This window comes from Cyanistes caeruleus, chromosome 3, assembly GCF_971803275.1.
Source record: "Cyanistes caeruleus chromosome 3, bCyaCae1.hap1.1, whole genome shotgun sequence".
NCBI classification, from domain to species: Eukaryota; Metazoa; Chordata; class Aves; order Passeriformes; family Paridae; genus Cyanistes; species Cyanistes caeruleus.
In genome coordinates this window covers 61,000,861-61,064,727 of record NC_141703.1, presented here as the reverse complement: position 1 = coordinate 61,064,727, position 63,867 = coordinate 61,000,861, and the positions used below count along the sequence as shown (strand labels likewise).

Sequence of the window (63,867 nt, the reverse complement as noted above, 5' to 3'; positions counted from 1 at the left end):
AGTTGCCTTAAGTTTGTGGTACTGGTGCCAGAAGGAAACCTATAGCTCACAGAAAACTTTAATCCAATGTAGAGAGATACGTGTAAAGCCAAAAATAGAAGAATATACAGAAAAAAAAAATATGTATTTAGAGGTAGAAAACGCACAATGAGTAATTTCCTAATGTAAGAAAATTTATTACAAAGCAGGTGAGGACTTGGAGAAGACATGTAAGATCTTATATCAAGGATATTAAAATTCTTGGGACGGTGCCCTTAAAAAGAAAAGGATTAATATGCGAACTAGTGGTCCAGAAAAAGTATGGAAGATACTTTTTTTCTGCTCCTTATGACAAAGCTCAGTTGATATTCAGTAAAACCGAAGACTGGCAGAACTGAACAATGGATTAGAAATTCTTCTTTTCCTCACAGTGCTTAATTAGGTTTAGAGTTCAAGCTGTAGGATGTGGCAAAAGCTAAAACTTGCCAAAACCTTCAAAAGATTTAAGCATGCTGGACCTCTGAACATATGCAGATGTTTCTGGGAGGTAAACTGTGTCTAAATCAGCTTCTATTACATGAACTTTTACACAAGGGGGAAGGCTGTCAGGCACTGTGAGCTCCTGGTATCCAGCAGTTTGTTTCTGGGCGAGCAAGGTGTCCTAACTCCTGAAATGGGATAGCTGCCTGATGGGAAAGGTCCCTGACCCAGCTGCCAAATCACACAGGGCATTTGGTGGGGAAAAATTCATGTTAGAACCATATTACATCACATAGTCATTCAGACTCAGACATGTTCCTGCCTTTGGGAACCATCCTGGACATGTTTGAATCTTTCAGGTGTCATATGTGAGGGGCTTAAACTCATCTCTTGGAGACTGTAAGAGCTGCTGAGCAGGCTCTGTCAGCCTGTGCCCAGCTCTGGTAGAAAACAGGACAATCTCTCTCTGATGGCTTTTGAATTTCCCTTTGAGGTGTCTGTTTTGGACCACTGTAAGAGAGAGATAAATTGACAGATATCGTGCCTGACTGTGACATTTTTCCTGCATGATCTGAATTTCTATTTTTTTTTTTTTCTTTAGGAAATGTCTTTTTTTGCCAGCTTATCCAAAAGCAAGTTGTGCAAATAATAAATGCACTGTTAAATCCACACTTAGCAGCAACTATTCTGTTCTCCACTTCCCCAAACAGTGGCACCCCTCTTTGAAAATCTCATCTGATGCATGAACTGTCAAAATAGAAATGGGCAACTGTGACTTCTCTGCTGTCTGCTCTGGAATGATAGCATAATCTATTTGCTGTATTCATGCCTTTAATTTCCATTTTTATTGCTATAATCTTACACACTTTTTTTTCTTTCTTAGTGCACAAATTATTAATATGGCCTTGCCTATTCATCATAGAGTCCGAAGTGCATGCAGTGTGTGATGCACAATCCTGTCTTGTTGTTTGGTCTAGTTAATGCTGCATTCATAACTACACATAAAAAATGGGAGTGCTGCCTGATGACAGCTTGGTGTAAATCATGGCATCCTCTGGCCAAAGTGGAAGCATGGAACCTTAGCAGATCTGAACCTTAAAACAAAAAAAACAACAACAACAACAAAAAAATAAAAATAGAAGGATAAAACAGTACTTTCAAAACATTTCTAAACCTCTGACAAACAGAGTTGTTCTGCTGTTCTGTTTGATCTACAGGTTTGAACGGACCCACGAGCCTTTTCCTGGAACACAGGACCAATGGCATCACCATTTACACTGAAATGTCATCAGGGGAGGGCTTCATAACCAAAAGATTTGTTCATAAGGAAATACTCAAATTAGGGTCCCACTTCAGCACCACGTTAGGAAAAGCAATTTAATCCTGTTCACATTCAGTAAGAGAATAAATCAGCCTGCTTTTGCTTAAATTGCTGGAGCCTATAAAAAATGTATTGGGAAGTTAATAAATAAGGCAACTGGATAGAGTTTGAGAGTCAGACTTTTTTTTCTGTCAACAGGCATATATCAGTTCTAGGCTCAGCTTAACCATGCACATCTGGATAGAAAGGAAATATCACATTTATGTATGGGAGATTCAACTCTAATTTTCACCTGTATAAACCAATGTGAAGTGTGAAGAGAATGACATGATAAAATTGATGTACTACCAAAGTGATACATCCAATATCTGGAAAGATGTTTTCCTTCCCTGCTTGCTTCTGAACCGTAGAAATTGGTTTTCAGCTCTTCACCCGAGAACAGCAGAGGAGGATTTATCACGTGGGGTAATTTTTTTTCTTTAGAAGTATTTTGTATTGCTCTGAAAGTACCTAATCACCACGGTATTGATTTCTGTATCAAAAGGGAATATTATTTAAAGAGCAGGAGTTCTCTTGGCTTTTGTCACTGATTGTTACTGGAATACACATATATATATTTTTATTACAGTTTCCAAAGGGTAATTTGTCTGATCTGGCTGTGGGACATAGGCAGTGGAGTTACTGCCATCATACATGAGCCTGTGGGGTGTCCTGTGGTGGTTTTGGTACCATGGAGGGGCAATGGGCTCAGTGTGCTGCTCAGTGCACCAGTGAGAAGCACCAACACGTTGGCCATGGCCCCAGGGGCTGTCACACCTCAGGCTGCCTGTGGGCAGAGGTGTCCAAAACATGTTTGCAATCAGCATCTTTAGGAGGATTTACGTGATGTCGCTGTTTTTAAGCACGGCACAAAAGCACAAGATCCACAGCTACAAAAGAAATATTTTATCTGCAGACATTAATCTCATAAATGCTGACACAGTCCCATAAAGGGATGGAGGAGAAATCAATGTAACCCTAAATTAATTTGAATTGTTGGGGGTTTTTTCCCTCTTCCTTTTTCAAGACTAGGGTAGCTTTGTGATTCATTGATCAAGAGCTGGGAAAGTTTCTTTCCAGGCTTACAAAATTAAATTTCATGCAGCTTTTGACCTGGGTTAGTGGTGGACAGAGCAATATATAGCCTGCTCCCAGTTATTTCTTAGCTGTCACCACTGGCCTGCTCCATCCCTCCAGCACTGGCAAGTGCTGCTGTTTGTGGGCTGGCAGCTGCACAGAAGCTTGCAGGAAAAGGAGTCATGGAAGGGTTATTATATGTCAGAAGAAAGCTATTGTAAACAAAAACATTCAAAAAGCCTGCAGAAGTCTTAGGCATGTCTTAAAACATACTGTAAAAATATTGTGAAGACTATCTTAGAGATATAGTTATCTTCAATATGACTTTCCTTCTAATTGAGTGTCAGACCCCCACTGGTTAAATGACTGACTTTCTATCTATATGGTAAAATTTACTATTTGATTTTTTCCAGATAAAAAAATTATGAACACTGTTCCTGTTACAAATCCTGAAGTACAATTTACATCGATAATAAAACCTTTAACAATTGCTAAAACAGTTAACCAGCACACTAGAACATTCCCCATCATAGATCTAGCCTTAGGAAGTTAACTAACAAACATGTTATTAACACTGATGAGGAGCTGTTTGGAAGAGATCATTGCTTAATTAATCTTTGTACTGAGCTAATAAGAGTGTTAAATGGGCCTCTCTCTTGAACTGGGTTGTTAGTACAGATTGCAAGTCCCCTTGGGGAGAAATCTGAGGCCAATATGACATTAAAGTTAGCCATCCAACAAAGAAGATATTTTAGGCATTAAAAATAACAAAGCCAAACATCTCCATTAATAATATTGTAAGATTCAGTGGCTGTGTATGTGTGACTGAGTGTACGTGAGAGTATGAATTATTGTGCTCTTTCCTCTTCTGGTAAGAAAGCTTTGTCAAAAATCTTATTTAGATTCAGTGTTTATTATCACTGTTCTGTTGTGACATAACTTAAACTTGTCACAGTTATCTGATGGAGGCAGGTTCCACTGATCAGGGAGGCAAAATCTGACGCAAACTCTAATGTCATCTGCTTATCCTAAAGAGACAAACAAGATCAAAAATCTCTTCATATTAATGAACTGGAATAAACCCTCTGCTTGATACAATTTGATGCCAGAGTAAAAGGCAGTGTGACCAGATTGCCCTTGTGCTTCACAGCATTTTTAGCAGCAAATGCTCAGGTTTTACCCGTGAAGCAAGGCGCCCATACTTAATATTAAACATTTGTTTTGGAAAGCATTATCATTCCCAGCACGAGAAGTTACCTACTGCCTTGAGCTCCCTTTTAACACACACGTTACATCTTTTGGGAGAAGAGAAATATTCCATAAAAAGAAAGATTGGGAAGGAATAATTTGTCCTTGAGTGTCTGGTGTTAGTAATTCAGAAAGGATATCAGTCTATCACTGGAGTCACTTACCCAGCAGTCCCTGTCCCTCGTGAGACCAACTCCCATCCTTACACCCAGCTCAGAGGTGTTGACTCCGTGTGTGCCTGCTTCCCATGATCTGAATGTCACACTCAATGTGTGATTACATTTGTTTCACATGAGATGCTCTCAAAAAGGACTAGGCAGAGAATTTATAACATGAAAGTGGCAATATGACAAAAATGCATTCAAGCATACCAGTATTTTTGATGTTTGGGCTTTATTTTGCCTGAATTCTCGCTGGCTTCATGTTTAATATACTGCATACGCCCCCTTTGCGAAGTCTGGGCGTGTCTAGGAGAGATGAAATCCTTGTGTGCCTGACTCCTCTGTGACCAGTCTTTGACATCTCACAGGTTCTTTTCATGGTCTTTTGCTAGGCACACTTGAATACTGATAAGAGTCTTGCACTTTGGGAATGTGGTCACAGCAGGGATCATCACCTAGTGGTTCATGGACTGGTTTCTCTGTGTTGTCTATGTTGCCTCTAATGCATCACATTGAAGCACCAAGGCAAAACCTTCCTGATTAGCAAACCCTTGGAGACCTCTAAATATTGCCTCACTTCATTATTGCTGCGAAATGATCAATATGCCTCACCAAAATTAACTGTACATTGGACATCTCCCTTGCCTGATTAGTGTGCATATCTTATTCCTCAAGGATAATGGAAGTTTGTTCCCAGCCAAAACGTTATCCTGGTTGTAGGCACAGCTCTAGAGCCTCTCTGTACCTGTGGTCTTTTTGGGAATGGGCCTTAGCTGCTAATCAAAAATGGTCTGTACACATGTACATGATGTCTGTTTGGCCAGTATCAGCTGAAATTCGTAGATGGTGGGTGATTAGAATAACATACTCCTGTGCTTTTTTAAACATTTTTAAACATTTTTTAAACAGGATGAGGTCTGTATTAACTCACTCCTGACTGTCTACAGCACATGTTCACAAATCAGAGATGTTTTTCTACCCCTCATTTCATGCTGACCTTTTAATGCAGCAACCAAAGCTAATGTTACACGTACAACATCACATTGGCTGCAATGCAAACAGTGGTTTTGTTAAAAATAATTAATATTGCTCTAGTCAGACATTTTCTCATTTATTATTTCCAGTTGCTTCATGGTTATTAAATGGCCACATTTCAAGTGTGTCCATGATGATATACAGAGGTCTGTTAAGTGGAAAGCTTGGAGGTGCTTTTGTATTATCCCTGAGGAATACTGCTGTGGTCACGCTGTCTTCAAAAATATATTTGACCTATCCTGCTAAAGGTTAGAATAAATATGCATGTTTTCTATGCTTATTGAGCAAAACTCTAGACATTAAGAGAACATGAGAGGAGTTTCCACTGGTCTCACAACAAACATCATGAATTCTTCATGCTGGATGTGCCTGCCTGCCTCAGCTCCGCTCCACTCATCCATGCTGCTGTTTTTCCATACATGCATTCATAGAAATCCATTTGCATGGAAATACAGCTCACTAGTTAAGCCTTTGCATTGTAAATCCGGCTTTAATATTATCAGCAGTGCTGCTTCCTGCTGTGCATCAAGGGCCAGTAAGCCACTCCTTCGTGTTGAGGGCTGTGGGACCCATTCCATGTCCTGTGTCTTCTAAGCTCTTACTTTCCATTGTACCTTCTTCCATGAGCAATGCCAGGTCCTTCTTTCTGCAGCAGAGGGCAGCTGAGCTGCTGCAGTAGGCGCAGGAACCTTCTAGACACAACACCACAAAATCGTCCATGGGTTGTTCTCAGTAAAATCTCCTTACCAATATTATTCTTGCAGGATCCATTCTGTGCAGAAGTCAGATCCCAAGTGAGTGTCAGCTTCAGTGTGGGGATCTAAGTGACAAGGTCAGAGAGTGCAAAACCTCATCCCCTTCCAGCTCACCACCACATCCTAACCTGTGATCCTAAGCTCTGTCAGCTGGGTCTGAACAGTGGCAGTGCTTGGGAAGGTGGGAAAGATGAAAAAGAAAACCAAGTGGCAAGAGTACAAACAAATGTCTGAAAAAAGAAGTGCAAGTGTTAGAAAATTTTAGAGCAGATATTACGAAATTTCTATTCATCAGGTAGTAAAAACCTACACAGAGAAAAATAATTTGCTTTCCAGGACTGAGCTAGCTCCCAACACAGTCATGTTGGGTTCAGGGACTTGTCTTTTACAGTATTCTTTTTAAGTGGAAAAAATGCTGTGTCTTTTTACTGATAAAAATCTGAACACCATGAGCAGGAATCCAACTAAGGTTACTCTTCAACTTCAGTAGTCCTGTTTGTCCAGGACAGGTCTCCCCCTTTCCCTCTTTGCTTTCAGACCCTGATATTTCATTTTCTCAGTTGCTCAGGGCACGCTTTTTTTTCCAACCACAGCCCAGCCACTGCAACAGTGGTCCCCTGCTTCCTTTTCCCTCTCCTGTTTTGGTATGTTCCCACCACTGCTGTGACCTTCAGAACTGATGTACGAAGCATCCCTGCATGATCCCCTGATGCTAAATGTGAGGCTGGGAAATAAAATGAGGAATTATCAGGCATTTGCATTCTGAAGTTAATGATGAGGAGTGTGAGCCCTCTGAACATCTGTTTGCCCTGTTTTCAGGGGGGCTTCCATTTACTCCTGGTTCTCACCCACGGGGTTATTGCCATTAACCAGCAGTTACCTGCATCTCCTGGGAGGGGCTGTGGAATGAAATTGCTCTAAAAATTGTGGTACATCTCAGTTTTGGGGGGATGATTGTAACAGCCATGAGGTTAAGAAACAGCTGGAGACCCCTGAAAGGATGATGAGAGAAACACAGGGAGAGCTGTGCTGCCCTCAGGTCTGGAGCCGGACTCAGGGCCGCACAAATGGGAAATTGTTCTCCAGGTGGTCTCTTCTCCAGGGCACCACTGTCCTGTCTCCTCTGCTGTGCCCTAGGCTGGCAGCTGTCACCCAGGGAAGAGCAAAGATCTGACCCGAAGATGAAAGAGGAGCTAGAAAATTCAGAAATGTCAGTTTCCAGAGGAAAAAGAAATAAGAGGGAAAATAAAGTAGGACAAAAGCAACAGGATCCCATGTGTATGGAAAAAGAGATAAGGAGAGATGGATGAAGGGAAACTCTGGGTAATGACCACTGTTTGGAAATGGACTTGATGGGCATGGGGCAGAATGCTGTTCCCTAGCAAAACACAGGCAAGGGCGAAGCTACCAAAGAGCAGCCGTCTCCTGTTCCTGTGAGTGAAGAGGACAGCCCTGGACATGGTCAGGATGTCAGAGCAAAATGCAAAAGACTCTTTATGGAATAAAATGCCTGAGTGGATTACAAAGGCAAATATAACAACAAATCTTCCTGGTGCCCCTGCCTTTGACTTTCAAAGCCTTACGAGGGCACGTTGTTCAGCTGTTACACCCCTCCCTACTTTAGTGGCACTGGAAGTAACCCTCCCCTGACAGAGTTCCCCACTTTATTGCCTTTAATAACCTCATGAAGGGTAATGAAGCATTTTAAGTTTTGTGTCAAGCTGACTGGTGTGGTGGGGGTGGGAATGGGGGACTCCGGGACATCGGGTCAAGACTTTGAGATGTCTTTGAGCAGGAGCCTGGGGTGGGATTGTGACATCCCAAGGCTCAGCCCTCGGGTCAGGGTGCTGCTGCAGCAGTTTTGGCTGAGAGCCCCCTGCCCCATTCAATGCCAGCTCCTCATCCTTTCCCAAATTCTCCTTAGTCCCCCTGTGACTTTCATGTGGACATTTTGGGCTGAGATGGCACAAGGGTGCAGGATAGAGGGAGGGAAGGATTGCCTGAGCCTCACACCTGCTGCCCACCCACAGGAAGAGCTGGAGGTGAGTTTTAGCACTCTCTCTCAGAGAGAACTCAGACGAGTTCGCCCATGCCAAATCTAAGAACAAGAAGAGCTGGGGGGAGCTTTAAAAGCCTGAAGTCAAAAATTACTTTCATTATGCATCGCGCTGCTTGCAGTCATGCAAGTGCTGCGATGCCGGTGCACTCCCAAAATTGGATCTGTGACAGCTGGATTCAGGGTGGAGGTGTGGGAAGCCTCTGTGGTTTACCAAATAACAGGGAGAGACAGCAAAATAAACATGTCACACTGTGTCTGATGGCAGTCTGATGGATTTAACCAGCTCCACATTTTGTAGCACTTGCATTGAATTTGCTTGGCTTTCAAAAACAGACAGACTTTCAGGCTTGCAGCTGTTTTCAGACTAAACACCCCACACCACTCTGTCCTCCCCATCCTATGCTGAGATGCTTTTTTGACCTGCAGATTGTCTGATGAGGATTTGATTCCAAAATGCTGCCTCCAACATCCAAAAGAGTGTTGTAATAAAATATTTTTCTTTTTTTATCCCCTTTTAAAAAGGTAAGGCTGTTTCCCTTTTAAAAAGGTAACCAAAAAACCCCAATTTGCACCCAAAATGCTGATTGCATTAAGCAGTTCAGCCTATCCAGCTCCCAGTGACACTTTATGTCTGTGAGTTTCAGATAAAGATGGGGAACTAAAGTAGCTTAGTGGATTAAAGGAATTGCCTTTCCCACCTAGACACCTCGGCTGGAATCCAATTTTGGCGCTCAAGTGTGATTGCTCATTTGCTTCAGGGGAGGAAGGTGGGGACAGACCACCAGAATTTGGGTGGTCATCTGGCAACCAGGAGTGGCAGCCACTGGGACCAGGGCCACTGGCTCCCTGCCAGTTGTTCCCCTACCAGATGCTCTCCCCATATGGGATTTCCCCACCCCTAAAAATTAAGTCCCCTTTGGCATGAAATAACTACAGCAAATGTGGAGAAGCTTTTCCCAGTATGGAGTACACTGTGACAAATTTTGCCAAATTCCTGTTGATGGAGAGTAGTGTTCAGACAGAGGAGGTGCTAAATGGTTAATCTTTCCATCAGACCAGGGAGAGGCTCTGGCTGTGAAAGCACCAGCAATTTACCTTCCATTAAGATGCTGCAGCTTCTCGTCTATTTGAAGGCTGCAAGAAATTGTTTTCTAAATAATAAGACTTTCTCTGTAAAAAAATATTGTAGGTAATGGAAAGATTAAAACAGAGGTTGAGACACCACCAATCTATATATTCAATCAATGTCAAATGCTTTATGCAGTCGTTCTCTGCTTCCTGATACATGTTACTAGGACCGTACCAGAAACCTCAGGAGAATTTCCAGGAAATGCTGCTATTTTAATTTTCTTTTTTTATTATTTTTTTTAGTCTAGCTTTGAGGTCTAGAACAGAATAATTGAAAGTTGTCCAGATGACTGAGATCAATGGAAAATCTTGCAGAGAACCCATGACTTTTGGTTTACAGTCCTAGGGTCACTTTCAAAGGAGCAACACAGCTCTCAGGGCTGTTCCTTTCACTCTTCAGTGTGGCTGTAATAAAAGTGAATTTTTTTAAGGGATGTTTGTTTCTCTGTGCAGCTGAGGCCCATCATTCCTTAATATACCAAGACATTCCAGAGCACCTGAGAAAATGTATCCCGAAGAGCTGTCTCTTAATTGTTGTGTTCTCCAAGGTGGAACATCACAATTCTGTCCAGTAACAGCACACTGCAATCTTCATGAGTACAAAATTTCTCCAAGACAGTCAGATTTTGATTAGGCAGAACAGAAGCAGCCAAGCTGAATCTGAGCAGTCAATATTCCCATTTGCAGACTTCTTTTTTTCCCATATAGTATCTAGGAAAACATTCTATGAGAGAGGTAGGGAAGAGAAAACCACTTCTTACCTCTACAAACAGAAGCTGGTCCCACTCTGCTGGCTGAGGTGCATGGCAGAGGAGAGAGACAGAAATATCACTTAATGTCAAATTAATCCAACACAGTTTAATAATAAGGCACAAAGGAACATAGTTGTCATTTACCATCGGATTTAAAACTCTTTGTGTGTAAGCTGCCCATTTAAGCCCTCTTAACTTAGTGCTCTCTTGTTACCATTTGCTACACATCCCAGTTTTACTGCCCCTCTCTTCTGGGCTTTTCCTGACCCAGCTTTCATCAAAATGTGATTCAAGCAGAAAAATGGGTTGAAAACTGCTGCAAGGGGGGGGTCCATTTCTCTCTCAATATTTTCTGTAAGAGTCTAGAAGAAAGCTGACCTTGACATAGGACATGGTGTCATTGCCTTTTCCCTTTGCTAGGTGTGTAACAGCCACTCCCTCTTGTGAGGAGGCAGGAGGAAGCCTGCTCTGCAGCCCTAAACAAGGGAAAAGGTTTCCTTGACACTGAACTGAGCAAATAGGATGGGAGATTGTTCTTGAGCACTGTCTGCAGGGTTTATTCTAGGCTGCAGCCAGAGCTGATGGGGGTCTCTTTTCCCTGTGGAATTAGGGACTTTTGTTGTCTGTGTTGAATTTCAAGTTTCTCTGAGAGAAACCCATAGGTTACAAAACAGAAGCATTTGGGAGTTTCTTGGCAATCAAAACTTTTTAGATCACAAAAAATCATTAAAATAATCATGTACTTGCAAACGTGTATTGAGTGCAAAAGCTGCTTTTCACTGGAAAACATCAAGGACAATTTTCTTCACCAGTCTGGCAGATCTAGTCACACATAAGCCTTAGCTCCTTTCTTACCCCGTTTCATTTCCATTCGTTTTGCCTCCTTGTGCCCAAAACGCCCCTCTCCCTCCCTGTCTGCCAGCGCCAGGGGTGGTGCTGCTGTCGAAGGGTCAGTGCGTGGTCAAAGGGTCAGCGCTCCCTGGCTCAGCCCTGCAGAAGGCTCTCAGCATCCTTCAGATGTCCCAGAGAGCAGCAGGATCTCTTGATGCTTGTGGATTGGGAGAAAAGGAACTAACTAACTAAGATTCCCCAGGTACTTCTGACTCTAGGAAGCAGGAGAAGGCTGGAGCTGGAAATAGGAGTGGAGCACTGAGAGAAACTTCCAGGCCCTGCCCAGGCTTCTGCTGTAGGCAGCAATGGGTCTCTCCACCCCTGTGCCCACCCACAGAGGGACACTCACACTCACTGTCCACCTGCCCCCCTACCCTGTCCCCTGCATGTCACATAAAGATCCCCGAGATCCTCAGCTGAAATATCAATGTGCAATGGCACTATTACCAGGATATGTTCGTCTGCCTTACTCAGACCTGGTTAATTAGGATCCACTAACTAAAGAAATTGCTCTTCACCCCAGGCAGCCGCCGAATACAGCTTATTTAACTTAGAACATACAAATATCCCGGTGGTCAGAGGGTTAAGAGGTAGCAGTGACTAAGAACTTGCAAATTGATGTAGAGCCCTGAGGGCACCTCTGGCGGTAACAAAGTGCATCTAGAGCAGATCTGACTGTGCTACAGCCCAGCAAAGTGAAGTGGAGTGGCTCTGTCCCACGTTACCTACAAATGAGACTGACATTCTAACACAAATCAGCCCCACCAGGGCTCCGATTACATTAATCACAAAGCCTTGGAAAACCATCTATAAGGAGTTTCTCTTCTTCAGGAGAAATGGATTGATGGGATCTGCAAACAGTGGAGAAATCAGATGTACAAGAAGCAAAAGCCATTTAAGTTTTTTTTCTTTGCTCACCTTCCTCATGATGGAAACCAGTAATACTGGCAACAGCTGCTAAGTGTGAATTAGTCTGAGTGCTGTGTTCCTCCTCCCCCACTCTCCTTGCCCTGGCCTTTGAGGTAGAGAAGCCCCTCTCACCCATGGATGGACCCCGACAAGCGACAGGAGACAAGAAATCACTGCTCCAAGACTGGCAGTGGGAGATGAACGGGACAGTGATAGTGAAAAGTGCACAGGCTGGGAAAGGCTGGATTTCCCAGGGGGCTTGAGGATACCTGTGTGTGGTGTGAGTGCCCCTGCAGGTGAGGTCAGGGTGCCGTGGGTGCCTCACCCTGGAGCACCCAGACTGGCTCTATGCCCAAAGCTTGCCATGGGGATGTGACCATGCTGTCCCCAAGCCCACAGCTCTGCCCTCCTGCTGAAGGGCTTCAGCCCCAGGCAGGCTCAGGCAGGCACCAAAGGGCCAAGAGACACAGGGTGGCCAAGCCTCCTCCAGTGCTGTTTTGGAGGAAGAAAGGTGTGCTTATTTCCATTGCTAAAAGGAAATGTATGTTGTTAAAAGGAGCCAAGATCACCAGAGGGATGAGGTTCTCCCTCATGACTTTGTCCCTTTTGTGCTTGCGCACTGGAACATTTCACCCTCAGCAGGTACAGCAGAAATGGAGACAAAGTGGCAATCCCTGGGCTGCACACTGGATCAGGGGCTGAATGATATTGGGATTAAAAAAAAAAGAAAAATAAAAATCTGAGGGAAAATAATTCCCAGTCAGAACTTTGAGACTGTGCTTTGAACCATCTCCTCCTTTCTTATGATGGGCCATGGGCCAGGACAGCTGGTAGGTGCTCTCCGAGGCAGGATGACTCCTCTTGGACTTTGATTCAAAGCCACCATGCCAGGAAGATGTTGCTTCATGCCTTATCCTCCAGTTCTGCTGTTTGCATTTCAACAGTTTGCATTTCAGATGCAGGGGCATGGTTTATAACCTAATTCCAAAAAACAAAGGCTTGGCATCTATTTTTTATGCTTTGTTAAGTAGCTGTTTGGATTTTTATGATTCAGCTTATATTCATGGAGTTTTTGGTTGTGTGCAGCCATCCAACAGTAACATTAAATAAAAAGTGGAGTCCCTTTATTGATTTGCTTTTGGTTAAAAACAAACATGTCGTATATAAAAGAGACGTAGACTGCTTGCAGATAGTAGAAAAGACATTTATAAAGCCATTGAAAGAAATAATTAAACTGAATATATCACAGCCACATTTCTGAATCGTTCAAACAGGGAAGTTTACACCCGTAAAAAGCTGATACTCCTCCTGGCAAACTTTTAATACAATCATTTGGTTTGTACTTTTAGTGCCTGGCATATTTTAACCTTGGAGATAAATGAATCTCAGTGGGATTGCTGAGTAATTAAGAAAAGTGTGTCTGATGGGCTTGCTTCGTATGGAGAGGTGAAATAACACCATGAGAGTCAGCTGATCATTTGATATCTTTATGTTAAAAAAACAAAACAACAAAACAAGGCAAACCCTGAGGCATGCCATTGTTATGCTGCGTGACAGGGATTGCTTTCAAACAAGTCGTGTTTTCGGTGTTAGCTGTATCATGGTTTTTAAATTGCCATTTTAAATGTAAACCAATGTGCATTCTGGAAGGAAGCCCCCTGAGACCCCCTGAGCCGAAGCACGGTGGCCTCGAGGCCGGAGGTCAGGGCTCATCTGCTCACTGGGGCTTTCCTTGATGGCAGGCGACAGCTCGCAGGGAAAGTGGCAGTGGTGGAAGGGCTTGAGGAGGAGCAGTTTGGTGTCCACTGGCTAATTACTGCTGAGAGATCTGCAGGAGCTGTTTATTTACTAGCAATAGGTCAAGACACAGTCAGGATAGTCTTGAGAACTTGCTTTAGGGTTTTGTGTTGAGCCATCTGAATGCTCAGTTTTACTGAGGGCTTAGACTCCTGGTAAGAAATGCCGAAAAGCAGCTGGAACACTGAGCCCCCAAAGAAAGGAAATCAGGCTTTGAATTACTGCCCAAGTGTGGTGTGCCATGGGGATCAACACACACAGTTTTAGTCCCAGTGCTACTGCACATAAATCACACTGGGAAGGCTCCCTCAGCTATTACTGCCAGCAGAGGGATGTTTTCACATCAAGACATTTCACTCAAAGTAGTCTCTTTGCTGGACAAACCCTTGGAGAGCAGGCTCAGGGAATTTTCAGAGTTATATCCCAGGCCGGAAGCTTTCAGCCCTGGTCTCTGCCCAAGGTCAGGCTCTGCTGGCCCCTCGGGAGCTGGCTGTATCACAGCCAGGAGCGCATGGTGTCAGCTGGGATTTGTGCTGACAACATTGCTCTTGGTTTCAGTCAGCGTCCCCCAGCATGAAAAGCATTCCAGGAAGGAGGTGGCTGTATCCCCAGGGATGAAAACTGATCTCGTTGTTAAAAACATTAGTTGTTCTCTGGAAAACAGAGCCACCATCAAGACATTATGCAATTAGGACCATTGCCCCTTAAAATTATTGTTTTCCACTAAAAGATGTCAATTATTATTGGTGGAGAAGTGGCTGCAGGAGCCGTCCACTTGACAGTTGTGTCTGAGAGCATGGGGCAGCAGCACCTGTTTATTGACTATATAAATCAAATTAATTTAGTTAAATTTACAAACACAGGGGGAAACGCAATAAGGTCTGTCATGTGGCTGTGCCCCAAAACAGTCAGTATTGAAAACTGCTCTCCCCAGGGAAACCAAGAATGTGATGTGGCTGCAAGTATTCATTCGGTTGTTGTCATTTCCAGTGCTACATGTTTTAAATTTACTTCAAGCACTGTTGAAAGCCTGTAATGGTGAGGAGTTACCTGCCCAGAGGGACTCTGCATGACATGCCCACCAGCACGAAGGGAACTAGTGCTGTCTTGCTCCACAGAAATAGTGAATTAAGGGTTTATAACCAAGGTTAATAACTCCAGATATATCTTCTTTTACCACACGAGGAATGTGAATTATTTATAGGCAGAACTCCTGCCCCCCTAACTCTCACCTTCTGCCCCTCTCCACTGCTTTACCAACATCCTTTGTCCTGTTCATGACTCCAGCCATGCCTAAAGCACTGCACAGCATTGCTCTTCTTCCTGGGATGCAAAGAACAAAAGGTCATATTTGGAAAACTCTCCCCAGCATTTCTCACTGTGGTGTTCGCCAGATTATCCAAGGCCAGATGGGCTGTGTGATGCAGATCCTGGACTCCTCAGCCTGTGTCTGACTTGTGAGATGTTAATCCAGAGGCACAGGGAGACAGTCCCTGCAGAACGTTGCCCAGAGGGAGCTGGGTGGCTTTCACTGCCCTGGGCAGCTGGCAATGGCAATCATCGGTCTGCTTCATGTCCACTTCATTCAGCACAATCACAAGGGTACACTGAGCTGAAGGACAGCCCCAGAACTGGTTTCAGGGAGGGATGAAACAGAGGGGAGCCACCTCGGTTTTTCCTTCTGAGAGTACCCTGAGGGTGAAATAAACAGTCTAAGAGTGAAATTTTGCCATCAGATACCTGTCTACAAATGCCACTGGTGTCATGGGAGCACCACATGTGAGCACAGGAAGAAGATCTGGTCCTCCAGGTGAGGCCCTTCTTCTTCAGCATCTTTTTTTGTGTAGTTTCTGGGCAGTTTCTGCACCACCTCTGATCTCTGTGGGCTCAACCTAAGCTAGCTGTAGGCTGGAAAAATGCCACCAGCTGCCAGAATGCCTTTGGTACTTGTGCAGATGTGAAAGGACACATTCCAAGCAAGCTGTTCCTGGGTGCAGCTCATGCAGGATGGGCGCCTCTGGTGACATGCTGGGACATGGTAATCATCTTAACAGCACTTGGCACTGAATGCTGCCTCTCATCCTCATTGCTCCCCAGTCTCTGCACCATTAGCTAATTGAGCTCTGCAGCAAAACCTCAGAAACTCTGGCACTGGCAGGCACATTTTTCAAATGGCTAAACACAGATTTGGAAAGGCTACATGTGCCTCTTGGCCAGTGGTCATCTGTGGGATTTGTGAGCCTTTAGATGGCAGCGACCCTCTGATAGTGAATGTGGCCCCTGGTCTCACCAGGACCACAAGGGAAGGGAATTACTGCTGTAATCTGTCTCATGAAAAGTGGTTTGAAATTTAGAAAAGGGGTCTGAAATTTAGGCACTTGTGCAACCATTCCCAGCCTGAATAATTTATCATTCTTGTGACCCAGAAGTGCAGGGATTTAGCATTCTGTCTTGCTGAGTCGCTTGGATACAACCCTCCACCTCTTTTTCTACGTGCCCTTCTCCTTGGTGGGGGAGATTGGAGCAGCAGTACCTGGTTCATCAGGGCTCCTCTGCAGTCCTAAAAATCTTCTCACCCTTTGACATGAGCACAGTGAGTCCATCTCCTTCCTGCTACCTGTCCATCCTCTGCACATTCCCGTGCGTGTCTCTCTGGTGTGTTTTAAAGCAGCTGGGCTGAAAAAAGCCCACTGGGACTCTGGCAGGCTCCTAGGGAGGCCTCCAGCATCCTGATTACACACCAGCACTGGAGCTGAGAGCTCACGGAGGAGATTAAAGGGCAGCAGCTGCGCTACCGCCTGCCTGCTTCGCCGACTGCCGCTTCCCCCGGCTCAGCACAGCTTTGGGAGCAAAGAGAGGGGCAGGGACAGCCTCTCAGGCAGGCCTCCCAGCCATGGAAAAGCTCCTCATCCCTTAGAACCTCCTCAGAGTTAGAGGCTGCCTCTGAACAAGCCGCTGCTCACGCTGTCGGCAGGAGAAGGAGCCCCCTCCATCCATCACTTGTGGCTCCCGGAGGTTTTTCTCTCCAAAGCCAGGAGACTGAAGGCAGATAAGGTCCAGCCAGCCAGCCCATACGGCCTGGGGCAGCAGAAGTCTCCGGTGGGCACTGTTAGGCTGGCAATTGAAAGCAATAGGTCTTTATGGTAATTTGGGCACCAGGCAACCACTATGAATAGGAAATGATGGCAGTTACTTTATCTAGTAACAGCATGAAAATGTGAAGTGCCTTTATTGAGCTGCTGGCTTGCTGGTGAGAGTTAAAGGAGGTGCTCTCTCGGGTATAACATTTGCAGAGAAGTGGCATGAGATATTGCCATAAACTCCCCCGTTAATAAGCGAGCAGAGGAAGGCAGAGAATACCTAATGCAGCTGTGTGAAAGGACAAAATTAAGACGGTAGAAGCAGAAACATTTTTCCCTCGGCAGCAGATGTACCCCAAGGAGAAATGAAGAATTTCCCTCTTGACCCAACAACTAGAAAACTCATGTAGTGCTAATATTAATATAGGAAGGATGGCTTTGAGAGGAATAAAAGAAGAACACATCTTGCCACATCAGTGCCCTCCAATACCAGGAAGAAATTTAAGTCTCTGCCAAAGGGAAGATTAACAGGGAAGAGACCAGTCCAGCAGCTGTGCAGTGATGATGCTCTGCAGGTGGCCAGGGGGTGCAGAAACGACTTCTGTTCTGTGACAGATGGGGGAGACATGGCCCAAGAGTGTTAAAAAATGGCAGCATGCATCCCCAGTTATTCCAAGGATGGTGTTGGATTGCAGCGTTGAAAAAGAGCTCTGATGGCAAAGAACCATACATGGTTGAAGGTGAGCTGCCCAGAGGGAGCAGAAAGGCAGTGCTCAGGAAACACTGGGAAGAAGCTCAGAGTTGGAAAATTGGTTACAGTTCAGCAAATTCTGTTTTCTCACAAGTTTTGTAAGATTGTCTGTGGCATTTATCACTGACATCTTAATTGGCGTGTTATTTAACTGCTTAAAAGGCGGCTTTTGATAGTTCTTGCCCAATGAAAGCTGTTCTTCTGAGAAAATAAAAACTGTTGAGACATTTGGGATCAGTTTCTTCTTAAAGCATGTGTACAGTTCCTGGGCAGCTATTGCTTATATCGATGAATGGAGTCAAAATGGATTTCTGAAAACCTATTTGGCAAAATAATTCACCACAGATAAAGATCTTTGGTAAAGAAAACAACTTCTGACAACACTTGGCTTTTGAAAAAAGGCAGATGATTATTAAATAAGAGAAAAAAATCTGCTTATATTCTCACCTCCCATCACCACAGTCACCCAAGAAGATGAGAGGAGGGAGCCCCTCCCTGCATTTTTTGGGGGAGACCTATAATTCTCTTCCATGCCTGTAAGCAGCTCTGTCTTCCTTGTAACTGCACTGGTGTGAACAGGAAAATGGTAACAGTGCAAACACCTCTCCTCAAAACCTGCTGTGAGAGCCAGGAGAGCACACGAAGCTTTGTACATTGTTTGCATCCAAAGGATGCAGAAAACTGCCAGATGTCCCAGCCAGGTGGCAGGTTAGATTGGCCTGGTTCCTTTCTCAGGGAAACACGAGTGGAGCCAGAGGACGTCCTGCATCAGCCAGTCTTGCCAGAAATCCTACCAGCATTCCGAAACATGGGCAGGCTGGTAAGGGGCCTGAATGGACACTCATGATACCCTGAGCAGCATCTGCTCTCCTGTTCTTGGTATAAAGACTAATGCTGATGTTGTCCATGGCAGGTTAGGTTTCCTCTATGGCTTTTGAAGAGAGAAAGCAGCATGTAGGAAGGTCACTCCCAAAAGTGCCCGGTCAGAAAGACAAACAAATCCGGATAAAACCCAAAATCTCATGCTGGGTTTGGACGGAGCAGCACATCTCCCAGGCTATCATCCTGCCAAGTCACACAGTGCCTGGACACCTGAGGTGTCCCACGAGCATTCTCCTTTCACCTTGGCAGCTTGGCCTGAAAACTGTGAGGCTGTTGCTCTGCAGCTGGTTTTTGTGTCTGGCTGATCCTATTGTCGCACAAACCTGACGCAGCCGCAGCAGCAGCTCAGCGGATAGAGCATTATAACCCCATGCGTGTTACAGTGATGCCACTTGAGCCGCTAATTTGGCAAAATCTGGATCCTAATGGTGGTTTAGCTCATGGACTTCTGCCACTTCCCACTTGTCTGCCACAGAATTAACCATCTTGGAAGTAAGGGTTGCAGTCACCAGGAATTTGCGACCGGCAGTGAATTGGGATTCACCAAGCGCCCCTTGCGGGTGAACGGGTTTCTCCTCTCTCTGGCTGCATCCATACAGCTAAATAAGGACATTATAGACCTGCTCCATGGTGTGAGGCCAGGTGGGGCAGCAGACCTTGGATTCCCAAGCCTGGATGAGACCACCATGAACTCAGATTAAAGGAGTTATGCTGGTCCAAAGCCTCCGTGTGTGAAAGCAGAAGAGCTGCATCCACACCTGCATGCCAGACGATGCTGCTGATGCTTTGTTGGCAAGAGAAGTTGCAGTGCACAGCCAGCTGCTGGGTCTTGGTGGGTGTAGGGTCCCTCATCAAGCAGGTGTTTAAAGTCCTGTGTTGAAATGCAGTAAGCAGGTGCCATGTGGGAGTCTCTGGACAAAATATGGGCAGTAAAATATTTTCCAGATGTGCCACCATGACTGTGAACTCCTGCACTGAGTTACCTTCAGGTGCACTGAATGCTCATTTTCATCCTCCCCCACAGACACTGGTGGCAGATAGATGCTTCTCAGAAGGTCACATGTAGCAAGTATGATGGGCACACATGCACACAGGGATTTGGGCACTTCAAAGGTGCCTCACCCATCCTTGACTCTGGTCTTTTTTTTTCTTTGGAGAATGACAACCCTTTTTGTACACCTGCCCAGACTCATGAACACGTTTCCAGGTTGAGGACGATCCTATGTAATGTGGGATCAGGGATACCCCTCCTGCCAATCCTGTAAGGCAGCTAGGTCTCAAGGGGGGTGAATCACAGCATTGCCAGAGCCCTGAGGTTAGCAGGAGTGCAGGGATGGGGGGGTTCCATCTCTGCTGCCCATGGATATGGTGGTGCTCCCCAAGTCTAAGCATTTAGTCAAACAGAAATGATCTCCAGGGATTCAGGTGGCAATAACCAGAGTAAATAGCAAGGACCTTTAGCTCATTTATGTCTTTGATGGCAGAATACTTGCACTGGTAACTTGCAGAGTGAAATTTCCTGGTATCAAGATTTGTGTAGCTACTAACTACAAATCAGGAAAAAAACAAATAATAAATTGCTGGAGGCTCACAGTTACTTTGGGAACAGAGAGAGAAAGAATACATTTAAGCAAATCAATTCACTCACTTGTCCTCAAGTCTGTCTGAAAATATTCTCAAAGTGTCACTCAGCACTGCAAAAAATTATCTCCTGTTCTCATTTATAACCCAATGTTAGGAACTGAGAGATATATATTCCTCCCATTCTTAACGTGTTTTTGGGGGTTGTGTAATCAGCTGTTCCAGTACTCATAATTTTCACTTATTTATCTACTCAGGCTTTTTTTTTTTTTTTTTTTTTTTTCCCTCCATGCACAGCCTCTCTGCAGTCTGGCAGAGCCAGGATTGCAGTATTGATTTAGGAACAGGCAGTTGTGACAATACAGTCCCAGGCTAATTCCCCTGCTGTACGGGGGTTGCTCTGTCCGCAGCAGCAGCCTCACCCCCAGCATGGGGCTCACTTTTAAAAAGAAGAAAAAAAATTAATGAAAAGCTACTTTTCTCTGTTCTGCTTTGAAGGGAAAAAGGATTACCAAGGCTAAATAAGCCATCCGAGTACTTAGCTAGCAAGCCTAAATAGCACCCTGATAGGAAGTTCTGGCAGAGAGCTAATTAAATTAACTCTCTTTGATTTATTAACAAGCAGAGCAACGTATCACACAGGGTTGTCCCATGAAATGAATGTGCTTTCTGATTCCCTCAGCTGCTTCAGAGCAGTCACCTCCCAGAACACCAGGTTACAGGGACTCAAGTTTAATGAGACTCAATGGCTCGAAAAGGAACCCTGCCCACCAAGGGAGATACACATTGGTAATAATACCTAAAAGCATGTTTATCTTTGTTGCACTTCCCTAATTCCTTTTTAATGCCTAGGACTATCTAATGGCTAATTCGTAATTTCCTGCTCACTGATATGCAGATGAATGACAAGGAAAAGCCTTCTGCATGTTTAATTATTCTGTCGATTTAAAAGCCACTTTTCCCTCAGTGCAAGTTTCTGTGTGTGTGTGTGTGTGTGTGTGCTCTCATGCATCACGTATTTCATTATTTTTAGAAGCATGCTCTGTGCCTTTTTATGCTCCCATAGTTCCAGCATCCAGTAATTACCATGTTTTGTGTCCAACAGACCTGATCCACCAGCAAGTGTAAATCAGGAAAACATTGCTGTCTCTAAATGGAGTTATTCCAAGTTACACCAGACCTGAGACCTGACCTCTCCTATTTTCAATGATGGGGAAAATGTTATTTGTGTGCTGGGACTCTTGTGAAGTAGCAGGATATAAAATTTAGAAAACTTCAGAGCAGTGAAAATCCAAATTGAAGCCTGTGAATGCACAGACGAGAATCTATTTATGTAGCAAGCTCTACTTCTGCTTAACCCCTGCAAGGAACTGTAACTCTCCTTGCATATTTGATTTCTCTCCCTCAGTAAAACATAGTCTGCTTAACCTATTTTTGCTACTTTCTAACAGTTCCACCGGAGGGGTTCTTCCCTACGCCTTACACGTAGTTTCGCTATCCAAGCTCTCCTTTGTTAAATTAAGGCAATTAATAAATGGAGATGTTAAGCAATCAATTTTGCCTGCATATCTCCACAGCCTTACGTATGACTGGCTGTAATCACAAGATAAATGCAATGTGCTGATGTATGGTAATGTTCAATAATACATTCTCCACCAGGCTCAATTCATCAGGGAGTTTCTGGAGGGGAGGCATTTGTTATTGGCTGTCTCCGGACCTCAAGGATAACATTCCTGTCCTTTCCATTGGCCACCCCGCTGCTGCAAGCCTCTTCCCGTCTTATTTTGATGATGAATATGAAGGCATGCTAAGCTGTGCTGGAGAGTAGCTCTCGCTGACTACGCTCCCACCCCGGGCTCAAGGACTCCAGAGCTCCCCGGCTGCTTCCCCTGCCCACTGCCAGCAGCAGCAGCAGAGCAGCAGCAGCAGAGCAGCAGCAGCAGCAGCAGCAACGCCAAAAGTTGTGATGCTTTTCTTCACCCAGTGCTTTGGGGCTGTCTTAGATCTTATTCACCTGCGGTTTCAGCACTACAAGGCAAAGAGGGTTTTCTCAGCTGCCGGGCAACTTGTCTGCGTCGTCAACCCAACACACAGCCTCAAGGTGAGTTAAAAACATATTTTCTCTTCTAACATCTCCTCGTCTTTGCCACCACCGCCACCCGTGATTCTCCGCAGGGAATGAAATTACGCTCTGGCAGCAAGGGGAGAGTGCTGTTAACACTCTCAGCCCTTGCAGGGAGGATGTTTGCATTGTCTGAATGCGTGATTCCCTCTGGAGCAAAGGAGAAGCAGCCCACTGCTCCGAGCGATGGTGGGAAGTCGCGGCTCCCCCTCCCCAAAGTTTCCTCATCCTTTTCACCCACACAACGAGCGTGCATGTTGCAAGCGTTTGGTAAAAACGATTGGAGAAGTTAGTCGGATGAATTGACGTCCCTTTCTAGCAGCAGGATGCTGTGTGGTCTCCCAGGCTGACACCCCAGCACAGAGAGATGCTGCCAGGCAGTGGGGACCAGGAAGAGAGGGGGTGGCAGTAGAGGGATGTCCTCCGCTGTCGTTTGCTCTTTCGGGGGAAAGCCGGCTGCTCCTGTCTCCCGGGGGCACTTGAAGGCATTCCTCTGCCGCTGAAGCTGTCCTTAAGCTGTTTGCAAGGTTAATCTATTTTAGGAGGGAGAACGCGTTTGCTTTAACGCAAAACTATTTATAGTCCCCATAAAAACCTTTCTTTTACTTGCACAGTTCTGAATTTTTACTAAGTGTCAACAGCTCCATCTATACCAGAGCCTTCATGTTTGTAGTAGAGAAGGAGCAGCAGGGGGAGAAAGCAATCAGGAGGCTTTAATTACTTTATCACACTAGTGAATGACCAACTTTAATGAAGTGGCTTCTGTTTCGTGAGAAGTCCTTGCTGACCTGACTTACGAGGTAGCTCCGCTATCCTGGTGCAAGCTTAGAAATTAATTTAATTCAGGACAACTTATTTTTGGCTCTGCAAGGGTCGCTGTGAGGTACTTGGAGGGGTCGCAGAAAGCATCTTTCCCGAGCTCCTGGTCCCTGGGAAGTCCATTGATGGAGTAAATCCCTCTTCAGAACAGCATCACCTCACAAAAAAAGGGCACAGCCGCTTTTCCCGTCTCAGGCTGTGCTTAGGCAGGAAGAGCGTTTCAGGGAGGGTTTTCCCGCAGGGCTGTGCTCTGAGCCCCGCCGGCTGGGGCAGGCATTCCCGGGGGATGAGCAGCTGGGGTGCGGGCTCGCCTCTCCCGGCACCGCGCTCCTCACAAGGGAAGTTAAAAACACACAGCCCTGCCATCATCTGACAGGGTCTGGTTGTCTGCTGAATGGGTAAAAGGAATAGCTGAGCTTTTGTAAGTGAATTCAAGTCTGTGCTCAACCCTTTTATGTGACTGTCTCCTGCTACTTTCATCTATAATTTTAATTATTTAAAAAAAAAAAAAAAAAAAAAAGTAAGCAGGAAAAAGGCTGTCAACACACAACAGGTCCCAACAAAATTTCAGTGCCAGTGGAACTGTCTGATAATGTCCCATAAGCATACAGGGGGGTGACTATTTCTCCACTGTTACCTAAGACTAGACCCAAGTTTATCATTTCAGGTCCTGCTGAGTTGCACGTTTGCTATGGCAGGAGCTGCAGCTCTGTTAAACACATAGGGCATTTCATTTTGCTAAAATCCCTCATGGCCAAGCTCTTCTCTGCTCAGAACAAAAGCGTGGCAGAAAGACAAAAATCTCAGTACTGCCTTGGCAGCATTTGAATGCAGGCATTGAAGGCAAAGCTGTCTTGGAAACAAACAGGACCCTCTAGGAAAAGGTCTGGTGTGTCAGTGAAGCCCCAGCTTGACCTGGGTGGGAATTGCTTCCCTGATAAGGCTTCGTTGGGAACCCAATGGCACAGGTGTCTTCACAGGAGCCTGTTGAGGCACTATTCAGTTGAACAAGCTGCGAGAAACCCTCTGCTCTGATAAACCCCTCAAACTGTAGAATGAAAAGTGTTTTGCAAGTGCTCCCAGGGTACCCAGCTCACAACCAGCCACATAAATATGGTGGGCTTTGGCTCTGATGTGCTCCCCAGGTGTTCAGCTTCCCTCCAGCTGCATCAGGAATGCATCACCACTTTATGGCAGCATCCAGAGGAGAGGTGGGAATCAGGTCCCTTTGTGCCCAGCATGACACAGTTGTTCACCCACAGCAGCCTGAGGGCCAGCTGGAGCCTGCTGGTGATGGGCAAGCAAGGCACCTTGTCCAAAACCTGGGGTCAAAGTCAAGCCGGGTGAACCTCCTTCTCAGGGTGCCCATTTCTCCTCCAGGGATGCACAGGGAGGCTGTTGCTGCTCTCAAAAGACCTCTAAGGGACCATGAAAGGTGAAAGGGCCAAACTTATTCCTCTGTGGTGGTTTACAGTATTATGACTACTTCGATGTTTCTTAGTCTATTATTTCTAGCTGGGTCTTTTCAACTGTAACATTTTGTTGACAGCCCCCGAATCTATCTTAACAATTGACAAGTGGAGTGAAAACTGTATTAAGGTTCGTGGTCGATGAATACAAACCTGCTAGGAAACAAGGGCTGGGAGCAATGTCATTTCTCTCCCTTTTCTTCAAGGCTTAAATGTTTGTGCTTACTCCAAAATTGTAAGCCCTTTGCAAAGGGATTGCTTTACTCTGTATCTCCACAGTGCTGCTGCAAGGGGACTCCTGGCTGATTGGTGCAAATGATAAATGGCAGGCATCACACTCCGGTGTGATTATGCACATTGACATCCTTCACACAGGCCAGGTCCTCAATCAGTGCCAACGCACATAACTTCATTAAAATCAATTGCTGCAGGACCTCCATTTTCACTCCTCCACCCAAGGGAGTGCTCAGGGATGGTAGTGGGATTCAGCCCACACAGGAGGATTCGTGGCTGGTGATCATTTGTGTGTGTGTCAGAGATGTGGCATCACAGAAAGCACTCAGTGAGCAGCAGAGGACAGGGGAGACCTGGTGCTCTCCAGGGAAGTTTGCACCAGCTTCTGCTGTCACAGACCAAGACAAGGGGGCTAGCCCAAGGGGAACTCCTGTAAAGTTATGCCAGAACACTGTCATCATCATCACACCCTGGACCTCTGACAATGACCAGAGCCAGCCACTTACCTCTGCTTTTATGAGAGATCCAGAGGTTGGTAGACAAGCACACACTTAGAGAGAAACACACTGAAAGGCTCATTAATTGGAAAGGCTGATGAACATTTCTGTGTTTCTTAAAGGGCAAGATGGTAAAAGTGTCAGCAGAGACACCTCTATTGATCTGCTGCTATTTTCCCTGCACTCCACAGGCTGACATGGGTGACTCTAAGAAGGAAAGACAATTTTGCAACTGTCCCCCTCTGTTGTGTCATTTTGGCAGGAGTATGGATGGGAAGGGGTGTTTGTTTTGGAGCCTTTGTCCTTCTTGCTGTGTTCTGTTCTTTGTCCTCCTACAAAGCTTTCCCAGACATAGCAACGTCTCACAGCACAGTGCTATGCTGGGATCAAAATTCACTTGCCAAGCAGAGAAAACCACTTATTTACCACACTTCTATAGGTCACCTTAGTCCTCAGTCATATTACATCCATTACTTTGCAACCTGTCTTCCTTAAAGCGTGTGGTCAACCTGACATCTTCCCTTGGACAGGCACAGCTGGGCAACAGAGCTCTCTAGCCAGGTGGCTGCTCCCTCCAAAACCATACAGATTAAAGGAGTAACACTTATGCTGCTGGCTGCAGGTCCCAGCATGCAGGGGAAGTTTAAAGGTCGCCCACTTACATGGAAGAAAGGGGCAGGGCTTTCCGACCCTGCAGAGGGTGAGGCTCAGTGAATTCCTGTACATTTGTCCCCTCTCAATAACAATTCTCCCCAGAACTGCAAACTGGAAAGAAGGTGAAGTTGAGGAGAGGTATCCTCACTCCTTAGCATCAGTCCCAGTCCCTATAGCCATCCTCACATGGCAGGGGACAGCAGTGTGCAATCACATTCCAGACAGGTGCTGATGCTTCATGAGATGCTGCATATGGCTAGATAAAACAGTTCTTCCTTATTCAAGGAGTTACAACTTTTTACACACAATTTTTAACTCTTTGGGGAGTGTGAAAACTGTTCTTTTAAATAATAAAAAAGTGTGTTTACAGTATTTTTGTGAAAAAACACCAGTCTCCACTTCTGTAGTACTTCAAGGAATTTGATGAATTACAAAAAGGAATATTCAAACAAGGTCATAAAACAGTTCAATCTTATATTCTGGAAGGGTCATAACACGGTTTATGGGTCCAAGCTGTCTTTTGGCTAGTTTTTAAATCAGCAAGCAAATCTACTCTGGCTTAGGGAAGGGATTTGAATCCTGTTATAACAGTTTGGCTCTGCACCCAGTGGCCAGCCAAATAGCATTGTAATCCACTTTATCCCCAGGAGGATTAAAGTGCTAGGGTGCGTTACACCCTCAAGAAATCTATTTGGTGCAAGGGAGGAGAGCAACTCTGAAACCTACTGCCAACAACCCCCACATGCCACTGTCTCAGCCCAGGCAGCCCCAAATCTCCCATGCAGGGCTGTGATTTGGGGACAAAGTGCTGTTTGGCCCCAGTGTCCAGCAGGATTGTGACAGCTGCAAGGAGAGGATCTGTAAAACGCTCTGCTATCTGCAAACCCGAGCTCCTGGCCTGTTTCCAACCCCAGCTGTGGGCTAGGGCTGTGTGAGCACTGGGCACCTCAGATTTCAAATCCTTTCGTGGGGATGTGGGTAGCAGCAGGCAGGGCTTTGTCACTCCTCCTTCAGTCCTGTTTGAAGGGATACCCTGAGCACCCCAGGAGCCTCGGTCTGTCCTGAGATGTGACTTGGAGGGTGCCCTGCAGAGAGGAGGCGCAGCACACTCAGGCAGCTCTCCCCGAGAGTTCTCCATTCGCTGCTGCTCCCTGGCCCCAGGAATCCCCCTCCAGCAATCCATTAACCTTAAGCCTGCAGATGCATTCACCTGCATGACCATGGAATACAGCAAAGGGCAGCAAGGGCTCCCCTGCAAGCGAGCTGCAAAGCAGGACAGCTCTGAGCTTCTGCGTGGTCTCACAACCACGGTGTCCCCTTGGGAGAGGGAGGGAAAGAGCCCCCACCTCAGAAGTTTCTGTGTTAATAGGCTCAGGCTTCCTTCCCCTCACCTGACAGCCCCAGCCCACTGTGGAAAGTTAATTACCCTTGTTAGCTGGTCCTGTGTGTCATGTTACAGCTCTGGAGGTGGGATAGAGAAGGCAAGCACTGAGTCCTTTCCCAGCCACATTTGATTTCGAATTTGAGGCAATAGCACAAGGGGTAATGGTTTAAAACTGAAGGAGGATCGATTTAGATTAGATATAACGAAGAAGTTTTTTTATGATAAGGGTGGTGACGCACTGGCAATGTTCCCAGAGAGGTGGTTAATTCCCTGTAGCTGGAAACTTCCAAGGTCAGGCTGGACAGGGCTCTGAGCAGCCTGATCTCACTGAAGATGTCCCTACTCATTGTGGTGGGGCTGAAGTAGATAGCCTTTTAAAGGTCCCTCCCAACTCAAAATATTCTAGGATTCTCTGATTCGATATTAAATCTGACCTGGTTGTGGGACATTTGAAGTCAGATGTTATCAATGGAAGACAGTGCTGTTATTTTAATATTAGAGAAACCTCTCTCCCCTTGACAAGGTGTTTGACAGCAACATGAGGTGTAGCCTCCAGACACTGCCACATATTACTTTTTAATCCACCCACTCTGATATGGCTCAGTATATCAGGAATTTCTCAGTGCAGCCCTTTGGGTTAGACATAATAGCCCAGGTTACTCTCTTGGGAGAAATACTGTCCCAAAGGAATTGCTGTGACTAACACAGAGGGTGCTGAGGAAAAAGCAGTGTTTTAATACAAGGCTTGATTACATGGAATCAGTGGCAAGGTCTCAGTCTGCTTCCCAGGAAAACCAAGTCACACTGAATATGGTCCTGCAAGTCCCAGGTGCTAAAATGTCCTCAGTCAGGTTCCCAGACACCATGAATTTTGCCTCAAAGTCAGAATTTACAGAGAGTATAATTTTTTTTGTTTAACCATTAAGATTCTCACCAGGTAGCAAAGAACTCCCAGCATACATAGCTGGGTGACATTTAAAAGCGTCGTTTTTTTCTTAGAAACAATCTGAGGTTCTTAAATAATGCAAGAAATTGAGTTTAAAGGTAACACATAAGATCCCAAGAGCTCTGGTAAAATGAAGGAGAGGGGCTGCTGTGTCTGCGCCCTGCCTTCCTGGGACTTTGGTGCTTCCTATGCTGTTTAAAAGCCCATAATTCTTGTTCTGCCTGGCTCAGAGTTGAGACTTCATGTCTCTTTTGACACCCCCAAACTCTTCCCCTCACAACAGGAAATTGGCATCCCCCAGCTGAGAGAAAAACTGAGTCCTGCAATAATTTCACAGGGTGGCAGTGGGGGGAAGACAGTTCTTTATGCAGCTTTACTGGGAACTGAGTGAGGAAGTGAGGAGCAGGAGAGGACACAGCCATACTCTCCTGGAGGTGTGGGGTTGGGGTGTCGAGGTCTGCTGCTCCTCTGGCATGGTGACCATGGGAGCAATGGCCATGATGGGCTGCCCTTGGCACCTCCTGTGGCATTGGCACACATGGCATGGCACAGAGTGGTACAGAGCCCCTGGAGGTGGGTGTCGGGCAGCACATGAGCCACCAAAAAGGAGGGAATTCCTTTGGAGAGCTGAACAAGGTTTAGGCAGTACACTTGGCCTGCTTTTGCTGTGATTTTTGCAGGAGAACTGAGCAGCGCTGAGCCATTTCAACTTCTGATGGAGCTAGGGGGAGCTGCTTGGGTCTAGCTGAACATGACAGCAACTTCCCAGCCCTCCTCTGTATGCATCTGGTGTATTGGGGAAACAAAGCACGGATGTTAAGTCATTAAATACCTTATCAGAATACATTATTTTTCTCTTTTTCCTTAGCTTGCCTCTTTTTGTTACGTATCTTTTCTTCTCTGCTCTTGCTCTTTTTCCTGCTTCCCATTCCCTGCTGTACCAAAGTCTTAAAGCAAAAGATTCGCCCCATCTGTTGTTCAAAAACTTAATCAGGGGCTTTTCTTGCTCCTGCTGAAAGGCAACCATCTCTAACTTCACCACAACTTTGGATGTCTTATTTTCCTCCAAGCTGTTTCAGAAGAAAGTACAATCATTCAATCCTTGATGCTACCAATTTGGCTATTGACAGATGAAGTTTCACTTCAACATGATTACAGGCAAGACCAGGAGAGCTACCAGAAGTGGTGAAATGTGTGACCAGCTGTGGATGCAGATGGCAAGGAAGCCAAGGGCTTTATATGCCTGAAAAATTTAATTGCCATCCTGCACTGGTCTGGAGCTTGAGCAAGCACTCCAACTGAAGGAGCCACTGCTCTTGTTGTCCACCCAGCACAGTGAGGCGTGGACATGATCCCACCAGCTCCCAAAAGAGAATATCAGCCCTCTGCTTTGGTGTGGCAAAACAAATCCACTTTCAGCAGGGATTCAAGCTGGCGGTTTCATGTGAGCACCGCCAAAGTAGACACATGTCCCTTCTGTTTCCACACTGCAAGGGCAAGCAGCTCGGCAGGGCAGGGGCTCAGCTGTTTTTCAGAACCTCACACAAAGCTTTTATCCCTTGGGATTATTGTGGGCTGTGCTGAATGGAAAATTTCACTTGAGCATGGAGACTTCCTGAAAATTGCTCTGGGTGACCTGCTGCTAATAACCACCTGCAGTGCTCCTGCTCAGCTCTCCCACAGCATTCTCCAAAGAGGGAAGAACATCTTGGCACTGCTAATAGATTTCCTGAAACATGTGAAGTGTACAACTCGAAGTACTTTTATTAATTTAGAGGCATTTCTGAGCATCTTATATAACATTAATGGATTTATCTTTAGCTCTCCCCTCTCATCTCAGCAATACCATGAAAGGGTCACTGGAGGAGAACAGCAGAGACCTTTGAGTACTTTGTATGTTTATTTTGGCATCCTTTTTTTAAAAGACAGAAATGTTTGAAACAATTTTGGGAAGAAATTAATCACCTATTTCCATACCAGATGCACTGCTTTCAGTTCCAGTCTTTTCTTCCAGAGCAGTTTCATTCTGATCTGATCCAAACTGAAACCCTTTTTCACTTTCAGATTTGCCTCCTCAGTAAAAAATAAGTCATTTCGAACAGCTTTAGTATTTCACACATGGAAATATTAGGGTTCAGAGTAGCTGATGAAGTGCCCATCAGCTACAGTAAATGCATAGCTGAGAAGAGACACAGGTCCTTGTGAATATTTTAAACACAAGATCACACACTCTTTCACATCAAATGCCAGCTGAAATATAAAGAGAAACAGAGAAATGGAGCATAAATAAGACAGAAAAATGTTAAATTGGTAACATCTCCTTGTGCAGAACACAAATGCTATAGATGAGCAAGGAGGTGGATGCTACAGAGCAGAAAACCACATCAGCAGAGGATGAAAATGTTCTTCCACTCCTGGGAACCACCATGTGGAAAATAAGCAAAGTAATAAGCGTAAAAATGGAGTAAATGACCACCACACAGGGATTACATAGGGCAGCTGGGGTAAGGGAATGGTTACAGTCACCTTCAGCCTTTGTGAAAATGAGAGGCTGAAATGGGAACAGCAGGATGGTGGGAAGTGGGGTGATCATGGCAGTACCCCAGCCTCAGCAGGAGCACTCAGGGGGACAGATGGAAAAATATGGATGTTTTGCAGGATCAGACACTTATTCAGACATACTTATTCTGAAAATTATCAAACTCAATCCAGCAAAAGACCGTATGAAAAACCTGCTGGAGTTCAGCAAACTTTCCCACCCCTTTTGAAGGGTTCAGGGCAGGCTGAAGACATCCTCCTCCTCCTCAGTAGGGATGTCTGAGTGCTGCATTGCAATGCTCAGCTGAGGACACCTGGTTGCACACAGAGATGTGCTGTCTATGCTGGTTGGACTCCCTTGTGTGAAAAAGCACAGGGGAGGGGAATTCAGGAAGATCAGCTTTGCTTGTAAATGGAGGGCAGTACTGTGAGTTCCCTGCTTTTTCTGCCTGAGAGCTGAGGTTCTCTTTGTGGTGCAGCATCCTTAGGAGTCTAGGATCAGCGAGATTCCTCATCCTCAAAGAAGCTCTAAGACTAACTTGGGATGGATATGTAATTTTTAGTCATTTCTATTGTGTCCAGCTGAAGTTAAATTAAATGGATCCCACTGATACCCTACAATTCCTTTGACTCATGCAAAAAAACCCAAAAAAACCAAGCAGGATAGCTGTCTCCTTAAGATAAATCCGAAAGTTTGGGCACAGTAACACCAAATACTATGTTTTCTGTTTAACACAGGTTCAGGTAAGACAATTTTCTTTCCACTCCAGGAAAGAAAGCTTTCAGGGAACATTTCAGATATAGCAAAAAAAAATATAACTTCATGCTGAGAACTTTCAATTTATTTCTACTAGAAGGAACTCATCACCAGGAAAAAAGTAGGGAATTACTTTTTGAACTAGTTGACGACAGAATTTCAGGCAAAGTGAGTGAACAAAGCATGGATTTTACTACCTTTGCCAGAAGGACAAAGGGCACCTGCCTGGTAGATAAGCTGAGCATGAGCCAGCAATGTACCCTTGGGGCAAAGACCAGCCTCATCCTGAGCTGTGTTAGCAGGACTGTAAACCAGCTGCAGTGCAACTTCTGAGGTCACATCCAGAACTGCCCAGAACTCCTTTCCCACCTGAATTCTTCAGACCCTGCAATACTCTATAAGAACAGAACTTGGTGTGAACAGGGAGGTGCAGCAGTGTAAGGGCGGCGAGAGCAATCTTTGAACATTTGCCTCAGCAATGACAGAGCCAAAATTGTATCAGAAAAACGTATCTGAAAAGAATGAAGGCAAGCAGAAAGTCATGTGAGATGCACTTGGGAATCCAAGTTCAGCCCTGGAGATTGACCAGTGAAAAACTATGGAGCTATGCCAGTTATACAAGTATCTGGTAATTCAAACTCATCAGAAATGCAAATCCTCATGGCTGTCCAAAGCCCAGAGATATCACCAGCTAATTAAATCAGTCTGGACTGGAAAGGAGGTCACTGTGGCAAATGAGGGATAGCAAAAGACATACTCCAAAATATGCTTTGGGACAAACACCCTTATTTGTAATTGCAAGCAATACTAAACAAATTCTGACAATGAGAAGACAGATTGTTCAAAATCTACCAGAAAAGACTTTGCATGATGGCACAAGTGTAAATATGTTCCTAAAGAGTGCTGAATGGAGAAAATAATACAGAGCAAGTCACATGAAAAAATAATCCACTTGGACAAATCTTCCTCTCATTCTCCTTATGGAATGGCTTCCAGCAGGAAAAAAAAAAATTCCTGGGCTTATTCAATTAACTGCTTCATTATTACTTTCCCCCTGTGGCAGAATCCCTGATGCTTCAGACCTGCTTTTGGCTGTGCAAGCTGTGTTAATTCACTGTGCAAAGAGGCACAAAGCAGAGAGGTTACTTAGGTAGTGTTGTCTCTGTTCCCTGCCTGGGTTCTGCTCACAGGCTCAATGGAGTCTGCTTCTGTTTGTCTTAGATCACTGAAAGCCAGAGGTATAGTGCAGATTTTGGTGAGTTAGGATGAGATAGCATCACTAGAGGCAAGGAAATGCTGACTTTCCCAGCCTTTTTAGGCTAGCTCATGCTTTTCAGTATGGAAGTCTGGGGGTGACCTGTGTTTTGTTTGGGGGGGCTTTGTTGGAGGAAGATCTTCTCATTCCCCATGACTTTGTTGGTTCCTTAAAAGCTGCCCTGGTGCAGTGGCAGCAGAGTGGGAAGCAAAGCTTGGTTCTCAGGCCACCCCCATTTCACAGGCTTTTGTGGGTTTATTAAACTAGTTTGAATTTATATGTCAGAGTAGAGAGACAGGTGAAATGCAAGTACATGTTCTCCTTTGCTGCCTTGGCACTGGCTGTGTTGGTCCTGGAATCAGGAATGTCCTAGGCCACCATAGCAAGCTTCACCAGAAGGTATCTGACAGGAACCCAAGACACAGTTCCTTCAAAAATGTTTTGTATCAGGTTTGGTGACTTGGAAGATATGTTCAGATCTTATTTTCTCTCCTCACATTCCTAGAAAATAGTTGTGATGTGGTCAGGGTATTGTCTGCCTCATTCAGTTTCCCCTCTGCCATCATTCTGGCAAATGCTTTTTGGGGATGTCTTTACCCCTGTTGAGCCAAGCAGTTTCCCATTTAAATATTTCCCTCAAGACATCAACTCTGGCTTAAACTTTTCATTATTTGTGCTTCAAGGAGTGGCTGAAAATACAATTTTTTCACAGCCACACGCCAGCCTCAGCAGAGTGCAAACTCAAAGAAGGCAGCAATGCAGCAGGAGCACATTCCTTACAAATAGGTACATGTCTACCTGCAGACAAGTCATGGCTATGCCCAGGTCAAGATTTAAACTGTGTCAGGAAAACAAATGCAAATGCTTGCAGTAATTCACTATCACTTATTCTGGCTCCCCCCATACAGCCAAACTGGAACCCTTTGTCCAATTACTGTTCCTGCCTGGAATCTCAAGGGTCTAAATCACATGGGAAATGATACAGCTTTGAAGGAAAATGAAATTTTTACTGAGTTTCTTCTGCCATAGAAAGTATTTCAAAAAAGAGACTCAAAAACATTAGGGTCGTGAATGGTTGCACAAACATAACCACTGATTTGTAAATAACTGATTATAAAAACTGAATTTTGTTTCAGGCTGTTGGTAAAAGATGAAGGCACTATCAGAAAACAGATCTGAAAGCAGCCAGAAGCTTCGCAAGGCTACTGGAGATAATTTATACTTGCAGCTAAACATGAGCTTACTGTGAGGTATCTCTTAATAATTTTTAAGCTTTTAATGATTTTTTAATAATAAACCAGTGATTAGAAAAGAACATCCCAGCTCACAGATAAATCCAGGCTGTGTCTGGATACTTTGCTTATTTGTTGCTTTAACTAAAGCAACTTCAATTTGCCAGTGGCCAATGAACAGCCGGTAGCAAGAGAACTCAGTCTGATGAAGCAGATGCTGGGAAAGGGAAAATCTTTTCATTACTCACTCATAGGGAAAATCTGCCAAAAGCAGCCTTTCAGCATTTTTTGTAATAGTAACTTTTGCTTCTTGGCTTTTAGAAGAAACTTGCAGACCAAGTAGCTTCTGAGTTATTTTTTGTGGAAAAGGACCTTGAAGCTCTCTACAGGCAAGTCACACAGTGGGTTGCAGCCTGCTTCAGCCCTGGATGACCCATAATGACAGCTCAGGTGTTCCAGGAAGACCTGTGCTACCTGGTACTTGCAAATAGCTGAATGTTAGAAGTTGAGCAAAAATCTACCCCTCTGCCACCAAGAAGTCCTACAACTTGGGTCTGGTTTTTGTGGGTAACTTGTTTTCCTGGTGGGGAACAACCCTACATCTTGGTGGGCATCACCAAAATTTCCCCATGACCCACCCATCTCTTCCTGAGTTCATGGGCAAAATCAGCCTGAGCTCCCTCAGGATCCCTCAGGGATGACTGACCCAGTCTGTGCTCTGAGCCCAGGTTACTGGGAATAGTGACAGAGAGTTTGCTGTGCTTTCCTCTGTACCCAAAGCTGCCTTTCCCCTCCATGTGCAAACAGAGCCTTTGGGCACACACCAACAGCCCTGGCAGGCTGCCTGTCTCTTGGACCTCTAGGTCTTGGAGCTGGGGTGCAAGAATAGATGGAGCAGAGATGTAGCAGAGGCTGGATACAAGCCAGACTGAGCCTAGGGGATAAATAAATGCATCAGGTGGGTTCTGTGCCTGAAATAATAAGCCCTGCAGGAGACAGGATCTCTTCAACACAGCATCCCGCCAAGGCCTTGTGGTCTATCTGCCTTCCAAACCTGACCTATCAGGCCATGGGTCTATCCATGTGCTACAGCACTCCATGGTGCTGCTGGAGCTGCAGGAGCCATCATCTAGCTGGGATGCTCTGCAGGAATCTGTGTCTTTGGTTTGTCTCTCTGTAAATTAGTGAGGGACAATATTCCCTGACATCAGTTAAGGGGCTTGGGGTGGAGGCCAAAGCAGTTAAATCAGGTGGTGTAGGTTCACTTTCTGTGTGAGTGCAAAGGGCCCATCTGCAAAAATGATGCTGTTGCCATAAATGCTGTGAAGTTGCCAATCTTTTTGGTGTCAGTAAGACCAAAAGATATGCTCTACTGATCTTACCGCTGTAAACAGGTAACAAACAAAATGAGGATGCTGGAGCTTAACTGTAGGCATCTAAGTTTATAATTTTTCTTTTACCTTAATCCCTTAATGATGATTACAATGCAAGCAGAAAATATAAAGCATTTTAGGAGCATTAAGTAATACTTAGAGGGCTCATTAATCCACGGTTGATATGCAGCCACCACTGAGAAGGAAAGGAGCAATCATGCCGCCTCAGCGTTGCGCAGTGTGCCATCGTTGCCCGGCTTCAGGAGGGAGGCAGAGGATGCCCCCTCAGCCTGGCACTGCAGGAGGAGGCAGAGGTGGTCAGAAAATGAGGGTCTGAAGTAGATGCCACAAGGCATGCACAGCCCCCTAACCTCCCTTGTCACCGTGTGTTGAGGTTTGGGGCCAGATCTCTGACAACATCTGGAATTTTTCCCTAACAAAGACAGCAAAGGTGGCACCTTTTTTTTCAGCTCACAACCAGAGTAAAATTCAGCCACCTTGATCAAAGCTGAAGGTAGTTCTTTGGAAATGTGTGTGTCAGTGCAACAACCTCTGTGTTTTCCCCTGGCCTGGGGAGGTCAATCAAAAATCATCTAGGCTTCACCACAGCAATGACTTGATAAAAAAATAGATGTGTGGAAGAATTCACCAGCCTTATCTTCACCAATAAACAAAAATGGACTTCATCACACTGGGTTTTCCTGGTGGTTTCCTGTGCACAACAGTGATAAGATTCTGTCTAATTCAGTCTTAAGCATCATGAGTTGTCAAACCTGAAGAGGAAGTCTGTGTCAGCAGTGCAGCCATCCAGTCTCCGGGTTTTAATTATGGGAAGGGGAGTTAATTCTCATACAATATGTCCAAATATCAAATGGCAAATTAAAAAAAAAGCTTGTCACCTCAGTGATCTTCAAGAAGTTCTTAACAGGCAGAAATGTCAAGGGTGTACTGTGCACTGCCTTAGGACAGGGTCAAATGAGAATAGAGGAGCATATCAGGAAATAGAAGACAGACACGTACTCCACAGTCAAAGGAAAAATCTTCCTTTTTCTTGCCAGGGAATTTAATTTTCCTGATACCTGCCACCACAGCAAATGAGTAGCAAGGCTGTCATAGTTCCATATGATATTTTTTTCATGCATTATCTTCACTTTCAGTGTGCAGGATAAGGCTAAGGCCAGCTGGGATGCAACACAGTGTCACAGCCAAATCTCCAAACAGGAGGTGGTTGCCCTAGCTGTAAAGCAAAGAGAGGGGCAAGAGCAGGAAGCCTTTTGTTTTGATGCCTTTACCCCTCAAACTCTGTCCCTAGGGTGAAGAAGGAAATAAATTCATGCACTCAAGGGGTAAATCCTTCTCGGGACAAAACCAGCAGGGGTGCAGGGCCCCCTGATATCTCAAGCCTGCATCTGTGCTCTGTGGCTCACATGTGGGTGCTACCCATGGTGGTAAGGGACCTGTGGTGTTCTGCAGTATTGGCAACCACCCCAGACCTCAGGGCCAGGGAACAGGGAGTCTGGACAGGTCAACTCCAGAACAAAACAGCTTCCTGCAGATCAGCTCCCTCCCTCCTGCTCCGTGCTGCCCTTGTCACTAACATGGGTGTCCCTTCTGTGCCTACACTAGTCCAGGAGCTATGCCCAGGGAACCAATAAATGCTATACCTTTATGTGATGCTCCTGATTTTCCACAATTTTTATCTAAGCATAATCTATTGGTGTTATTTAATTACCATAAAGCAGCTGCCTTATAGCATCCAAAATATATCTATTTGCCTAAATATATCTACTTGCCTTTTGCAGTATGGTAATTAACTACCAACAAATGATTTAAAACATATTTACAGAGGGAAATGTCAGAGATGCATTATTTTTTCATGCCCAGTAAATGCACTCACAATAACCAATTTGGTATTTAATTAACTCACTTATGAGCACACCTGTGAGAAATATTATTTGAGAGAACATGTTGGCTATGATGCTTAGGCTGGCTCTCAGAGGGAGAATGCACCAGCTGCAGGTCAGCAACAATTTTTTGCTTTATTATGTCAGGGCATTTTGCTGTTTGTATGGGCTTAATGTAGTTATAGCCTTCACATCATTTCAAAGTTAAACTATTAAACACGCAGAAAATCAATATGTAATAGAAGAATGTTCATTAAGCGAACCATAAATCAACTCTTCTCTAGACAGAGCAGGTACCAAAAGCTTCCATAAAGCTGCTGGCCTGTCATGATCTGATGAGAAGAGATGGTTGCCACGAACAGCACATTTCTGTGTTTCAGACCTGGGTTAAGTGATACATACACACTAACGAATATTAATTAGAAAGGGAATTTGCACCCATCAGGACCTAGCAACAGTGTGGTCCTTCTAGTGTTCCTTCTGCTATAACTCCCCAGATGAGATGGAAATTGCACAAGTTAAATGGCTCTTCCATTTCTGCTCTTATTTGAAACTTCACTGACATAACAGAGGGTGAAGCTTTGGTGAGGGCACAGTGAAATAGTCATGCCTCACAGACATAAATTCACATCCTTTAAAGCTAGAAGAGGCTCTTATGGCAGCCTAACCAGACCAGCTGCACAAATCCAAACCCAGTATCTTTCCTCAGGAGCTCAAGGCCACAACTTCAGCTCCCAGACATCTTTTAGAAAGTCCTCTGGTTTGGACACAATTACTTTAGTCAATAGAGATCACAGGTCTATGGGCAAAATATGATATTTTTAGAAACGGTACTGTCAGCAGAAAACAAAAAAAGGCTACATTTGATTACCTTGGAAGGCTTTGGCAAAGCTGGGAAGGCATTGTTCAGTGTTTTCTTCTTCCTGAATGTTAACAAAATAGCAGCAAAAGTTTGTATCAATTTAGTATAGCTTTGCAGTACCTTACATTTCCCTCGATGTTTACTACATCAGCCTGCTCCCTCCACAGCCCCTTTTCTCTGTGCTCTTCTCCCTACCAGCTTTTACAGGTGCAGTTACAGCTCATCTTGACTGCTGGATCAGCACTTTCTGCCCTCTGAGACTTTGTGAAAGTCACCCCAGCTTGCAAACCTCCTGACTGATGCTTCAGCACTCTGTAAAGCCAGCGATGTCTGCACACTCCACTTACCCCAGCAGAGTCCCAGCTCTCCCCACTGCTCTCCCACAGGTAGCTGCAGCATCCTGCCCCTGGCCTATTTGGCTGGATTGCTCCTTTACTTTTCCCCCAGTCACCTCCTGACCCATCCAGCTGGCTTCCCCATCCAGGAGAGGACAGAGAGAACCCTCCCTGCAGAGCATCTGCTCCTGCAGGTTCCTGGGGCAGCCCTGATCACCCTATGGCATGGGGATCAGCTGTGGTCCCTTTCTGCTCCCCTTGCCCAGCCTTACCAGAATTAAAATGCCTTAATGCTACTTCTGTTCTAATTAAGTACTGAAGTTCCTGTTTCAGGGGACTGGTACTAGATATCCTTGTACTTTTTTTTTTTTTTTTTTACATGCAGTATAGTGTCTGTGGCTCATTGAGCTGGAAAATAAAAATATCATGCTTGTCTTTGGCAAATAGCTAGGCTTCCGTAAAATGTCCCTCAAGTAGAAACTCCCAGTTGGCTTATAAATATTGCCACCTGCATTTTAGGGCTGGAAAAGCCAAGGCCTTTCTGAGGTAAAAGCGAGATCTGCAGCACGGAAAAGAGAAAACTCCAGTCTCTTTTCATTAAGATGTTCTCAGTAATTTTGTGGAATGAGAGATGAAACCTCTTCTGAAGTCAGAGAAAGTCTCACGGGCTCAGCACTTAGAGGTTCACACTTCCCATTAGCTGAAAGAAGGGTTTTTTTTTGAAGCTGATCAAAATACATTTGATGTTGGAGTTACAGAAAGCCATTAATTATTCTGGTTTTGGAGATAATCAGTCCAGGCACCTGTTCATACAACAAACAGCAATAGAGTACTAAAATAAAAAAAAAAAAGAGAAGAGAAGTAAATGTAAGCTGATGCCATTTATAGTGAGGAAAAGGTGTCCTTTGAAGGACAAACACTATTCCTTATCTAACCCAAGTCCATGGGCTTTGTGAGAACATCCCAGCTTCTGTCAGCCCAAACAATCTGGAAAATAAATTAAGAAAGTTACTTTCAAGTCTGTGCTGCATCATCTCAAGACTGTACTCAACTTGTTATACAAAACAGAAAAAAATGAAGGCACTGTTGAATGCCTGAGGGCAAAAGTGCAAATTTCATGCAGGATGCCTCTGTTTGTCCCCAAGGGCAGTGCCTGGGTAGAGCCTGTGGGATGCTGCCTTCCAGCTGTGCCTCTGCTGCTGCTGGTCATGCAGAGGAGACCTACAGCAAATGCCTTCTGCTGATTATTTAGGAGGAAGAGAGGAGTTTTGATTAAATTAAGTTTGTGGTGGAATTTATTTAGGATTAAATTGCAGCTAAGCTTAATGTTCCTTTTGAACAACTGGAAGAACGTTGTGCTCATTTCCTAGAGGTTTTCTCCACCTTTGAATCAGAACTGGAAAATGAACAGTCTGAGTGGTTTCAATGCCCAAATGTAGGGGCTGGGTTTCGTTCTCTCCCCTACGGATGGGCAGGTAACAATCCCAAGGCATGAGAGGTGCATGGCAGCAGCTCTGGAGCTCAGCCTGGCTCTTTGGCCATTCTGCAAACTGAGCTCCCTAGAGAGCAACAGGGTAATTGTCCTGCAAGTAGACAAATCTGCATTTTTCTCATCACCCAAATTCACAGAAAAGTTGATGATAGTGCAAGGCTTGTACTTTTCTCCTGTTTTTTTCTCGCTCTTAGTATAGCCAAGTGGTGTGCTGTTAATGGACATGCATCAAACTGCTTGAGACAGCATGTTCAGCACTGAGAGCAGGAAATAATAATTTCAGGGCCACTGCTAAGAAAACCTGTCGAAATGTCTTGGGGCAGAGTGAATATCTAGTACTTGGGGATTAATTATCTGGAATTTAATGAGGCCAAAAGCTAGGTAGCAATTAAATGTCTGTACATGGAGACAGTAGTTTCGTAAAAGACTTCAGTGGCGAGGCTGGCTTAAAAAGATTTTGCTCTCCCACCTCAGTCTGTTACCAGTATTACTGGCTTTAGGGATGTGCTGTGAACCAGATTGCTGAAGGGATCTACACTACAAACTCTTGGGGGATTATATGTGAGGTGTGACATTTCAAAATTAGACTTAGGTTTCTGGCAGATTGGAGGAAAGGAGGAGAGAGCTGTGTGTGTGTGTGTCTGCGTGCAGCACATATGCCCTTACACACACCAACATAAATGTGCTGCAGAATTGATGTTTGCACAGTATCAACATCTAAGACTGGTGGGTTATGTATAAATAAGAGAGGGATGGAAAGCAACCTCTTTCCTGAAGGTAAATACAAATGGCTTCTTCAGCTAGTTAGGGTAGCTCTTGCCACAACATTTTCACCTTGGAGGGATGTAGCTAGGGCAGTGCAAAGAGAAGCAGGCAGTGAGCTAATTGTTCAGGCGTGCAGATGATCAGGAGTTTTATTTTCATATGTACATAGATGCATAAAAGGACAGTGGTTCTTAACAGTAAATTATACTTTGATAAGACAACAGGAAGTACTATTTTCTTTCTAATTTATGTTAAGCCATGATCATACCCCTGTACTCAGCACTGGTGGACCTGCACCTCAAATCTTGTGTTCAGTTCTGGGCCCCTCAGCATAAGAAAGACATTGAGGGGCTGGAGTGTTTCCAGAAAAGGACAATGGAGCTGGGGAGGGGTCTGGAGCACAAGGCTTATGAGCAGTGTCTGAGGGAGCTGGGGGTGTTCAGCCTGGAGAAAAGGAGGCTCAGGAGAGACCTTACCTCTGCAGCTGCCTGAAAGGAGGGTGGAGCCAAGTGGGGGTCAGTCTCTTCTCCCAGGTAACATGAGACAGAATAAGAAGAAATGGCTTCAAGTTGTGTCAGATGAGGTTTAGATTGGTTAGCAGGAAGAATTTCTGCCCTATGAAGGTAAGGTCAAGCATCAGAACAGGCTGCCAGGGGAATGGTTGGGTCAGCATCTCTGGAGGTATTTAAAAGAGATGTAGATGTGGTGTTTACAGACCTGCTTTCATGGTGGTCTTGGCAGTGCTGGTGGGACTTGATCTTAAAAGCCTTTTCCAATTTAAACAGCCTGTGATTCTAACAAATATCTGAGCAGTTCCCATCTACTCTTCTTATGAAAAATATGTTGGACAGTAAACCTCCTGACCACTGTATGACCCACCACACAGGTGTCTATGTGACATTAGCCAAAATCCAGTCCTACTCACTGTTTCATCCAGTCCAGTTTTTCTGGAGAGTTCATGTTTCCCTCTGAGTACAATAACAATATCGCTTCAGTTATTGCTGTAGTTGCAAGCAGACCAGACACGCTCCCTGGAATCTCCATACAACATATTAATTCTGATTATGTAAAATACAACAACAATTACTGCATCAAACAAGATGCAGACAACAGGATTAAAACACTGTGGCATGACACACATAATATGAAATTATAGACACATTACTCGACTAGGTATTATGTTAGTTTGCATATGGGACCTAGGAAAAGACTTACAGCATCAAAAATAATTTTATTTTTTAAATCAAGAATCAGAATATAGCCACTCTGTGCTTGAGCAGAGCCCTTTCTTGCCACTTATAAAAAGACTGATGGTTTTCTTACAGCCATGTACCAGGTCTCCATCACATATTTTGTTTTTTAAAGCTGTAATGAGATCAGACATAGCTCAGCTTTCCTTAACTCTCCGCGGGCTTATATCAACGCAGATGTTCATTAAGAAGAGATAATGGTTTAAAAGCTCTAATTTTGTTACCCTCTCTGCCATCTAAACTGATCCTAATGTGATTAGGAAAGTCCTTTCTTACTTAGGCAGGGTCAATTTGTCTCCGAGGAGGTAGGGAAAGGAGACATTGAGGGTGCCAGTGCTGGCTCCGTGCTCAGAAATGTTATCGCGGTGGTGAGCAGACTTGTTAATGCCGCGTCCTTCATCACATCCTAAGGCGGGGAGGGCAACCCGCTCTAGTCTTTCCTTATTTATCTGCATTTATCTGGAACCAGTGGGCTGCCACATTTCCACAAGTGCACTTTGGACTTGTATAAAGAGGCTCCCAAACCTGGTCACTGAGGCTGAACCCATCACATCTGATTTATCAGAGCTTCACCTCGGTGCTGGGGAGGACCACAAGACATCAGGTGAATTGAGAGCAAGCTGCAGAAGCGTTGGCATGACAGGTTTGGTTGCCAGAGCTCCTAAGCATTTCGTGTCACACAAAACCAGACAAGAAGTTAAAGCAGTCATAAGGAAGTTTAGCCTAAGGTCAGAAAACACCAGGGTGCTCCCACACCATGAGGAGCCTGTGTGAAATAACAATAGCAATCAAAAAAGGCAGAAAGATCTAAAGATATGTTGGTACACTGTTGGCCAATGGACCAAGATTTGGCTGCAAGTACAGGGAACGTCCTGGGCAGCAAGTTACAGGCTGGAGGGTCACTGAGGGCTATGGAGTCATGAGAGTTTCAGTGTCACAGAGTGGGGAGGGAGCAGCAGTGAGGGAAGGGCAGAGCTGTAGGGTGAAGCCCATCAGAGGAGATACATGTGAGATAAGCGATGCTGAACGTGCCTGTGATCAGGCCACATCTGCTCTGTTTTGAGATAGCCTCATAGCAGGGATGTTTATGGAAAGGTTAAGGAGCTGATCACTCCTCTCCTACTGCATTCACCTACAGAGGGCCTGGCTGGAGAGAAACACCGCTAAGCTTTCTTATGGGCACTCTCATTTGGCTCTGGGGTGTAAATTACCACTTCCCTCCTGCTGCAGTCGCTCCACCTCTGGCCTTTTTGCGCTTTGTGGTAAGTTAACCCTGACCAGCAACTAAGTACCTGCAATCTGCTTGCTCACTCCTGACCAGCAGGATGGGAGAAAGAATCAGAGTGAGAAAAGCTCAGATCTTAAGATAAAGATAATCAAATAAGAGAATAAAGAGAGAAAACGAAGAACAGGTGATGCAAGTACAGTCGCCACCTCCCACCAGCAGGCCGGTGTCTAGCTGGTCTCCAAGCAAAGACTGCTTTGAAAAGAGTACCCTCTGCCTGATTTATTGATGAATGTGAAAATCCAGAATATACATTTGATCAGCTGGGGTCATCTGTCCTGCCTGTGTTCCTTCCAAATTTCTCAACCAACGCCATTAAACTTGTTGGGGAAACCAGAGTGATAAACAGAAACCTTGTTGTGCAAGAACTTCTCAGCAATAACAAAAATATTTGTATTTGACCAACAGTTTGATTTGTGTTCAAATCACAGATTTGTTGGTGACAAGTCCAAAGCCCAGCACCATAAGGGCCTCTGTGAAGAAAGTTAATTCCTTCCAAGCTGGACCCAGTACTCCTTATGTGATTTCACTCCACACCCTTAGTGACTCCTCCCTTCTTGTACACTGTTCTTTTCTGGTGCCAAATATAAAGGATGCCTGACTAAATGGAGAGACCCATTTTACCCAGTGGAGGGATATAGGCATGCCTAGAGCAGATGCAAAAGCAGATCACAAGGTGAGTCCTTGCTACTTTGACAGCTGGGAGATCCTGTATTGACTGTAATGAGCAGGTGTCTGTGAACCTCAGATGCAAGGTAAGGTAAGGTTGTCTTTGAACCCCTTCAGTGATCTCAAAACATTGAGACACAGAACACAAAACTTTCACCAGATTTCTCTTTTTGGCATTGTAGACACATTAGCCCAATAGACTGTCACTTTACCAGAATGGTTCACATCTTCAAAGATGTTTTTCTGTGGCTCTTACTAAAATCTGAATTTTTGCTCTTAAAGAGAGTCCACACCATGATATACTGCATACATCACTTTCCACTTATGTACAGGTGAAATATAACTTTGGATGTGTTTTTTACCCATATGCTTTTGTGGTAAACTTCAACACCAACAAACAACAATGAAAGTGTTTAATTCTCATTAGCTGGAGAGATGACAACAATTCAGAGGGAGAATGAGGACAAAGTAAACAGACTTCCTTCTACTGGTCGTGCTGGCTTTATGTATTGGAGAGAGGAAATAGTAAACCTTTTCTGGGTCACTTTGTTCAGGCACCTTTTGCTATGCACAGAGATTCTGTAACGAGGTTATCCACAACTTTGACGTATAATACAGTTATTTATTGGTTGAAACAAACAAGGAATATCTGGGATTTATTGTGTTGCCAGGCTAAGCATTAAAATGCTCAGTGCCTCCATCAGACATCTGAAGAATCCTTGCTGGGGAAGTGGTCAGCCATCAGGCCAGGAAGGTTTGCACTTGTGCAAACATGTGACATGTTCTCAGTGCTGCTGAGTTTCCAGTTCCCAAATCTCTTCGTTGCCATCTAGGATTTTATCTCTTTCCAAGCTGGTGTTTTTCTTCTTGAATCCTGTAGTTGCTACATAAGTACCTGTCCCTACAGAGCAGAGTAATTCTCAGTGGTCAATAGACTGAGATACTCCAGGTTTTCAGGGGTCCCCCAGTAAGTAGGGGATGGATAAGTTCCCATGAGGGAAGCTGGCTTAACCAGTGTGGGAGAAAATTGTGCTATTTCCTTTACCTGTTCATGAACATGACCTGTTGGGGACTCAGGGCAGGATCCAGCTCCTGAAATACAATTAGATGCTATTTGGTCTCTGACTCCAAAAGACTCACCTGATCACTTAGAGTCAACAAGAGTCCCTGTACACCAAAGCTGCCACTGAAAATGTGTAAATGTACCCAGTGTGCCTCTTTGCCGAGGGCTGATGCCCTCAGACCATCTTGCTCAGCTCTGTGTCTCCCACTGGTACCTCCCTGGGTGTAAAATCAGACAGTTCCAATGGACTGATCCTGTATTTAATTTGGGGGTGTACCCAACACAGACTGACAGTCTAGATGACGGGAAAAGACGCAACTCCCTAAGCAGCAGCTTTCAGTCTATGTTTCATCCTTGCTTACAGAGCAACTTGACAAGTAAGAAGTCTCTCCCAAAATGGAGGGAGCTGCATCTGCTGCTTCCCACAGGAGTGCCCTAGTGGTGGAACAGATTGAAGCAGTGATCACCTTCCACTCTTTCTGTTGAAGCAAGGTCATCATGCAGGCAAAAACACAAGTATCTTGGGATAGAAAAAATATGATTCAATACCTATGTCTCTTATGGAAACAGTGAACCACAGCCTGGTTTTTCTCTCTCCTGTAAAAAACAATCCACAGAAACAAGGGCTCAGTCCTAAATTTATCTTCCTTCATGTCAGCACACAAAGTGTGAAAGCCTCTGCTGTCCCCATGTCTTCCTGCTCCTAGCAGCTCAGCTCTGTGGAATGGCTGCAGTGGAGCTGTCCTGGCTTTGTTCAGCTAAAAATTTGGTTTTAGCTGTTCACCCTTTCTGTACAGTGTTTTTTCAAGGTACCTCTTATGCTCAGTGCTGGAGAAAAAGCAAGAGCAGAAATAATGAGGATGGCACAACAGTAAAGCTGCCAAATGAGAAGTACAAACGAGACTCATTCTGGCCACTCAGCACCTGCATTTCTCCCTGGAGCCACAGCTCTGCTACCAGCCACATCTACAAAACCTTGAGGAGCCTCCAGTGAATCATGATGTCACCTGCCCACAGCTGAGCATGTTCAACTGAATGTGACCTCTCACCAGGTGTCTGTAGTCGTGTGGATGGGATTCAGATATATAACAAGAAGACAAGTTTATCTGAGATACCCTTGCTCCAGTGCCAGTTTCAGGAAACAAATTACATGAAAGGAAATTATCCCTTCCTATGACTACAGTATACACCTAAAATTAATTCCCTGTATCTGAAATTGGTTGTTCACATAAATCTCACTCTGCTTTTAAGCTAGGACATCACCTCTGCTTAATTGATATTTGTGCCTGAAGATGAAGAAACCAATTTGGCATGTCTAAGGAGCCTTTAGGTTTTTTTGCGTAGCAAGTCTTTCCCTGGTAAATGAGTTTGTCTTTTGATAGGCTTGGGTTTGTGAAACAGAAGATAAACCTTTAATTGTTACATGCTTAGATGTAGCCTTTCTTGGGAGGTTTGGAAACCAAAACACCTTCTGGATGCATCCTTTCTGTGGTCAAATGCCTGGGCAAACATAAGCTGGCCCAGTTAGTTCCTGTTCTATCCCTCACTGTCCCACTACCCTAGGGTAAGATGTCCCTTTGTAGTTGTTTATCACTGTGCACACAGTCCTGCGGAGGCACCTGCTGAAATGGGAGTACAACACTTCCATTCCTGTTTCATTGTTTTCAACCACTGGCCACCCGGTAACATCCTCAGATTCAGGCAAAAGTGAAAAAATTAGGTGGGAAAGCTCATTTTAACATCAAGCCTGCAGTGTGGGTATATCAGCATTAAAAAATACAACATGTGAGAAAGCTCAGCCCCACTTCTGACTGACTGGAGCTGGGATGTGGTTAGCAATGCATGCTCACAAGCACGCCCTTCCTTCAAGCTCTGAACCAAGCAAGTGGAAGAGCGAGGAGTCTGTGCTAGATTTTGAAATGAGCTTGTACAGCAGGTTCACTGCATGGTTATCATGCCTTGTTACACGCACTGCCTCATGTCCTACAATTTATGTGCTAAGTATTTCTAATACAGCAACCACATTGATTTCAAGGGCAGCGTGCAAAGTGGTGTGACTCTGCAGCTGACAGGGAAGGTAAAACCTGAATGCCCTCTTCTAGACATAGAAGGGCTGCAGTATGGCTGAGGAGTTGAAATCAGTCCAAAAGCTGCTGACAAAATGTACACTTGAAGGAAGAGAGGCTTTTTACATAGTGCCTTATGAAAACAAACACGTACCTGACATGTAACTGCATCTTGACATAAGATGCCAAAAGAAAAAGCCTTTCAGAGGAAAGTGCTTATTAATTTCACTTTCAAATGACCAAGTGCTTAGGAAAGGTGTCGAAAGAAGTCCCTGAAGGCTGACAGTCTCTGTGCAGCCATTAACCTTCAAGGGCTTGGGAAGCAGGACACGAACTCCCCTGATGGGGATTTTTACCTCTCGCCTGCACATGCTGAGCCACCTCTGGATGTGGGAAATTCAGATGGGGGTCTATCTGCCAGGCCACAGCAGGCCAAGGCGACAACACCAGCTTGTAATTATCCATGCAGTGTGATGGGCAGCATCCTCCCCAGATTTGGCACATACCAGCAAGCATTCTCCTTAATTGCCTTCGAGAGACCAGGAGCAGTTTCCACCAGATACAACGCAGAGGCCACTCTGTGTGAGAGGTAAATTAAACCACATGGACAAAAGATGTTCCACTTGATCTCAGGGCCAGGAAATGATCCCTGATTTGTTTTACTCACCTGTATAAAGGTAGCCTCTGCTGATAAATTAGGGATGAGACAGTGCGGGGCCAGAGAGATGGATCAGGAAGAAAAAGAATCAAAGGGCTTGAAGGTTACCAGGGAGCTCAGAGGCAGGAGCAAAGTGAGATTCATCTCACCTTAGTGTAAGAACTGGAAACATGATATGTGCATCTGAGCATAGCTTAGTCACCCCCAAGTCCCCTTATAGGCAGTGGGGAGAAATAGCCAAGTGAAACCAGAATCAGGGCAACGCCAGACCAAACTGGGAAATAAGTTTAGCTGTAACTCTGGCACTCTATGGCTACAGATGATTTACCTCAATACCAATGCCGTTTTATGCAGCCTTTTCTAAATTTTCCACCTGCATTCCTTTAACTGCAGTCACCTGTGTAAGGCCAGTAGCAAGGAACTCCAGCAAAAGGGCATTTGCAAGTCAGTTTAGCTTAATACCACTGTCACCGATGTTCATTTTCACATGTGACTGTTAAGAAAGAGTTGTAGATTACCTTGCTCCCTATTTTAATGCAAAGAATTCTTCTTAACACTCTTTTTAACCTAAGTTTCTCATCCTGAAACATTCACTGTCCTCTCATCTTCTACCATTGTCACCTTAATGCCCACCACCTGCAGTAGTGACTATGCCTCTCCCCTTTGCTGTTCTCTCTCGTAGTGTCCTTTCTACTTCATTGCCTGAGTTATACAACCTGAGAAATAGTAGCCAGCCATCACTGTCACCTGGGCTTGGCACCTTTCTAAGTACAAAGGAAATTAAATATTGAGCAGTAATAAGTGAAAATGAAACCTGGATCAGTATGGCAGATCATGAGAATGCTAAGGGGCCTTGAATTACCAGGTTTTTTTTCCTTAAACCATTCTCATTTCACAAGACCATCTATGTACTCTGTACCCAAGGGCACTACCAGGCCCACAGCACTTAGCACTGAGGCTTCTTCACAGTCTATTAATTTGGATGATCTCTGGCTGGTTCAAGCCACAGCTCTCGCAGACCCTGCACAACTCTGCTGCTGCTGCTGATTGCCATTCTGGTAAAAAGAAGAAAGCAGCATGGGCCTGCTCCTCCATTTATTTAATGTATCCTCACTAGCATTGCCCTGTAATATATCTGTTACAAATCAATACTTGATATAATTTTAGTGAGTGGTGCTGGAGCAAGCCCAAAAGCTAAAGCAGATCTTCATGGAAAACAGGCAGCAGAAATAAATGGGAAGAAAGCTCATGTGGAAAGCAAAGTAGAGAAGGTACTTTCTGTGTCTGCAGATTTACTCTGTGACAGAGTGTGGACAGACCTCTAAGAGTGAAAGACAATGGGACAATTTTCCATCTTAGGACTGGAACAGAAAAGAAACAAGAAAAGAACAAGAAGTCAGCTGAAGACTAACTCTTAGTTAATTAAGTGGCAGGCAATTATTAGAATTTTCTTTCCTTCACTGCATGAGACAAGGCCAGGGCACTGTGTCATGCAATTGGGAAGGGCTGGAGAGTCAGGGTGGGTTGCAGGGAGGAGAGCAGTGCTGCTGGCTCAGGGAAGGCTGACCCAGGGTGCAGCTGGAGCACAAACTCAGACCAGGATGGGTGCTGTGGTGCTGAGCCACACGGGTGTGATGGCCCCACAATCTCTTTAGGGGCAGGAGGGGCTGAGCAGAAGCCAAACGTATGCGTCTTGAGTTTGAGACTGTGCAGAATTCTAGAGTCTAATTTTGCCTTCACACAGCTCAAAGTCAGGTTATCCACAACTTTCTTCAATATTTCCCCTAAAACTTGGAATCTATTGGTTTCCCTGCACTGAGGATGCTTTTGAAGGAGACAGGCTTTGTTACTTGACAGCAGAGTCTGGTCTTCAATCAGCATCAGACCAAGAACACAGGAATCTGGTGGCTGCTGTTGGGAGCAAACTGTCCAATGCATTTACCTCCTTTTGATTCAAAACCTCTTTGGTGGAGAGTTTCACTGCAGGCAGTGGCAGAGGGGAAAGAGCCAAGCAAGAACATGGCCAACTGCTCCTGTGTCTCTATGACTTCCAGCATGTGGCAGCTGGATTGCACTTCCAGGTAGCAATGGGAGGAAGCATGTGCAAGTGGAAAGTCCTACTAGGCTCAAAAAATTTGGACCCACACCTCAAGGTCCTGATGTCACTGAGCTTTTCCCACATATAATTCTAGAAAGGGCCTCTGGTAAAGGCAGTGTTCGTCTTATTATCAATTCATTTTTTGTCATAGCCCTGCTAGGCTTTTAATTTCTTGTGTTAAAACAACAAATGAGATGACCTAACAGCAATCTCTAATAGGTATCATGGGTCAGTAATCATTCATTTGTTATAGTGCCTCTCACCCGAAGGACAGCGATGAAAATTTGTCCTCCTAATGGCAAGAGCTGTAAATTAGTTTTATTTCACTGTTAAATCTAGATGCCTGAAAATTAGGATGACCAGCCCTTAGCTGGGAAGAAAATGTGTCAGCTCAAGGGATTTTCTGCATTAGGCAAATAGGCAGCTCATAATCACCCATTAAACAGTCACAGTGGCTGTGTCCTCGCACCCTTGCTACTCAGAGTCTGAGTGACTCTTCTGATATACAGAGCATGGCAAAACTTTGCAAGCCTGATGCCCACTTCTGGGCCAGTGACCCAGCTCCACCTCTAGCTTAGCAAGAGAAGTGAACATCTCCTTCAGGTGCTCATGGTAATTCCATCTTTCATGAAGATGGACATGTGCAAGATAGGGATGACAAATTTCTCTGTGGAGGTACATCTTCTCTCTGTTATTAAGGGAGCTTCAGATGAGCGGGTCAGATTTGAACATGTTGATCTTTTAGACACATACATTTAGATGAGACAAAGCCTGCCTGAAAACTTGCCAGTTGTTTGTCACAGATGTTTCTTTCGCTGAATATTATCTTTATCCTTGAAGTCTCTGCAAACCCCATGGGTCTAAAAGATGTTATTCTGAAATAGCATGGACTCGCTGTGGTTTGGAAATTACAGGGTGAGCCATCACTGCATACTTATAGTGTGCAAAAGGGAAATGAAGGGGTATAAAAACAGATGGAAGCTCTGTTGACAGGGGCACAAAGGTGCTTTCACTGAGCAAGTAGCTGCTGGTGAAATTGTAGAAACACTTGAGCGGCTCCTCCTGGGAGTGTGGGTGTCCCTCTAGCAGTCACTTCACACATTATCCATGATTTTGGCAAGACAGACTGCACAAAACACCACACAGCCATTCCTGCTTGTTAAGCCTGATCCCGGAGGGCTGTCTGGAGCTCTCCCAGCCCCATCCGAAACCAGGGGGGATCTATTGCTCACCCCGACCGATGCAGTTCCTTGCAGCAAAGCCATGCTGTTCACTGCAGGGTCACATCCCAGCAGGGACTGCAGCAGGCACCTCAGTGACCTGAGGGCACCCTCGGAGGGCAGGGAGGCTCTTGCCCTCTCTTGCACGGGTGCGGGTAGGCAGCACTGCACTGTGAGAGATGGGGAGCAGATGTTCCCTCCATCCCATCCCTGAGAAACCACACTTCCTCTGTGCAGCCCTTTGGGAAGAAGGAGAGAAGTTTGTCCTGGGAAAGAAAGGCTGAAACCCCTTCGATGTGATGGAATGAGTGGTCTGTCATCTTGTTCAATAATGTGTCACACAGAAAGCTCTCTAAAAAGCTTTCTTTTTCTATAGAAAGTTGAAAATATATTTTAAAAATCTATCTCGCTGTCAAATCCTCAAAACCTGTAAGTGTATCAGAATAGTTGTAAAATTATTTGCTTTTGTGATGTGCAAGTTATAGAGTATTGTACAGCCAGACAAGTTTATAAGAACATGTATTAAGCTGCCAGCATGGGGAGGACCTGGCTGAAGTTAAAACATAAAACCTTGCCAAAAGACAAGTGAGCGTGTGAGAAGAGACCTTTAAGAGTGAGATGGCGTTGAATAAGAAATGTGGTCCTCTGCCCCCTTTTCCTGGTGCTCCACTTGTACTGAAATAATAAATTTTAGAATGGAGAACCAGAGAGACCAGAGCTGATAGAAAGACCCTGTGGTGCTACAGCCAGAGCTGCACAGTCTATGCTAATGGATCTCTGACTTTAAAAATAACTAGACTCTAGGGACTGTAGCTCTGCTGGGTAATGGGTCTCTCACTTCTGATTGTGCCTGTTTTCCCCATGAAGAACCTTGTCATTCCCTGGTGATATCCAAGCAGTCAGCCTAATCTCCACTCCTGGTAAAATCACGGAGCAGATCCTCCTGGAAGATATCAAAACATGTCAAAGACAAGGATGTGATTAGAGATCGCCTACATGGCTTCACAAATCATGCCTGACTATTTTAGTAGCTTTCTTCAATGGAGTGACTGCATCAGCAGACAGGGGAAGAGCTACAGGTGCCATCATCTTCAGCTTCTCTAAGGGTTTTGATGCAATCCCCCACAATATCCTTACCTCTAAGTTGGACAGAGGTAGGGTCTGATGGATGGACTGTTAGATGAATAAGGAATTGACTGGATGGCAGCATCCAAAGACTAACAGCCAAAGGCTCAATATACAAGTGGAAACCAGTATTGACTGGTGTGTCCCACAAGGGTCCCATACTGGGACCAATACTATTTAATATCTTGGGCAGTGGGATCAGCACACCCTCAGCAAGTTTGCACATGACGTCAAGCTGAGTGCTGCAGCTGATTCATTTGAGGGAAGGGATGCTATCCAAAGGGACCTTGACAGGCTTGAGGAGCAGGGCCTTCTGAATCTCATGAAGTTCAAGTGCAAGGTTCTGCACCTGAACAATCCCAGGTATCAATACAGGCTGAGTGATGGATGGGTTTGGAACAGTCCTGAGGAAAAGGACTTGGAGGTGCCATATAAAATGAGATATGACTCCACAGTATGCACTGGCAGCCCAGAAATCTGACCATATCCTGGTCTGTATGAATGTAAACGTGACCAGCAGGTCAGAAGAGGTAATTCTGCCTGCCTACTCCACTCCTGTGAGACCCTGCCCGGAATTCTGCATCCAGCTCTAGGGGTTCCCAGCATAAGAAGGATGTGAACCTGTTAGAGCAGATCCAAAGGAGGACCATGAAGGTGATCAGAGGACTGGAACTGTTCTATGAAAACAGGCTGGAAGAGATAGGATTGGAGAAGAAAATGCTCCAAGGATATCAGATTGAAGCTTTTCAGTTTATAAAGGAGTCTGATAAAACAGATGGAGAGACATTTTTTACCAGGGCCTGTAGTAACAGGACAAGAAGTTAAGAGTTTTAAACTGAAGGAGGGCAAGTTTTGATTAGACATAATGAAGAAAATCTTTACTGTGAGGATAGTGAGACAGGGGAACAAGTTGCCCAGAGAAGCTGTGGATGCCCCATCCCTGGAATTACTGACGGCTGGTTTGGATGGGACTCTGAGAAACCCAGTCCAGTGATAGATGTCACTGTCCATGGCAGGGCATTGGGGCTAGATGATCTTCAAAGGTCCCTTCTACCCCAAACCTTCTGTGACTCGGTGGTCTTACACTCATGCTGTTGGCACATGAGGTCAGAAGGCAGGTGCCAGCAGGCCAGGGGATGCCAGGCGATTCTCCCCAAAACAGCAGAGCTGCAGGAGGCACAGCACAGAGACTGACTGACTCAACCTCTTCTGGGTAGGATAGACAGCAGCTTTCTGTAAGCAGGAGTGTTAGAAGATTGTTGTGGATTTTGGTTTTCATTCTTTTGTTGGTGTCTTTTTTTGTAACAAAACCTTTTAAATTTTCAGTCTATTAATAGCAATGGAACATTGTCTTCCCAGGCTAAGCTCAGCCTCCCTTTCTGTTCTTTCTTTTTACCTGCATCCTCCCCACACGAAGAAAATTTCTAGAAGAACTATTCTTTGAGAATTTGAGAGGGAGGGTGAAGAAGGAACAGGCTATGATTTGCAAAACATTAAAAGAATATTTGAGACACAAGACAAATGTTCCCAGAGAAATATCCCTTTCCTTATTGCAAAAAATATGTCAATGAAGCATTTGCATACATTTCACAAACTAAATTAATTTACCCAGACTTGCTGTTTATTTTTCATGCCCAAAGCTAACAGCTCACACGAATTTTCTGGGTTTTTTGGGGGTTTTTTTTCCCCTCCCTTTCTTTAGCCTGACTACACAAACTCAAGACACACTTTCATCTGACAGAGGAATAAGAACGAATTTTGAGTTGTCTTGTAACAGGGAGATGTTTCTTTCAGTGCTGCACTTACATTGCAAGGTATCCAGAGCAAGGGCAAGCTGAAAGTCACTAGTGGAGAAGGGGAAGAGATGTGCAGGGGAACAGAGAGTTACTCTGAGATAGAAATAGTTTATTTCCCCCTCTTCTATAACCTGAGGATGACCCCCACCACACCAGGCCACTGTGGGTGAGTTTGGGATGCCTGCTGGTTGAGCAATGCCTCAGTAAGAGTGAGACAGACATGACTTTAAGACACTGTCCATTTCCTCACAAACAGTTCTCAGGAGAAAGTTTTAACTAAAAATGTGAAGTGTTTTATGGCTCATACATCACTCAGTGAATGCTACAGGGGTGTAGGCACAGGCAGAGCCTATGAGACAGGACAGGAAGACAGGGATGGCAGCACTGAGAGCCATGTACTCCCTCCTCACTACACCTGCCTGGCCCCAGCCTTCTGTCTGCACTCCACTGTGACCAGCCTGGCACAGGCTTAGCTGCACATTGCCCTGTGAGAGCTGTCAGAGCAATGTGACATAGACCACAGAGCAAATCCTTGGCCAGCAGGCGTGGACAGATGGGATTGGAGACACTGGTCCCACCAAGAGAGGCTGTGGGCTTGTTCAGCAACCACCACCTCATCCTTTCTCTCCTTCCAGCAGACCAGTAATGCTTGTGCCATTCTTTGGCACTCCTGGGGTACGTCTCTGAAAGAGCAGTTAATGGATTTACTTGTCATATAATTGTGATAGCTGGAGATTGACTGTGGAAGGAGAGAAATTCAATTGTCTCAGGGTGGATTTGGTCTAATTATCTCAGATGACACCAGCAAATCTGCTTCTCTTGGAGACATGCTGTTACTGTAGTAACTTGTAAATGAATATCAGATGATGAGTTATTTAGAGAAAGTCTGAACTCCTAAGTTTATGAGCACAGTGGGCAATAATTTCTTCTTTCCTTTTTTTTTAAAATTCTTTTCCATATTAATTTCTTTTTCAGTGTGAATGCAAACCATAAAATCAACAGGTCAGATATAAGGCACTTGTGAACTCTGCCTTCCCTATCAGACATAGCAGATGCAGCTTGGAAGTGCTTTATCACTTTGCTTTTAATTAAAGCCTATAACGGCTCTGCATTTTGTGAACAGGCTTCATCCAAAATACAAAGTGGATAAAGGATGAAGAAAATCTTCAGATAACTCTGCATTTTTGATTATCTCTATTGTGCATATGCAGGCTGCTCCCTCCCTCACCCAGAGCCAGGATCAGCAGTGTCTCATGAGCAAGCTGCTGATAAACAATGGCTGCACCCTGCTCTTGTGGAGAAAGAGCTGATAGGATGTGCCTTGGCTTCTGGTACTTGCCTTGTGTGGCCAAAGGGGATGATGGCATTTAGAGGCATCACCCTTGCTTAAATCAAGGCATAAAATTTCCTGGTCCAAAGAGAAGATGGTAAATGTCTGCACACCGCAGCGCATCAGCAGTTGCAATGCAGCATTAGATACACCCTGCTACGGTTTGCTGTCTCTGCACTGTGCCCAGTCCTAAAATGCAACAGAGAGAATACAAGTTGCAAATCAGGTCCCAAGGGCATGTCCCACCCTCCAGCCTTGCTTTTTACTTTCACTGCCAGATGCTCCACAGGAAAACCGTGCACACGGTTCTGCTTGTATCTAATCAGTGTATTTTATTTCTCAAATAAAAAAAAGTGAAAATGAAAAAAAGTGAAAAATGAAAGTGATCTCAGGTGAGACCCATCAAACACAGCAGCTAAATTGGGACCGTTTCCCTGGGTGTCCACGACCCTGCTGCACCTTTGGCTGAGGGTCAGCAAGGTGGTGCATCTCCCCCTTCAGTTTAAAATATGGGAAGTTTTGGTGTCCATCTGGGCTTGGAAGGGTTCATCAAACTTAGGTTTGAAGTAGGAGAGCTTGACCTTGCTCCATCTTATCAGTGTCCACATGGGTGTCTCTCAGAAAGCATCTATGGACTGAAATGTTTTAGTGTGGATCCTGTTATATTTCATTATAATTACATTGTTTTCAATATATTGAAGAAGGTTGAGTTTCTTGAAGTTTTTTGCTTGCACTTCAAGAGTGCATGACAGTTAATGCTGTAAAAAAAAAATATTTTTGAAAAGAAAGCAAGGGCATTTCATTTGAGAATAACATTTCTCTTTTCACCAGGAATACATTTAAAATAATGAATAATATATTTGCTGGATCTACCACAAAACCAATGGGGTTTTTTTCCAAAAAAAACTCTCTATATATGTGGATTCATCTAAAATTTGGGGTCTTCTGATAGGGAGAAGTGTGAGATACAGCGTGGATGTGTACTAAAGCTGCATTTTCTCTACATAGTCAGAGGTGTGTAATTAGCATGAGGACAGTCATTAACACATCCCGTGTGCTGTGTCACCAAGTCACGCCTGATTATGTTGCAAAGTGAGATTAGTAAAATGAGCTTGAAGTTGTCCTCTCACTGCCATTTGATAGCAGGGAAAACAAATCCTTCCACTGCCAAAGCTGCAACTAATATTCAGTACTTAAGAAATTCAACTGATGCATTTGTAATGAACAGGATTTTGTGTAATTAAAATTTTAAATAAATCCCCAACATGAGCCCTGGCTTGGATTTCTTAATTTCAGATATGAAAGTACAGCTTTTGACAAAATAGGTTGAGGGGGTTGGGTTCTTTTTTTCTTCTCTTTTCTTTCATCTGAAAGACTTTAAAAAATCTCATTAGCATATTAAAAAAGAGCAGAAGATAAATTAAATGAAGACCAGGATTAAAAGACTCACTACTTTCTTCATGTCACCTTTATAGTTCTTTTGAGCTTCTGTCCCTGTGAGGTGGGTGTAAGTAACATGGAGGTGGATGTTAGTGGGTGGCAAAGCTTTTGTGAGGCAGAAAGAAGCTGAGGATTAGAAAATTATTGGAGGCAGTTTCCATACATTTGAGAAGAAGCAGTCAGTCCCTGAGATGCCAAGAAACAGGATGAAGACAGTAAGAAAACTGAATAAAACGCACATTTCACTGGCAAAGAAAATTCTGATTTGTTTCAGCAGAAACCCTAAAAGTTGTCATGGTTGCTGAAAGTTGCTGAAAACCCTGGAAGTTGCTCACTCAAAGCAACCTCACAGCTGCAGGCCCAGGGCCCTCCTTGCCTGCAGAAATCTTTAGGTCAACGTCAAAAATCCACCGAGTTTTCACAGCTCATTCCAGCTGTTTACCCACCTACAGGGTGACTGCCTCTCCTGTTGTTCCTTGTCACAGGCAGGTTGGTGGGATTGTAACAGGGGGTGTGAGCACAGCCCCTCTCAATCCCTGGCTCCCACCACAGGTTGCAGCTGCCACGAACATGTGCAGCTCCTACCAACTCTCCCATAATCCAGCTAAGAAAGCTGTGGATGGAGAGGAAAGACTTAGGATGCATGGAAGGAGTGGTTTCCTCTTGGGAGGGGGATTAGTTTGCAACGTCTCAGGGTGTGCTAAGGTTGGGCTGGGTTAGAGAGGGAGCACTGCCTTCTGGTTTGGGCTGGCTAGCATGTCTGGTAGCTTTATTTTCATCTTTGCAGTTTTCTGTGTGGCCCTGCTCAGAAGCCCCACCATGGTGGCCTTCAGACCACACCACCACTGCCCCGAGCAAAGAGCCCAGCGAATGGGTGAATTGCTGAGTGTTTGCAAAGTGTGCGTGACCACTGGGGAAAATGCAGTTGCACGGGTGTGGAGTGTCCGGAAAAGTGTCTGGAATATTTGCAGCACCTGCTTTCCTGTCAGAAACACTTATTTACTGGGCAGTGAACCAGTCCCTGTCGTCCCTCCTTGGGATGTTCTTGGCACGCATTGGCACTGTTCACAGGGATGCGAAGGCCTGGTTTTTACACATTATGTGCATTACAGCAAGTAAAAGTATGAGTGAGGCATCCAGGTTTCCAGTATAACACCGAGGAACATTGGAAAGTGCTGAAAAGTGATACTTAATCTTTACTCTGAAGACCTGAGCAGTGTTTATTCTTCTACAACGTGGTGGTGCTACTCGACCTCCTTATACTCCAGGTCATCAGTGTCCAGGCCCTCTGCCATGGGGTAGGAGCCCTGTTTTCAACTCTCCCTCATCCTGTGGAGTTTATCTTGAGCAAATTCACCATTTTAAGTCAGAACTTTAACAGCAGGGCATTTAGCTGCTCAGGGCAGCAGCTACCCTTGCTCTCCCTGCTGAAGCTGTGCCAATGTACAGCAGAGAAGCAAGGCTTGAGGGACGGTGATGTATCCAGTGTCTGCACCCCACAGGGCCATGAGCTCAGCCAGCAGAGGTGCACTGTGTGTTTCTGCCTCTGTTTCCACTATTTTTGCCATAGCTGGTCTAAAGACTTTACTAGTTCAAACACAAAAGGTCCCTCAGAGCATGAGGAGCCATAGCAAAGCCGTTTCTCCTGGGTGAGTGCCTCAGCTTTGCAGCTGCAGACTCAGAGATGTGTTTGCATATTCTTTACCTCTTGGAAGTCTTTACCTCTTGGATCTACCATTCATCTTTCCTCTGAATTTGCTCTCAGGTCATTGGAGTTGTAAAGATGGTAGGGAGCCACAGATTTACACCTTCACGTGAATTTCCATTTCTCTCTCCATGGGCTGCATTGTCTCCAGCACAGCAGGAGAAGCCCATGGTGGTACAGCTCTTTCCTGACTAAAATAGGGTTGTCCTTCTGCTTCCTGTCTAGAAACCGGTAAAGCCTCTGTGGGTCTGTGCTGAGGTTGGGTTTGGTCCTGTCTGCATGTAGAGAGGGTCTGTGCTGAGGTTGGGTTTGGTCCTGTCTGCATGTAGAGAGGGTGTCCAGGGGGTGTTCCTTCAGCACCTCTTGGAATCAAGTGAATTGCACCCCAGGGCTCTGCAAAAGGAGCTGACAGTCTTCAGAGTTAGGGACCTACCCCTCAGAGATCAAATGTAGGACAAATATGTCACATCTAAAGCAATTTGCTGCATTTTTAGCAGACAACCTGTGTCCCAGTCCAAATCAAGTCATGGTTTGGTTGGGTTTTTTTTCCATAAGAAAAGCACTGTGTGTTTATAAATTGCTCTTTGCCAAATTACTTGTTCTTAAAAAGAACTGCTCTGTAATAAGCTGCATCATTAAAAAGAAATTTTTCTGTGAGCAGCAGAGCCTGGTTTCCTGCGGTTTGGTGCCTCATGGTGGGATTATGTTGCATCTAATGAGGAGCACTCTGGCTGAAGCCTTTTCTGCTGTTCATAAAGACGCTGTCTCATGTGAGTTCTCTGGTGTCTATAATCCATTTGGGATCAAACTGCCATTGTTTAGGTTCTCTCCTCTCTGTCAATGTAATAATGCCCACGTGGCCAGCTGTTCCTCCCTGGAGACATGAAAGGGTCATGTTGCTCTACCCTGATGCCTCTTCTCTCAGAAATGGTTGAAAATTAAAGCATTTGAGAATTCCATCCCACAGTTCAACTTGACTGAAATTGGGCAACGGACTAAAAGATAAATGAGAATAATACTGGACTGATACGACAATATAATAAACCTGGTTTTATTAGGAAATCGGGCAATAAATGATAGATAGTAAATACTGAAGCAGATTAAACATGGAAAAACTGTTCATAAATATTTATTCAAGCATTTAAATACATTAAATTGGTGACCAATTTTTGCCTGTTTTGAATTTCAGTTTTAGCATTTCAATTCACAGCCATATGAATGACCAACAAGAGCACAAACACACTGATAGTTACACTCATACCTCAAAAGTAAATGTAAAATAGTATTTTTCTCTGAGACTTAAAAAAAGTGTCAGGGAATTATTAAACATTTCTTTCAAAATATTACAAATTTAGAATTTTGAAACAGGGAAGTCAAACAATTATTTCACAGATTTTGAAGATGGTTCTTTTAGTCAAAGAATAAAAATAGATCACATGGTTCGTGGTTTGTGCTGAGTTGCCAGAATTTTCAATAAACCTGAAATGAACAAGGTTAGACCAGAAGTCCTTTGTTGAAGTGATTCATGGAAATATTTCAGAAATGAGAGTTGTGAGAGGGAATTCATAATTATGTGCACACACACAAAAATTCACAAGTTTAGTAAAGAAGAAAGGTGTATAGAGTAATAAGTTGCTCATTGTAATTTATTTTTCCAGTTCCTGAGCCATAGAAACATGTTTGCCATAAAATGATTTTTGAAAAAATTTGTACTTTCTTACCTTGGATGCAGTTTAGATGGATGAGCTACCATTGTTCTCCATGTTTCTCAAATTAGGAGAATGCATTTCTAAATTCAATTTCATCCTCAGTGGAAATGGTTTCTCTGACTCGGGTAATCTTTGGAGAAGAATTATACACAGACTATAAAGCTTCAAATTTCAAAACCTAATTTTGAATGTTAGTCAAGAGGTTAATTTAAGATTCATCTTCCAAAAGGGGAGTTAAATAAAACTGATAGAAGGCTGGAACTTGTCAAGTGGTTGAGAGGTTTATCAGCATGTGAGTACGAGTTCATTAGTTTTAATTAGTATAATCACTAATGTTGCATTAACAGTTTGGTGAGAGAAAGTAATTGCTCACACCCACTGTATTAGATTGGGAGATTAGAATTCATTTTATGAGGCAATTAGCATTTCAGGGATTTTTTTTTAAAAAGGCTTTTACGATCTGCCATTGCTGTAGCCTCCTTCACCAAAAAGAGTTTAAATTAACCATAACTTTCATCGTAATGGGATGCAAAAATTAATGTAGAATTAAGCGTGAGCCAGTAATCCCACTGCGATAAGCAGGCAGCTAAAGCCACAAACCTTGATTAGTTTATAATGACCTGTTTTATTTCCCAGACAATAATAGTCATTTATCTGTCCTCAATTCATTATCTTCTCGGAAAGTTTATATTCTTGAATTTTATACAGAAAAACAAATAAAATACGAGGAAGGAAAAAGTAGAACAGTACTACTGAAGTAATAATTGTCAAAAGAAAAAGCTGCCAGTTTCAATAGTAAGGCTTAACTTGTCCATTATTCTTCACATCAAATGCCAGAGGAAGAAGAAACAGCTCCCTTTGACATCCAGTGCCTTGGGAATAGCCATGAATTTCACAGCAACAGGAATCACAACCCTGCTCTATCCATCACAACCTTTGGCAGCTACTGACACAATGAGAACAGATGAAATTGTCATCTTGGCTGGCAAGGAAGCCCTGGTCATCTGAGAGTTAGGACAGTTTACCCAAGAGATTGCCTTCCAAAACATCCTGTAAAGAAATGTGCAAGTTCTGTTGGGAAAAACTGCTTACAGCAAGGCTGTAATGAAAGTCTTCATGGTATACGTAACAAGACAAGACAATACGTCCTTTGCAGCAAATCTACCACCCATTATATGGGATTATGCTTGACCCTGGATAAAAAAAAATCTCTTCTCAAAAATCCCAAATCTGCTATGAGTTGGATGTGGCATGGAGGAGAGCAACTGTTAAATGTTAGAACTATAATGTAATTTTGGGTACATAAAATAAGGAGATGTGGGATACTGTTTAGGGAATTACATTAATCTTGAACATATTTTCATAGGACATGTTAAACAAAATGTACTTTTATATATCTGTGCATACTACTATAAGGGACATTAATGCATGTAAGGGATTTACCTTTACAGGAGGAGTTCAGAGGGAAAAAATGTTTAAACAGCTAAAATTTAGGCACAACTAGAGAGACTGGGTTTCAGTGTCTCTGGCATCAGCTAATGTCACCTTTAGAAGCTGGACTACTCCAGCTGAGATCTTAATCCTGCACTCTAAGACCTGCCTCACTCTACAGGCTGCAGAGGCAGTCCCAGGTAACCAGGCTTCCGTCTTGGGTGGGTGAAGTAAATGCTTAAAATTGGGTAAGATGAATCATGACCAGCATGCCTGTGCCTTAGGGTTTGTCTATGCGCAAGTTACTGTGGAGAGACATTACTCTTCCTGAATAACATTACATGTGAATACACTTTTGGCTGAGTAAGACTTATTTCTCTTCAACAACATCCACTTGAGAGAGGCAGAGCAGTTTGCTTTTTAGTCCTCACGTGGAATTCTTCTGCAAGAGCTGCTGCTTTTTCAGTGAGCTGCCCTACCTTAATCCAAATTTACTTTAGTATCAAAATGCCCTAAATCTGCCATCCAATCACCTTTGAGAGCAATTTAAGATTTATGGCGGTGAGGGCATCAATTAGGCACAAATACATTGACCAAAAAAATAGTGACGGTATCATATATAATAAAAACTGACGTTTATTTCACAAAATATGGATGTAATAAAGCCTATTGTTTCAGGACAAATGCCTGCATTTGCCCGTATGTTTCATTAAAGAATAATAATGCCATACATATTTCATTCCCTTGTTCTGAGCAGCAAGAGTCTTAACTGTATAAAATGTCCCATGCTGTCCTTGTTTTGTTGGGTTATTTTTTCCTTTTAATCAGATTTTTCCCCCTGAACTAATGAAATTGCCCTTTAAACACATACATCATTTTCATTTGAAGTGATTTATCATGACTCAAACAGTTTATCTGTTCTCCTGGAGAACAAGGCAACTGCCATCTCCCTGTGCTGCGCAGATCCAGGTCGGGACTGCCTCTGATCCCCCGTGTGCTGAGGTCTCTGCACCCCCACTGGTGTTGTTCTTGGTGGAAAATGGGTGACTGATGTCTGTGGGGTCTGCAGCTTGCATATCTGCACTGGTTTCTGGTCCATTTGCCCTCACATTTAATTTCTCTCTTCCCGTAGTATGCAGCGACCCGCTGTGCAGCTGCGCAGGCGTCCACGGAGCAAGGCATCCTTCCTCCCTGCCATCACCATGAAGCCGTGCACGACCCCCAGGTGGTCCCCTGCACGTGCCCGCTCTTCTCCTGCCCGTGGGAAGGGCACCTGGAGGTGGTGGTGTCCCACCTGAGGCAGACCCACCGCATCAGCATCCTCCAGGGCGCGGAGATTGTCTTCCTGGCCACGGACATGCACCTGCCCGCACCCACGGACTGGATCATCATGCACTCTTGCCTTGGCCACCAGTTTTTGCTGGTCCTCAGGAAGCAGGAGAAGTACGAGGGCCACCCCCAGTTCTTCGCCACGATGATGCTGATCGGCACGCCCTCCCAAGCCAACAACTTCACCTACCGGCTGGAGCTCAACAGGAACCAGAGGCGCCTCAAGTGGGAGGCGACCCCCAGGTCGATTCTGGAGTGTGTTGACTCTGTCATTTCGGACGGGGATTGCCTTGTGCTGAACACTTCCCTGGCTCAACTCTTTTCTGACAACGGAAGCCTAGCGATAGGAATTGCGATAACCACCAGCAAAGTTCACAGCTCCGAAGCTGAAATGTGAGGGGGAGGAGGAAAAGGAGGAGGAACAACAGCAACAACAATGGTGCTCTATCTGCCTTCTGAGAGCCAGAACTCGAGGACTTTTTTTTGGGGGGGGGGGGTGGGTCTCAGGTCTTTTATGGTATTTAGTACTCGTCCACAGTGGGCATTATGTAAACATCCCGTGGTTACGGTCCCTGTGTCATGTATTTACTGTTTTGCTAATACAGTTTTATGAGAAATTTTAAAGAGGCTAATCAATTTATTGTCGCCCTCCAGCAGCACTGGAAACAACACTTGCTAATGGAAAGTGCCCCCAAGGTGACTCGCACAAGCCTTTGGTCTGACCGTGCTATGCAAATACTTTTCCTTCATTGCCTGTCTAATGGACCAGAGGCCCCGGTGCAGGATGAAAGGTCAAGTATTCCACCATGCGACAAGAGCACCTGGGTTTCCATGTCAGCAATAGGGATTTAACTCCTATATTTTGGGCTCAGCCAAGCCCTGCAGGAGCTGGCAGTTTCAGAGCTCACTTCAGCTTCAGAGGAAACAACTTTCTCACCCAAACAGTGAAAGCTGAGAAGAAAAAAGTCACCCCCTCTGCTGAGCAGAGGGCTGGGAAGCCTCGTCCTGCATTAAATTGGGAATGACAGTTAGTGGGTGGTCGCTGTGAGCATGGTTAAATCTCACTCTTGTATCGTAAACAGCAGGGAGAGGCTGCTAGATGGTCAGGCCATAGGATGGATATAACCATA

General features: G+C 44.6%; 1 protein-coding gene across 1 annotated transcript; it reads left to right on the top strand.

The window, feature by feature from the left end:
- Positions 1 to 21,526: 21,526 nt before the first annotated feature.
- SIAH3 (siah E3 ubiquitin protein ligase family member 3) lies at positions 21,527 to 63,361 on the top strand. Its single transcript, XM_023938698.2, has 2 exons — positions 21,527 to 22,026; positions 62,541 to 63,361. The coding sequence occupies exons 1-2, from the start codon at positions 21,892 to 21,894 to the stop codon at positions 63,132 to 63,134; spliced, it is 729 nt and encodes a 242-aa protein (XP_023794466.1). The 5' UTR covers positions 21,527 to 21,891; the 3' UTR covers positions 63,135 to 63,361.
- The last annotated feature ends 506 nt before the right edge of the window (positions 63,362 to 63,867 follow it).

What these genes read in the sequence shown, in the direction of transcription:
- SIAH3 (XM_023938698.2), top strand. Translation starts at nt 21,892, where the DNA reads ATGCTTTTCTTCACCCAGTGCTTTGGGGCTGTCTTAGATCTTATTCAC. An exon ending in ACCCAACACACAGCCTCAAG is followed by an intron (nt 22,027 to 62,540) that starts GTGAGTTAAAAA and finishes CTCTTCCCGTAG; the next exon opens with TATGCAGCGACCCGCTGTGC.